Consider the following 72,089-nt stretch of genomic DNA (forward strand, 5'->3'; position numbering starts at 1 on the left):
CTTGGTATGGGGTGTGGTGTTTTGTGACATTTGCATGGTTTAGGGTGTTTTATTGTTTTGTTTTATTCCATGACTTGGGTTATTTTTGGTACGTGATGTGGTGTTTTGTGAGTTATGCATGGTTCATGGTGTCTTAAGGTTTTGGTTTAATGCATGAGTTGTATTATTTTGGTAAGTGGTGGTGTATTTTGTGACAGTTGCACGGTTCAGGTTGGGCTAAGGTTTTGGTTTAATGTATGACATGGGTTATTTTTGGTATGGGGTGTGGTGTTTTGTGACATTTGCACGGTTCATGGTGTCTTAATGTTTTGTTTTATTGCATGACATGGGTTATTTTTTTTTTGGTAGATGGTGGTGTATTTTGTGACATTTGCATGGGTCACGGTGTCTTAATGTTTTGTTTTAATGCGTGACATGGGTTATTTTTGGTACGTGGTGATGTATTTTTGGTATGTGGGTATGTGGTTGGGGAATTTTTACATGGTTCATGATGTCTTAATGATTTGTTTAAGGTATGAGTTGTATTATTTTGGTAAGTGATTGTATGTTTTGCGGCATTTGCATGGTTCAGGTTGGCTTAATGGTTTATTTTAATGTATGACTTGGATTATTTTTGGTACATGGGAGTGTATTTTATGGCGTTTGCATGGTGCATGGTTCAGGCATCCCCCGGGCATGTCTGTGGCCGTTTGAGATGTGAGGTTGGGGTTAATACTGAGTAATGTACGGTTAGTTCATGGTAGTAGGGTACATGTTTAAAGTAATCATGTATATCATATTGGCGTAACTAAATTTGAAATGAGTTGATTGGACTATGTATTTTTAGATGAACACACTATGTTGTTCACCTACAATTATACGGATCGATGACTAGAGTAGATTGACGGCATTTTACAATAGCTACTATTAGGTATTATTGACATTTAAAGTTAGATAGACTATAGTCTATACTACATGGTGGTATAGGCATCCATGGATTTCCAGGGAATTCAACCCGAATCTGTAGACGGGGTCTGTACACAAAACACAATGTTTTGTGTTGACAATAACTACGAGGCAATAACAGCCATCATACTAGTAAATATTATTTATACTAGTTAAATTATCTAAACTCGGTGATCTGACATAGACATTTTTTCACGATACATAGGAAAACTCTAAACTACATGCATAATAATAAAATATGGTTGAATGTTTCAAATAGTGGATAGTTAGAATGGGTCATGCATGTTTTTAATACAAACACCTTAACATCACCATGTCTGATGGTGCAGTGTGTAAATGTAACAGGTTATCTACATGGTGTATACTAAACCATGTAATACTGATGTACCGATGTTTTTCCAAGAATTCAGAACGTATAGTTTAGAAAATTGTGTAAGTCTATACTATACGAGGTCTTTAGATCATGGTCAGCACCAAATATCATAACAAAAGTCTGTATCTTATGTTTATCAGGTTTTATTTTGATCAGAAAATAGACAATTATGCAGATGAACATACACTGTAGCACAACATGGAGCAAAATGTACAAGACAATGAATTCACCAGGACATCAAATATACTCAGTCATCAACTATTTATAATGTATGTATATATATATATATATATATATATATATATATATATATATATATAGATATATATACAACGATGCAATCAGGTCAATCATAGTGGCAATAGTTATGTCCTTGATTATTATTTTTTTGGATCATATCAGGGTAAAGCCTTCCAGTAATGCAAATAAGATGTACATAGCCTATGGATTCTTGACATTGGCAGTGGTCCTACCTCAATACCGCTAGTTCTCAATATCTTAATAACCCCCGGTATAAAATCATCAGTCCACAACTTGTTCATTAAATCTTTAAAATGATTGTAGAAGTAATATCGGGGCGTAATATTCAAACATGTGTGCTCGGTTTGACTAGAATGGTCTATGCGGCAGCCGTTGCAATTATCCTTCATCTGTTCGGTTATAGCGTTTGCGAGTAGTTGACCAACATGTATTTTCAGAATATCTGTAAGATTTGTGGGGTTTGTCCCACCAAACTCATCCAAAGTCAGTGGCCAATTCAGGGGGTATGGCGGCGAAAGCAATGGTGTGTCGGAGGCTGGAGGGTCATGGGGAGCAGTTGAATTTGAGGCTGATAGGTCTACCGTCTCAAAATACTCTGTGTCCCCCGCACCATAGCCCCAAAATGCCCTCTCAAAATGTTCATCGTTCTCCGGATCATAGTCGCAAAATGCCCGGGCATCATCATATTCATCGCTGTCCGTATCTGCAGTACTGATGTTATGCCACCACGGGGGGTGTATACACGGTCCATTGAGGGTCCATCCATCAAGAGCAGTCCCTTCATTCGAGTTTGATTCTCCCAATGAAGAAGTAGAATCCTCCATGATCCGTGAATGGCGCAATATACTGGCAATAATGAGTTAGCATTTTACCTATAGTGTAGGAGGGGGTGGGCTGGTAGCTGCAAATGTTGGTCCATCGGTTTCTAGATCAGAGTGGGGCGTGGGTGCATCGTTTTCTAGGGCGCTGTACGAATCATGATTTACAGGACGGTTATCCATTGAGAATAATGTAGCGCCAGCTGGCTTTGGGGGATCTCCGAGCGAGAAGCTACTATGTCTGGGATCACCTCTCTTGACCCTCTGTCCCATAGGCACAAATGCGGAGCAATGAAGTTGAGATGGACATGTCTAGACCACTACACTCACATCTCATCAAACCAACCTCGGAAAGTGAAGTGACCATCACAGAGTCAAAACAACCACAAGAATGGCACAGAATCAGTCAAAGATGGAGCCAACAACTAGAGAAACTTGCAAACGTTCACGAGGTTGATGACGTTGTCAAATGTGGTAATTTTATCATTGGGCTAGATGGTGAATTCCGCATAGCAAAGGGGGTCTACTTGGGGTTAAGAGAGGATGGCACTGAAGTCGCCGTGAAGAGAATGCTGAAGGGGAAGAAATACTTTTCATGCCGTCCAGAGCTTGATCATCCTTCCATTGCACAATATGTGGACTTTATAGAGGATGAAAACTTTGCCTACCTTGTTCTTTCATGCCATCCAGAGCATGATCATCCTTCCATTGCACAATATATGGACTTTATAGAGGATGAAAACTTTGCCTACGTTGTTCTTGAATTATGTGAATACACACTGGAAGAATACGTTAACTTAAGAGACGAGTTTCCTGGAGGCCGTCTTTGTGAAATCCTGATCGCAAAACAGTTTCTCATTAGTTTAAACACACTTCATCGACAGAATCCTCCAATTCTCCATTGTAATATCAAACCCCAGAATGTGATGTTTGGTAAGCTATAGATGAAAAAAAAATAAGACAGGCAAACTATTGTATTATTGTCATTTAAAAAATATATATATTTTTATTTATTTATACAATTTACCCTACAGATGTTACAAGGAAGGTGAAATTGTCCGATTATGGAGTACGTAGACAGGTGGACCACCGACAAACAATATATGCAACGAGTAGTGCAGGAAGAAAATGTTGGAAGGCGAAGGAGACCATTGATGAAGACTATGGCGGTGCGGTTGTACCATATACAAGAAGTGCCGACATACAGGTTTGTTTTTTTCCAGTATGAGAGAACCATTTAATCAAAGAAAAACAATACAATCTGTCCCTACATTTCATTTTCATTCTAAAGGTGGCTGGGATGTTGTTATATTACATCCTGTCTGGAGGACACCACCCCTTTGGTACAGGCCCACGGTGTGAAGTTAACATTATGGATGGAATCTACAACCTGCACCATGTTCAGGATGTGCTCGCCAACGATCTCATCGAGAGGATGATCAATGAAGATCCAAAGAAAAGACCTACAGTGGAGGAATGCTTGGATCATCCATACTTTGAGGGAAACGAAAAGTCTGAGAGCAGGAAAACGTTTTCCCTTGTGTGCATAGGGTGTCATTTCCTCAATGCTAAACCCAATATCGCTAAACTTCTTTGCCTTTTATTTTTATTTTTATTTTATTTATTTATTTTACTACTATATGTAAAAATCTACATTGCCACTTAAAATCCATATTATGTGATGGGACGACTCCCAAATCGAATTGGAATGAATTGAACGGGTCTATTAAATGTAATGTGTAACATACTTGTGTAAATACATGCTCTGTTTCTCAGTAATAAAAAAAAATCAACATATCTTCATTGTTGTTTTTATTTCATATATATATATATATATTTACACTATTAACGTTGTTAGATTCTAGTTAGGTTCTTACGGTGGTAGTATACTAAACTTTGCGACTATTGTAACTAGTTAGGATTATGCATTGGTGATGATCCTGCCTTTCTTTTGTTGGGGAGGGTGTAACGTATCCGGTACTGTATACAAAACCCTGTTTGACCTCAAAGGTCGGCCATGATTAGTATGGCAGTTATTCTTTAGGCTCCACCTCTCCGTGGATGTTGTTAAATACGGAGAATAACCCTACATAACTGAGTAATCCTACAATAGAGACACTAGCTGCCCGTGAAGAAAGAACGACAACATGTACTCTACCTGCTACCAAGATGAGAATAGGAAAGTTTGGACATTATCTGACGGCCGGAAAATTCGTCTGTCGTTTTTTCCATTCAAGAATCATCGATTTATTGAACTCTATACATTGGAAACAGGCGACAGTATCTTTGAAGACCGGTTGCCTTACATACGCATCTATGCATCTGAATTTGAGCGATTGGTCCCTCCTATTCTTGAGTTCTGTAAGTACCTGCAATTGGATACAAAGATAAACCCTGGCTATATCAAGCCATCTCGATTTGTACGGGCGAGCTCTGAAATACACTCACGTAGTGACACTGAGGGCTTCATCGTTGACTGTTCTAGGTCAAACTTATGGTTGCTACTAAGATACAAATCTCAATGCGGTACCCCAGTTGAAAGACCTAAGAGTATCATGGAGAAAGAGAAATGCTTTCCAATCCAACTAGCCGTTGGTGTGGATGATTTAGGGATTCTAAAGCATGTGATGTGTGAAGCCTTGGATTTCTTCACAACTATAGAGAATCGATCTCTGGACCTACTGGAAGGCTACCTTAGAGGCGCCAAATGTGTGGATTCACGATCAATGGACTACTTCAATGAAAAGAAACTGAGGCTTGTGGATTACCAGACAAGCCATTCCAGACCTACGGGGTTCTCGTTCGGTAATCCCAGACATAGTAGCTTCTCGCTCGGTGATCCCCCAAAGCCAGCTGGCGCTACATTATTCTCAATGGATAACCGTCCTGTAAATCATGATTCGTACAGCGCCCTAGAAAACGATGCACCCACGCCCCACTCTGATCTAGAAACCGATGGACCAACATTTGCAGCTACCAGCCCACCCCCTCCTACACTATAGGTAAAATGCTAACTCATTATTGCCAGTATATTGCGCCATTCACGGATCATGGAGGATTCTACTTCTTCATTGGGAGAATCAAACTCGAATGAAGGGACTGCTCTTGATGGATGGACCCTCAATGGACCGTGTATACACCCCCCCGTGGTGGCATAACATCAGTACTGCAGATACGGACAGCGATGAATATGATGATGCCCGGGCATTTTGCGACTATGATCCGGAGAACGATGAACATTTTGAGAGGGCATTTTGGGGCTATGGTGCGGGGGACACAGAGTATTTTGAGACGGTAGACCTATCAGCCTCAAATTCAACTGCTCCCCATGACCCTCCAGCCTCCGACACACCATTGCTTTCGCCGCCATACCCCCTGAATTGGCCACTGACTTTGGATGAGTTTGGTGGGACAAACCCCACAAATCTTACAGATATTCTGAAAATACATGTTGGTCAACTACTCGCAAACGCTATAACCGAACAGATGAAGGATAATTGCAACGGCTGCCGCATAGACCATTCTAGTCAAACCGAGCACACATGTTTGAATATTACGCCCCGATATTACTTCTACAATCATTTTAAAGATTTAATGAACAAGTTGTGGACTGATGATTTTATACCGGGGGTTATTAAGATATTGAGAACTAGCGGTATTGAGGTAGGACCACTGCCAATGTCAAGAATCCATAGGCTATGTACATCTTATTTGCATTACTGGAAGGATTTACCCTGATATGATCAAAAAAAATAAAATAATCAAGGACATAACTATTGCCACTATGATTGACCTGATTGCATCGTTGTATATATATCTATATATATATATATATATATATATATATATATACATACATTATAAATAGTTGATGACTGAGTATATTTGATGTCCTGGTGAATTCATTGTCTTGTACATTTTGCTCCATGTTGTGCTACAGTGTATGTTCATCTGCATAATTGTCTATTTTCTGATCAAAATAAAACCTGATAAACATAAGATACAGACTTTTGGTATGATATTTGGTGCTGACCATGATCTAAAGACCTCGTATAGTATAGACTTACACAATTTTCTAAACTATACGTTCTGAATTCTTGGAAAAACATCGGTACATCAGTATTACATGGTTTAGTATACACCATGTAGATAACCTGTTACATTTACACACTGCACCATCAGACATGGTGATGTTAAGGTGTTTGTATTAAAAACATGCATGACCCATTCTAACTATCCACTATTTGAAACATTCAACCATATTTTATTATTATGCATGTAGTTTAGAGTTTTCCTATGTATCGTGAAAAAATGTCTATGTCAGATCACCGAGTTTAGATAATTTAACTAGTATAAATAATATTTACTAGTATGATGGCTGTTATTGCCTCGTAGTTATTGTCAACACAAAACATTGTGTTTTGTGTACAGACCCCGTCTACAGATTCGGGTTGAATTCCCTGGAAATCCATGGATGCCTATACCACCATGTAGTATAGACTATAGTCTATCTAACTTTAAATGTCAATAATACCTAATAGTAGCTATTGTAAAATGCCGTCAATCTACTCTAGTCATCGATCCGTATAATTGTAGGTGAACAACATAGTGTGTTCATCTAAAAATACATAGTCCAATCAACTCATTTCAAATTTAGTTACGCCAATATGATATACATGATTACTTTAAACATGTACCCTACTACCATGAACTAACCGTACATTACTCAGTATTAACCCCAACCTCACATCTCAAACGGCCACAGACATGCCCGGGGGATGCCTGAACCATGCACCATGCAAACGCCATAAAATACACTCCCATGTACCAAAAATAATCCAAGTCATACATTAAAATAAACCATTAAGCCAACCTGAACCATGCAAATGCCGCAAAACATACAATCACTTACCAAAATAATACAACTCATACCTTAAACAAATCATTAAGACATCATGAACCATGTAAAAATTCCCCAACCACATACCCACATACCAAAAATACATCACCACGTACCAAAAATAACCCATGTCACGCATTAAAACAAAACATTAAGACACCGTGACCCATGCAAATGTCACAAAATACACCACCATCTACCAAAAAAAAAATAACCCATGTCATGCAATAAAACAAAACATTAAGACACCATGAACCGTGCAAATGTCACAAAACACCACACCCCATACCAAAAATAACCCATGTCATACATTAAACCAAAACCTTAGCCCAACCTGAACCGTGCAACTGTCACAAAATACACCACCACTTACCAAAATAATACAACTCATGCATTAAACCAAAACCTTAAGACACCATGAACCATGCATAACTCACAAAACACCACATCACGTACCAAAAATAACCCAAGTCATGGAATAAAACAAAACAATAAAACACCCTAAACCATGCAAATGTCACAAAACACCACACCCCATACCAAGAATAACCCATGTCATACATTAAACCAAAACCTTAACCCAACCTGAACCGTGCAAATGTCACAAAACATCACATCACATACCAAAATAATACAACTCATGCATTAAAACAAAACCTTAAGACACCCTGAACCATGCATAACTCACAAAACACCACATCACGTACCAAAATAACCCAGTCATACATTAAGCAAAACCTTAAGACACCCTGAAACATGCAAATGTCACAAAACCCCACATCAGATACCAAAAATAACCCATGTCATACATTAAACCAAAACCTTAGCCCAACCTGAACCGTGCAAATGTCACAAAATACACCACCACATACCAAAAATAACCCATGTCATACATTAAAACAAAACCTTAAGACACCCTGAACCATGCAAATGTCACAAAACACCGCATCACGTACCAAAAATAACCCATGTCATGCATTAAAACAAAACAATAAGACATCATGAACCATGCAAATGTGACAAAATACGTCACCACGTACCAAGAATAACCCATGTCATACATTAAACCAAAACCTTAACCCAACCTGAACCGTGCAAAACTTTACCAAACAGTAAAAAACAAACGGTAACAACACCATCAACAACACTTAACACAAATATTTTCACACCACAGATGCAGTAGATTGAAAAGTTGCTTCCTACCTTTGAGTTAGTGTTGCTGAAAAACACCCAGATCCAAATGTATACTCCATATTTCCATATGTAGTAACTAAGTGTGGACTGTCAACACGGAGGCACACATTGACAGTTGTGATCATGCGCAGATTGCATCACCTCTGCTCCACCATACTGGGTACAAATTAAACGGCCATTAGGGGGAGCCATAGTACAGTGAAATACAATGGGGACTGAGGAATAGCTATTGATTCACTGACTGAATACTTTTATTGGCAGAAGTGTAATCAGTATAGGATACAGTCAACCACATATCCAAAGGGATCACTGATAAAAGTCCTTGCTGTCTTGTTTCCATTCGGTCCAGGGTAATCAATTCATAATCATGGCATATATTATGATATATATATATATATATATATATATATATATATATATGTGTAGGCCTGCATGTTGGGGGACAAAGAACGGCTTATAAGGATGTGGAGGTAGTCACTAGACATAGGTCAGGGGGGGGCAATCTTTATTTTATTTTTATAAATATAAATACCTTGGAATACCGAGGTATAGATTATCAATATCGGCATCGTACCGTACTGTAAAATCTCATACCATGGCATGCCTAGTTTGTACCGTCTACCAGAGGGAAGTAGCTGGAAGTCGGTGCAGGGTGGATGAGACGGGGTCGTTTGCTATCTTGATAGTTTTTTTTTTTTTACGAAGTATCTCATTGTAGATACAGCCTAATTGCTGGTGTCTCTTCCCAATTATTTTTGAGGCTAGATTTACTATTCGCTGCAGCTTGCTTCTTCCTTTGACCTTTAGATTGCCAAACCACATTGCCATGTTAAAACACAAGACTCCCTCTATCATGTTTTTATAGACTGTTTCCACGATATGCTTGCTCACTCTAAAGGAGTTGAGCTTGCGTAGTAGGTGGAGACGTTGGTTACAAGTTTTAAAAATCTGTTCAGTATTTTCACTGAAAATGAGTTTGCTGTCAATATATCTGCCTAAGTATTTAAAACTGTCTACTACCTCCACTATTTGTCCACCAATTGTAATGGCCTGCACAGGTTCCTCTTCATGAATGACAAGCTTCTTTTGTTTTTGTCACATTGATCCCTAACGAGTTTTTTTTTTCTTCCCCGCACCAGTTCTGAAGAGATAATAGATATGCTCTGTATGATTCCTCCCCACTGTCCCCCCTTCCTCAGTAAGACAACTGAGACCACTGCTTGCGATTGAAAGGAAACGTAAAATCAATAAAAAGCTGTCCTAGTAAGATGGGGATAAGCAGGCTGATAGTTGCATAATCAGTTCCTCTCTGACTTTTATAACCAAACTGGAAATAATCTAAGCTGTTAAAAACCATCGCTATAATTTGTCTGCTTATAACTCATTCAATACATTTTCCCAAAAATGGGGGTAAGAGCAATACACACACACACACACACACACACACACACACACACACACACACACACACACCCAGCAAAAGCATGTCCCTGTCACGACCCATATACGAACTATTGATCCAAGCATGCAAAATCAATACTCACACACACAGCCACACAGCCTGTACAGAACCTACTGCCCCAGACGAGGCGAGAATAGTTTCACTGGCATGTACACACTACCACTGGTTAATGAATAAACATATATACTAGATAATCTTGACGGCGAATTAGTTTAAATTAATGATCATTGATTGCCAAACTGGCAAAGTCCACCCAAACAGGATCATTCTGATGAGATCCTCAGATACCGGAAGCTCCAATCAGCACAATCAATATAATGACGTCATCGGAAAATGCTAAAATGCCACGCCCACCCCTCTAGGGACCGCCCTGGGAGGCATTATGGTCCCTGGGGAATAATCATGCCTCTTACTACTACTTGCATCTGCCATCTCGGTCGATCCGTGCGAGCATCATCATCCAGTTGTTAGATGCGCGCTGCATGCTTCAGAGAAAGTTCACGGCTGAGAGAGATTACGTTGATTTGGGGTCGAATTTGGGTTTATTGGGGGGATTTCCGCTACATATTAAGACCTGTAAGGCTCTATTGAAATCTGGCACATTCTTGAACGAAGTAAACTGTGAGAGTGTAACGTTCACACGCACCAGAAATAACGTTCATCAAGCAGAAATACATTACGTTCAGTTCACGTTCACCCAAATTATGAACGGGTCGTGAACGATCGTTCATTGAACGCGTTCAGGGACAACATTGCACATGTTTCTAAAAGCTATTCATTTCAACACATGATTTATAGATTGAGATGAATGAATGGTCACCCGGCAATTCCACGTTCCAATCGTTTTAACGCTTTTTCGCGCAAACACCACCACACTATTCCAGTGGCTGATGACATGGATAAAAACATGTAGCCTATATATTGTAAACACAGGGCAATGTTAACTCTTCATAATATATATGCCAATAATTATAGTGAAAGTTTACCTGTCATTGTTGTGCTAAAACCCAAATTAAATGTAACCGCGGGAGAGCACAGCGCATACATACAGTAATTGAAGGTCAGTGTTGTTGTGACAACTTGATTGATGTCCGTGGGAATTCTGGCTGATGCTGTGTTCACTACTCTGCTGTTTGACAGGCATGCAGAGAGGCAGACACCGTACGGCGTACACACACACACACACACACACACACACACACACACACACACACACACACACACACACACACACACACACAGTATTAATGCTCCTATGGATCTATATATACGCACACGCACACAGGCCCACACAAGTTGCTAAATTTCCCCGCCATAGTCAGGTTCAGGAATATAAAAGATTTTCCGAGTGGGTGTTTTTGCTTGTCTACTTGGCTCCATTGACTCCAACGTATTCCACCGCAGTGTCTGCTTCAGTTTGCTTCTCTGCCACCCAATGTGACAAATCTGCTGGCTGGAATTGCAGACAGTCTTCACGTTCAGAAATTTACTTTGTGCTCTTTGGATAGCTCTATGAAATTACATAGTGTACACATCGAAAAGCAACACAGCAGACAACAATGTGTTATACAGTACAATTTACAATTTAGGCATTTAGCAGACGCTCTTAATCCAGAGCGACTTACATTTAAGCAAGAACAAAAGCATGGGAATACATCACATAAAAGCATTTATCATGAAACATGCGTAAGCTAAGAAAGTAACAGTGGAATATCTATATAATGAAACTATACATACACTATACATATAAACTATACATATTTACTACTATGCTATACATATGTACTATGGCGTGCTATGACTATATACAATACAATTATAGTGCTGTCTACATAACATGCTATAAGTCTGTGTCAAATGCTATCTAAGGGGTTAGGGTAAGTGCTATGGGCCATGATGGAGTCTGAAAAGGTGGGTTTTCAGGCTACGGCGGAAGATTGGGAGTGATGCTGCAGTTTTGACTGCAATGGGAAGTGCATTCCACAGTTTTGGAGCCAGAAGGGAGAAGAGTTTGGGACGTGTGGAGCGTTGTCCCGGCGTTTTTAGTGAGGGTACTTCCAGCTTCCCTGCGTTGGCTGATCTGAGTGCGCGGGAGGGTTTGTAGGGTTCAATCATACTTGCAAGATATGGGGGAGCCATACCTTTGGTTGCTTTGAATGCCAGCATCAGAGTTTTGTATTCTGTGCGGGCAGTATGTCTGTTATTTTTGAGAAGTGATTATTTTAAAATGGGTTTGTTTATGTGCTTGTCCACTCAGCTCCATTCACTTCAATGTATCCCCCGCAGTTTCGGCAGCAGATTGCCACTCACTGTGACGAATCTGCCGGTTTAAATTGGTAGAGAAAATTACATTGGTGTCTTTTCCTCGTAATCTTCCTTGGACTTTATTGTTTCAGTAAGACAGCCATATCCACAAGGTGGGGTAAGTGCAGCAGAGCATTATGGTAGCCTAATTGTAGTAATCCAGCGGTGAGACCAGTGTCAAAGACATCACAGACACTTTGAAATACTAAAATATCTAAAAACACATATTACCCACATAAAAACCCCCGGGAAAGTGTTTCTCGTCTCCCAAACATCATTAAAATAAGATCTGGTTGCAAAAGGGGTGAAGTGGCCCTTTAAGTACTGCACGCAGCATCCTGGTGTATAGCACCCATCTATAGACTTCAGGGTCCGACATTCACTGCCGAATAAGAGAACAGACTCTGTCTTTACATAAAAGAAGCAGAGTTTGGTTTGACGGGGAGGTTGGAGTTCCATACACTGGCCGTTCAGGGCCCTCCATGTAAGTGCCTTCCTCACGCTCCATTGAGTTGACCCATGGCCATGAGCCCAGGTACTTGAAGTCCTTGACTTCCTTCAGAGCAGTGCATCCTGTTGTTGTCAGAGGTGCATGGATGCTCGGATGGGATATAGGTGATAACCCACAGACTGACTCCGTTCTGTTCAGGAGCTCCTGAGCTTGTTCCACGTGGTCGGAGAGCAGGCTGATGTTGTCCGCGTAGTCCAGGTCTGTCAGGACTACTGTGGGGTGTCGTCTTCACCTCCTTGGTGTTAGGGTGAGGCCAAGATCCTGCTCTCGTCCATTGATGGACTTCCTTAACTCATAGTCCAGGACTATGACAAAGAGGAAGGGGGCTAGGGTGTACCCTTGCAGTACCCCAGCCAAGATTTCAAACTCCTCACTGTTGTCATCTGGGGTCACCACCTTGGCCCTTGTTCCTGCATTCATCGTCTCTATTGCCTGAAGAAAGTTGCAAGACACCGTAGATCTTCATCATCGTGCCTCAGTGGATCTGTGTGTCTAATTACAGTAAACTCAAATTCTGCTTCAGGTTATTCTTCCTCCTCATCCTCATTTCTATTCAGTTCCATTTCCCTCCTAGGTTGTTTTTCTCCTCTTTCTTTGCTCCTTTCTCCTCCTCCTGCTCCCAAACGGGCTCTAGCTGTTCAAAAGGGTTTGAATTCAACAGGGGAGGAGGAGAAGCCACACTGACAGCAATTTACACCCTTTCCCTTTTTCTTTCTGTTGGAGGAGCAGGGAGAAAAAAAAAACACAAAAAAGGAAGGAAAAGGAAACGGCTGAATGTCAAGGTGCGATAATGGAGATCAGCCTGGCCTGATTTAAACTTGGTGATGTCGCATGCCGAAAATAACTGATGTATACATCAGAAGCTCACAGCACGTAGAAAAACCGGAGAGCTTGTAGATCTGCTATTTTCGGCATGTGACACCGCCGCATAAATTAGGAAATAGGTGCCATGTGTGGCAGTTGACCTGTTTATCCAAGAATCAGGCGGAGAGTTGTGTGTGAGAAAGTGAGAGAGGGAGAGATAAGCGATAACCACCTACACCGCATCCATCTGTGTCAATACGGGCCATTTATCAGTATTTGGATATTTGTGTGCGTGTGTGCGAGTGAGTGAGTGAGTGAGAGAGAGAGAGCACTTCAGTTATCTATTGTTGTGTACAGACAGAGTGCACAGTATCCACAGCAGTGCAGTGGTTTCCACACTAGTGTAACTTCCCTTTCTACCATTGAGCTAAGAGCCTGCCTACTTGTTCAGGGGATAAAAGGTCAAAATGTCAGTCAGATCCTGTGTCTAGGTGAGACATGACCTTTGCCATGATCCAAATGTCTCAATAGAAGAGCAGGGAGACCAAATAACAATAAAAATGCACTACCTTCGACGTCAGACACAACACAACACGCATGAGCCTTCAAATCCAGAGACATGCAGAAAGTCACTGAACATGTTTCGTTGCCACCGTGCCATTGGGCATCAAAACGACAAACAATCAGCTTGAATCACATTAGTATACACACACAGCATACAACATAAGCAGCAGCAAAGAGGAAGACCCCCCCCCCCCCCCCCCCCACTCTAGGAGACTGCGAAGTGCCGCACCGGCAAACAACATTCGGCCAAAATGTCCCTCAGTACAGGGTTGTGTAGCATGGAATGGCCTTCCTCTGCGTATAAGGGATTGTGCTACATTTCCCTCTTTTAAATACAATCTGAAACAATGGTTGTTTGAAAACCAAAGCTGCAACCATTTATGATTATTTTAGGTGTATTTCTTTTTTTTATGCTGTGTTCCCTATGTAATGTTATGTAGTCTGTTTTTCCATTTTGTGTTTCCTGTGAGGACTGCGGATGACAATTAGCAACTGTGCTATATCCGGTGTATTTACGTCCATTAATATGCATTGTCCTGTCCAAATAAACAAATAAAGTAAAAACTATACCTTGAGCCATCTACTACTTGACTTAATCAGTTGGGGACTTGGGGCAGCAGTGGCTCAGGAAGTAGAGCGGTCTCTTTTTGTCCTCGTCTTATTACTTACCATTTCAATCCTGCAATTGACGCGCGCGCGCGCACACACACGCACACGCACACGCGCACACACGCGCGCACACACACACACACACACACACACACACACACACACACACACACACACACACACACACACACACACACACACACACACACACACACACACACACACACACACACACACACACACACACACACACACACACACACACACACACACACACACACACACACACAAAATGCTGGACATAGGAGGGGCCCCTCAAAAAAATCTAAAGCCTGAGAAGAAGCTGAGCTTGATATAGTGGGGGGGATTGGACTTCCACACACTGGTCATGTGCCATTCAGACTCAAGAGCCCCCCATACAAGTGAGGGTGTCCCCTGCAACATCCCTGCATATCAGAATGTCAAACGCCTCACTGTTGATGTCTGGGGTCATCACCTTGGCTCTGGTACAATGTGTGCACGGTCATCCTATGGTCAGAAGTAGGTTGGCAGTGACATCATAGGCCTTGAGTGTAAGAAAGAAAGAAAGAGAAAATCCCATGCCCCAATATCACTTTCATCAGTGAGACATATTAAACACTGATGGTTTTACTGTCTTAACACTGAACATTCCTCTTCACATGGACCTTATTATCTCTACATTCTGGGGTGAACATTGACATTCAGTGAAAACATTGTTTCACTGAGCTGATAAGATCCTCTTCATCACTTTGCCTGTAGAGAGCTGATGCTCTTATTATCCAGAGGAACGTGCAGGTGAGGGTTTAATAAGTACCATGTTTCATACAAGGATATTAAGTGCTGTGACACAAGTACAATGTAACGTAGGCATTTAGCATACGCTCTATCCAGAGCGATTTACAGTATAAGCAAGGACAAGAGGTATACATCAAATGCATAGAGATGGTAATCAATAGGGTCATAGGTAAACCAAGAAACGATCATCAGTCTCAACAGTATATCCAAAAATGTATAATCTGTACATTTACCAAACTATAGGATGCCATGGGTCAACAAATGAACATGGCATCTGTCTAATTAACATGCTATCTAAATTACATTTTAACCATTGCATAAGGTTAACAGGCTGAGGTGGAGTCTGAAGAGGTGAGTTCAGGTTCAGATTACAGCGGAAGATTGGGAGTGTAGTCTGCAGTAGCTAACTGATAAGAGGTTTCTGTGGGCCTTGTAGGTGGTAGCATTTTTGAAAAGTAGAGAAAAGAAAGGGGTGATTTTGTTGCTGTACGACAGCTGAATTTGGCTTCGGGGATCGATGAAGGTTTATGTGGTCTTATATTTTTGAGGGGGCCTCCTACAGGTTTAATGTTTGTTTTAAAAACGCCATTGACAATGAAGGGAAAAATTACATCATATTGTCTCTTTATTGTTAATGGCATTTAATGTTTGTGTTGGGATCGTTTGTTTTGTTTTACATCACCTAATCAACATGACTCCAGCAAACCAGCAAAGACCCAAAAAACATTATCCTAAACATAATAGTCTCCCATACTCACAATTTAGTCTATTTGTTTGATGTTATTTTTGTATGTTTGGTCTGGGAAATAAATCTAAACAAAATGCCATCTCTGCCTCCGCCTTTACAGAATGAATGTTACCGACTTCACATAATGTTTATAGGCTTCATACATTATGCATATAGCATTTTTCTCAGCACTCAGTTGCTATACAGCAAAACAAAATAAAGTTCACCAAAAACAAATGACTTGTTTTCTATCATTAAATTATTATCCTCGGAAACAGACGATTTTATTTCCAGGAAGAAATTATTGGCTCAGGAATGAATGCGTCATTATTTATCTATATCCATCCATCTCATGCTACAACTAAAAGGGCAGAAAGGGAGACTTGAATTAGGCTGGGAAATAGAGTCTGAAAAAGGTTGGTTTTGAGGGAGCAAGGATTGGGCCTTGGTGTGAGGTGGGAGTGAATTCCAAAGGGAGGGGGCTGCAACTGAGAAAGCCCCGTCAGTCACCCCAAGTGCATTTCTTTGCTTTGCGGATGCCTAGGAGGTTGGCATCACCATGTTCTATGTTAACAGTTAGGTTTAACACAAGGTTTCACTTTTGCACCGAATTACTGCTACTGCAAGCATAACAAGCCGTGTACAAAGAATCACCCAGACTACACAAGAGCCCACGGGAGTTATGCAGGCTTTATTGATTCCATATTGGACCCAAAACGTTAAGTACACTACAGTCAAACATTAACAGTAGGCAATGTTTTAAGTAATTAGTCCATTAGCACACCCTGTGGACCTGTACCGTACACATTATACGTATACACAACAGACAGATGGAAAAAATAAAACACATGCTCAACCACCACACCTCTTTACATGCAAATAAAATATTAAATAAAACATGGTTTTCAGTGTAATACAACTGTGATTCTCAATATTTTCTGGACCAGGGCCCACGTAAAAATTAATTAAACTATAAAATTAATTAAACTAAAGCACTCGGCTGACGTGTTAACGGGTGGGTTACAAGCATTTCAGATTATTGTGTAATTTATGACTAAAAGATGCAAAAAATGATGCAAAAAAAAGAAGAATACATGAAATGGTCAACTTATAATCATGACAGCCCTATTTGGGGTCGAGAAGCACTGTGCTACAGAACATAATTGGAGCACCTATAAATATACTTAATTTGGACTAAAACCGAAAAGATTTCCCCCCAGCCAAAAAATAAATAAAATTACTTTAAAACAACTCGTCTTCTAAATGAGAACAAATGCTTCCCCTGGCTAAATGACCCTCAGAAAGGAACCATTACATCAAGTGGAATGACCACAAGAAAACACTTTGCAGAGATAAATTACCCTAATAAAGCTGTGAATAAAATGGGTTTTTTTCACTCTCTTGGCTGAGAACTGGTGGACACACACTTACAATCAATCCTGAGTGTAGAAATGGTCCTTAAACAGGGTTGAACAAATTGGAGCCCAATCCGATTATTGACCATCGTTTGACTTGTTTTGACTACATTTTCCAGCATTTTCAAAATTAAATACCGTCCATGAATGAAAGCTAAATAAAATCTTACGACCTTAATGCATCTCAATGCACCGTTTCCTAAACAATGAACACAATGTGTAAACCTAATGCAATGCATGTGTCTCCAGACGTAAAAACAGATGTTGTAGTAATACTGTTCCAACTGTTCTACATACAGCCGACTAGGTGAAGAAATCACAAACTGAGGCTTTAACTGTTGCTGTTTATGCCGATAAACAAGCTCCAAATGACTGAAATCAGTCCTGGCGAGCATCTAGGTATGAGCTTGCAGATATCTTTGAACAAAATTATTACGGCTTGTGGTTATTATTTATTCTTCCCAAATAGAAAATGTAACGATTTGTATTTTTTTCCAATTAGATTAGAAAATGTTTTGACAAAATACGAGTCAAAACATTCTGCAATTGGTGGTCTAAACACTCCAAAAATCGGGCTCTGTATCAGACATAAAAACATGGCATCGGTCGGGCTCTGGAACCAACGGCCAGTATTTCGAGGGGGGGGAAGAAGACAAAAGTGTCAACTTTCTAGTCAGTGGAGCAGAACGGTACAGTCAATCTTTGCACAGCGGACTGGCTTTGAGAAGGTCCACACTCTGAACCTGTGGTTCATGACATGGTTCAGAATATTCTCACAGGTTCGAAGAACTCGACCAGAGGAATACTGTGTACTTTAACCGATTGCTTCTTGACTTCACGGTCAACGTAAACTTGAGCCAGCTGAGGAGTGCGGGTCTACAGAGTGTATAATAAGTTGTATATGTTTGATGTTTACTTAGTCATATGGCGGTGTCGCATGCCATAAATAGCATCTAGAAGCTAGGGCTGGGCAATATCCAAATATGTGTAATCCCTCAAAACAATCTGTACCACTGTCCTAAAGACGTAGTGTTGCCGTTGGAAGGAATAAACAATCTGTACCACTACCCTAAAGACGTAGTGTTGCCGTTGGTAGGAATAAACAAAGAAGCAACCACGAGGAAGTGGACTAAGAGCAGGGAGGAGCCAAACCAACATCCTGATCCTACACAGGAGGTGGTGCCGCCAGAGGCAAAGGCACAGTTAAGGGGGGAAAAAAAGGTTTCCCCCTTTTTTTTTTACCGAATGGGTTTCCATATTGGAATACGAGTGACCAATAGCCAATACCTATTAATACCTAATAAAAATGTTTTGTAAAGTATAAAATAGGAATATAAAATCTAATATAGGACATACAAAACAAAATCCTAGACATCATCTAGAGTCATATGATTATCAATATAGACGAATCCATGGAGCAGTGCCCTGTAAGCCAGGTGTAGTAAATAGTGCTGCGGTGTAAAGTTGTGCTTAATGGTATACCGAGAGACTTTAGCGTGACCAGCATGAGGTAAGAATGGAAGATTATGCCTCCCGTTTTTTTCTTTCAGAATAAAATCAAAGTAATTTTTTGAAATATGCTGGCGCATCCGTTGTGTTAACTGATCCCTGCACTGCTCCAGGGATTAGTGCCCTGTAGGCCAGGTGTAGCTAATCAGTTAATGGTACACCTCAGTAATGGCCGTGGCCAGGGAACCCCTCTGGGGATTCCTCCGTGCCCAGGGCACCCCTCCGTGGATTCGTCTCTATACAGATATATTGACCAGCCGGTCTATGAGCTCAGAATATCATTTTTTTAACGCCTGACAGCGTCACACAACAAAATATAAATTGAGCTATAGTTGACTGTACTACGCCGGTTTGTAGTTCTGTAACTTGACCCACAGATGTAACCTAGTATCTGACGCAGCTTCTTTTTGACAAACATACATCACATTTTTTGGGACACAACTAACTGTCTCACACATAAACTCTTAAAGCAAGGGTGGGAAAGTGGGCCCGAGTTAGCCCCCCCGCCCCACAGTGAATAGTTTTCCCAGGGTCCAGAAACCCAGAAAATGCAGCAAACATCAAAAAAGTAAAAAAGAAAAAAGATGTCTTGCCATGCCGAGCCATGAAAGGCGACGCATGTTTTCTTCAACTTTGAGAATATCTGGTTGATATCAAAGACATAGAAAGTCAAGATATCCTTGAGTGTCTGCCGTCGGACAAAGCAAACAAGAAAGGAAAGAAAAATATAAGAGGCATCATCATGGCCAACTCTTCTTTCACACAGTCTTTGTTCCTCCCTCGCTCCCTGACGCGAGTGTTGCTGTGCCATTGTGGCTGGCTGGTGGTGCATTCAAAACTCCAGCCTGGTTGATGGAGTCAAAATCAATGACAATCTGCGTCCTCCTGGGCTTGAACTGCCTGCAACACAGAGAGAGAGAGAGAGAGAGAGATTAACACAATTTGTGCCCAAGACGTCTCCAGAAGTAACCAAGCGGAGGCTATACATAGATGTATGCTCCCCCTATTCTCTCGCTCTCTCTATGTGGTCAGTGTGTATACGTTGCTGTCCAGTTACAAGTGTGGTCAAAAATCACAAGTGAGGGGCGCTCTTATCGTACAGTCTCCATTCAAACTGGGCGATGACTCGGGGGGGGGGGGGGGGGGGGGGGGGGAATGGCCTCATCTGACCTCAAACCCTGTACACTCAAGACACTGGCCCCCGCTGCGACCCTTAGATCTCCATATATGGAGCTGACCTGTTCTGACATTCCATATGTTGATCTGAGCTCATCAAGCCATGTACTCTCAAGACACACTCCATATATGGCAAGACCTCATCAAACCCTGTACACTCAAGACAAGCTCCATATATGGCCAGTACAGAATTCATTCCATGTGTTGATCTGAACACCATGCCAAAGAGCCAGCGCTCGCCGTCACCCAGGCGGACGCGTGCACGCGGCCTCGCCCTTTGCTTCTTGCCCTCAGGGTGTCTTACTGGTTGTATTTATTCAATTTAAAGCATGGCTGGGTAGTCTATGAATAGCTTACTACAATATGTACAAATATTGTTGCTTCTTTTTTATTGGGTCACAACACACTAAGGCTGTACCCTAGCCCTGTTTTTAGGACTCGAACTTCGGCAGGAATTTTCGAGCGAACATCCGACCCATTCACTTGTAATTCATTTTAAAAAATAACCTGGGTGCACACGGAGTTTACGGACATTACTACTCTGTCCCCATTGTTATATGCTTCACACACACGGGCAGATGCAAAAGATAAAGATCACAGACTGTATTTGTAGCAGTGTAGTCGTTATGCAGCTCAACCCCACCAAGCAGCTCAACCACTGAAACCAAAACAAACGTCCAACATAGATAAAAGTAATTACTCACCTACTGCTTCAGGTTCCATAAATAATCCCAGTGTTGTTCAAGATGCATGTTTTTTATATTGTAAATAATTATCGTTGCGTGGATTAGCGACGACTACCACTATGAGAGGAGCACGTAACTTTGGGACTTTTGGGAGTGTCATAGTAGCTCATTTACAACTTAGACGGACTTCCTGTGCACTAACTTCCTCTTCAAAATAAGAGCCAGATGTAACGATTAGTCAACACTAGTTTTTATTTCAAAGTCTACTTACAGGAGGTTAACATCTCATTTGAGTTCCTTTTGAATGCCTGTCAGATTTCTCTACATAACTAACTCAGCTGTTGGTGCTCAAATGAGCCTTGCATCTACCACGCAGAAAACATTTTGACATGTATGCGCACTGGCCACCCGCCACCGGTTGCGTACCCCCCTGATTAATAACATCTAAACATGAACATGTAAACACAGCATGAACCTAGTACTCATTATGCATATCGCATTCTCACCGAGATATATTTTAGAGTTAAAAAAAAAGAAAAGAAAACGAATGGTTCAAGCCCATCAAACCCTGAATGTTAAGGGACAGCCTTCCCTTATTGATAGATTACATTAATACATCATTTCAATTAACGATGATTTCACTTCAACACAATAAAATCTTTACTCGTAATTATCTTTATCTTATCTTTACACATATTATTTGAGTGATAATGAATCGTCAAGTAATAATGTGACAGCCCTACTTAAGAGGCAACATGTGTGCGTGTGTGTTACAAACCTGTATTCCACACGAGCCATGCCGAGCATTCTCCTGGAAGCAATCATCTCTGGGCTGTCATGGTACTTGTCAGACAGGTAGATAACCTCCTTAATACCTACGCACGCGCACACGCACACACGCACAGTGTGTGAGGAGAGGGAAGGGGGTTAGAGGGAAGAAGAACACACCGTCAGTGAAGATTGCGGTCGGGCGGTAGCTACAGTGGTAATCTGTTAAATCCTGGTTATTTCAAAATGACGACGGCATCAATTTAAATACCGCCACGAAATGTCAGTGAAGTGATGCAATGCAAACGGAGCGACACTGAACCCACATTCATCATCAGGAGAAAATAATCTCAGCTTCAGTTCTTTTTTTAAGTTTTTCTTTGTAGCTTTCGCCTTTATTTTATATAGGCGAGAGTGGGGAGAGTGAGATGGGGGGGGAAGACATGCAGTAAGGGCCGTCGGGATCGGGAGTCTGGCACACAGCCAGACTGGATTACCAGCCAAGGTGCCTGGACCACTGAGCCATGGCCCAGGCCCTCAGCTTCAATTCTATAGTGTTTTCAGTTACAATTTTGTCTGCCCATTTGGTTTTTCATCGCTTAAAACAAATGAAAGAAAACATTGCAGGCTATATCAAGTACAATGGAAGGAATTGGATTGTTCCCTTTTATCACTGCACATTGATCGGAGCGTCTGCTCTCTATAAAACTTTTAATTAATATCCTGGGCTTTTATTTAAACCATTACATTATCCAACCTTATTAAAACGAGGATATAAAGTAAGATATAATGTAGGAAGCAATCATTCATTTGATCTTGCATAAGAGTGCGTTTCTCAGCACCAACCATGGTGCAGAGAGAGATTTAAGTTGTACAGCATAGAACTTTTTATATAAAAATAGATCATGACCACAAAACATTCTGTAAAAAGGATAACACACACACACACACACACACACACACACACACACACACACACACACACACACACACACACACACACACACACACACACACACACACACACACACACACACACACACACACACACACTTTTAGGAAATGGGAAAAACAAATGGGTTTTCTATGTGGCACCACACAATCGCCACCATTGCTATGGCCCATTTAAATGACGTTCCACAGTGACAGCATACACGATTTTGAATAAAGAAATGTTTAAACGGATCAGTCCTATAAATGTATTGTTTTAACATGAACCTGGGCAAATTATTTCTCAGTAAAATGTGCAAGGAAGGATTCCTAACTGCTTGTTCCATGTGTTACCTCATTCTATGTGAATTGTTTGTAGAGACCAATTTTCCGCACACCTGGTTACCTTCGGCTACACTGCCATTTGGACAAAAATTATTTTCTTTGGACTGTAAATGCAGCAATGCAGAGTGCATGCATTTGAAAAAAAAAGCTGAATGTTTTTTGTTTTGTTCAGAAGCACACATGAGTGGCTTACATTTGGCCACTCTGCAGACAGGCTAGTGATACCGATATTGTATTGTAGTTCAAATACAATTTGGTTTGTATGCAACTTTGTTATGGTTCAAAGATACAGAATGACAAACAGAGATGCAGTCGGCCCCAAGGTATTTTCATATAATATCCCTTTGAAAAGAAAAGTGTGGACACCCCTGGCCCGGTCATGTTTACCAAATCCATGCGGTTTTAGCACAATTAAAGTCAGTACGGTCCTCTGGGAAAGAATTCTGCCCACTCCTGTCCCCTGAGCCTGACTCCATCCATTGGCTATAAGATCTAAGAGGTGAGCTAGAAGGACACGGACTACATTGCAAAGCTTCCGTTTAATGTCTGATAGAAGTGAATCTGGAAAAATTATGACAAAAGAATGAGGTAAAAATAATAATAATCCAGCTAAGTGCTCAGTCTCAACAGTAAAACCACAGCACCCCCTATTGACACAGACAGGAATGTCTACTCCAGTGGTTCTCATTAAGGAACCCCATATAACCCCATATAAGATAGAGAACTGTAGGGTTTAATTTGGAACCACCTCAAGGAACTAGTCCTATCAGTTTGACCTAATAATTTTTTGCATGGTTGTTAGAATGGAGTACACATTGAACCAAATGGGCCCTCTCAGAGTTTTATTTATTTATTTAAGCTTTATTTAACCAGTAAAAACCACATTGAGACTGAAGTCTCAATTTATTAAGAGTTATGGGGGTTCTTGAAATTAAAAGTTTTACAAACCACAACCAATGATTTTAGAGTGAGAAGGTTTAAGAACCACTGACCTAGAGCAAATGGTAAAAACATGAGTATGTTGCTTGCTTGCTGTAGAGGCATTTGTACTGTAGGTGAGGTGCTGTGGGTGAGTTGGAGACAGAGATTAAATGGTTACAAAGCATCTATGTAACCACTTTAATCATGATTTTATACTTTGGCTATTCAAAGATCTTCAAGCTCATAGCGTGGCACCAAGTGTCACACTATGAGCTTATAAAAATGTGGACGTCCTCAGAAGTATAGCAATACAAACGTGTGTGCGTACATGCCTGCAAGGTCTGTCACAATTATGACATTATCGCCTAATCGCAATAATTTGAGATTGTCGCAAAATGTTTTTGCATAATCACCATATAGTCATAAATGTTCATATTTTCAAAAACTGGAAATAGTAGATATACAAGCTTGTACCGTAGACTGAGCTTGTAAATCGTCTATTTTCACCATTAAAGTATAAAGTTATTAAATATGAATGTCATCATTTGTCATATGAATCCCTGTGCAACTTTTTTTTTAATTCAGCCTAAAGCCAAACAGAATGTAATTTTTATTCTTAAAGTTCCAATGCTTTATTTTGACAATTGACAACCTACAAGTGACAATTAATCGGCAAGTAAAATGTCATAATCGCCCCTAAGTGCGTGCCACAAGCGGCGCCACTTACCAGCCTGAATGACGAGCTTGGCACACTCGTTGCATGGGAACAGGGCCACGTACATGGTACAACCCTTCACATCGGCACTGTTCTTGTTCATGATGGCATTCAGCTCAGCATGACACACTAGTGAAAGACACACACAGAGGGAGAGAGAGCTGGGAGTCAATGCAACGCCTCCACTACATAGCTGTATAGCCAGACTAAAACCCAGGAGATCAACTTATTCATTTGACCACTTTCAGTCTGGTATCCCTACTGTGGACAAGTTCATTTGTTATTAAAGTGGGTATGTTAGTTTATTTTTTTATGTTTTAGTATTCATTTGCATTTAATTTTTTATAATAGTATTTGTCAGTGGTGAGGTTTGAAAAATTACTGTGTAATAAAGAAAGAAACAAATACAAGTTAATATAGATTTCATATGCATTTCTCCATTTTAAAAAGCCTTTTGTGGTGATTGAAGGCTAAGTGTTTTATGGGGAAGCTTACTACTACGTCTACTCTAATAACAAGATGGTAAAAAAATAAACAAAACTTCTGTGTGGGAAGTGAATGTGATATTGTATATTTATGTTTTTGGTGTCTTATAATTCTGTAACACTAACCCTAACCTCTTTACGACAAGAAAGAAATAATTCATTCATACATCTTAAAATTGCTATAGTTTGCTATGTGGCATTTGTCATATTGGCACTGTCCAAAACTGTTACTTTTCAGGATTCAAATCGCAAAATAACAAAAGTAGCAGATCTGAAAGCTCAAAAACGCATCGGTTCGCATGGTGTTTCGACCTATACTTTTGTAGGACGCCGTAGTATGATCAAGTAGGACGTTAATTTGTGAAAAGAGTAAGACACAAAAAGCCAGGATGTGAAGATAAGAGATTTCTGCCCGACGGCGACAATATACGCTTTTAAGCAAGAGCGTTCTGTAGGCCTGCCGCCAAATAAACTAGTGTAAGCGAATAAATAAACGCCCAATAAACGAATGCACAATCTGCATCTGTAGTTACAGTAGAATCACAGTTACTGTACCACACGTGTAAGCAGTGTTGCTATATTGGTATAATTATTGATAGACTCATTATACCATGCAATTAATCGGCTATTATCAGATAAGGGCCAGGATGTCTACATCGTGCATCCCTAAGGGGTGTGTGTGGGGTATGGTTCTTTGCAGCACTAATTATGAGGTTATGAATAGTCCCTGTCAGCAGTAGATCAGCATATCCCTGCAGGCCATATACAGCTCTAGCAGATGCATTGGATACCAGTAGTATCCAATGCCGCCCCCCCCCCCCCCCCCCCCCCCACACACACACACACACACACACACACACACACACTTTTATGCCCAAAGCACACCAATGGGCTAGTCAGAATTTCAAGGAACACACCTGCATTCATGGCATAACTTGAAGTACACCATGTACAGTATAAGCTAACTTGTTACTTATTAGTATAAATAAAGTAAGGCTTAAATAGATTTTCTGAAATAAAAAAAATAAACGTACAAATATCCATTTTAAAACATCCTTTGTGCCATTTTGAATTGTCGAAAAAGTTCAGATAATAAAATTAGTTAAATCTTTCTGTTGTCCATTGTCCTTACTACTGGTACATACCAGTGGAGGTTGTCCTTACTACTGGTACATACCAGTGGAGGTTGTCCTTACTACTGGTACATAGCCTACCAGTGGAGGTTGTCCTTACTACTGTACATACCAGTGAACGTTGTCCTTACTACTGACTGGTACATACCAGTGGAGGTTGTCCTTACTACTGGTACATACCAGTGGAGGTTGTCCTTACTACTGGTACATACCAGTGGAGGTTGTCCTTACTACTGACTGGTACATGCCAGTGGAGGTTGTCCTTACTACTGGTACATACCAGTGGAGGTTGTCCTTACTACTGGTACATGCCAGTGGAGGTTGTCCTTACTACTGACTGGTACATGCCAGTGGAGGTTGTCCTTACTACTGACTGGTACATGCCAGTGGAGGTTGTCCTTACTACTGGTACATGCCAGTGGAGGTTGTCCTTACTACTGGTACATACCAGTGGAGGTTGTCCTTACTACTGGTACATACCAGTGGAGGTTGTCCTTACTACTGGTACATACAGTGGAGGTTGTCCTTACTACTGGTACATACCAGTGGAGGTTGTCCTTACTACTGGTACATACCAGTGGAGGTACTACTTACTGGTACATACCAGTGGAGGTTGTCCTTACTACTGGTACATACCAGTGGAGGTTGAACTAAATACATTATCAGATTTGGCCCGGGAGGCATAAACAAACACCTTAACAATGACTTGTTGAGTGTCATAATGTTGACACAACAAGATAAGACAGATGGAGCTCCAGCTGTGCGTCATAAGTGACAGCCTTTGTCGCTGGACAGAAACCTTGCATCTCCAATATTTAAACTTTATTTTTCCATAAATGAATGGCCCTACTTCATCATGCTACTACCTCTTTGTAAAAAGAAACAAAAAAACTTAAATGCAAATGATGAAACTTAACATGTAAATGTAAAGCACCGAAATAAACTATTCGTTCATTCAAGCAAGAGTGTCACATGATCAAAGGGAAAATAGTAGATCTACAAGCTCACATGACGCGTGTTTTGTTTACTTAATTTTTTATATTTATTCACAATAATGATGAAAAGGTAAAGGTTTTGGACATGCAAGGTTTCCACCACTCAGCAACGCTACCTTTGTTGCCGGGGCACATGCAGTGAATAATCACGGAGTGTTTTAAGAGGTTGTTCTGACAGTTAAATGTCAACATAAAGCCCTCTGCATGCGACTGAAAAAATAAAGAAATAAAGATTATAGGCTTGAACTCTGAGCCGTTTCATCTCTCATCTGAGAATGTCACAATACAGAGTGTCTGGGAGTCTGAGATGATTAGAAAAGCTGCACAAAATGCCACCACCATGGGAAGGTTGGTGGAAAAAGAGTGATAGTGGTTATGATATCGATTACTTTTATTTTATTTTTACAATTAATGAAACTAGAACTGGTGGTGGAAAGTAACTAAGTACATTCACATACTGTAATTAAGTACAATTTTGAGATATTTGTACTTTACTTTGGATTATTTCCATTTTCCAATACTTTTAATCTACTACATCTCAGAGGAAAAAAATATACTTTAACTCCACTACAATTATTTTAAAACTTTAGTTACTATTCCTTTGTAGATTGATTCTGATTTCTGCATGGCCGTATAGAATGCTTTTACTTAAGTAAAACAATAGAGTATGTAATCCACCACTGTGCAACAACCAGTATCACCCTCTCTGCCTGGCTTCCCCTGAAAACGGACCCAGATGGGCCAACTGTGTTCGCGTTAGAGTAGTCAGACAAAACAGATCAGATGGATTCGAACCAACCTCCGTGGTTGCGCACAAAACAAAAACATATTATTCAATAGTTGCAGGTACAGTTGGTCTTTACAATTATACACACACACACACACACACACACACACACACAGTCACACACAGATCCGTTGTACCCCTAATACAGTGGTTTTCAACCATTTCCATATCAATGCCCATTATGTATTTGGCATTTGAGCCTCAGACCACCAAGTGATGAGATTTAGCCTCTCAGACCCAAAACTTCGAATATTTTGTTGTCGGACTGGATTTTGTCTACAATTCCATGCTGTATTGTATAATGTTGGTACTATAGGAGAGATAACAGGCAAATGTTGATCTTGTAAATTAAATAATGCAGATGTTTAACAATAATTGACCTCTAGAGAGCATGAAATTAAATTAAATGGACCCGCGCGGATCTATTTGGTCCAGAATGTATAACCCCTCAAGGACGACTGGTTGAACACCACTGCCCTGATATAATAAACACAATAATATGGCGCACTCACATACACACACACAGCCCCAATTGAGCCCAATCTGTGCGTATTGTAATTTGTGACCAGTCCATTTCTTTAAAACGGGGTGAGACATTGTGATCAATAACACACACAGCTGCTCCCCAGCTGCTTCAAGTTATGCCCAACGATCTTTTAAATTAATGACACAAACACTGACACATAATACAGACCGACACAAATTAGAATTTACAATTTAGGCATTGAGCATACCTGAGGCAGATTACAAAAAATTGCTTTCTAAATCAGTAGTTCGCACACTTTTTTCAAAACTGTTAAAAATGCATGCAGCATGTCACAAAGTGACACGTTGTGAGCTTGTATATCTGCTATTTTTGGAGAATAGCCAACGCAAAAATCTGAAATGACACAGATGCAGTAAGCAAGGTAAACATGAGGTACGGAGGTAATGCATCAAATGCACAAAGCTAGGCGCACACACACACACACACACACACACACACACACACACACACACACACACACACACACACACACACACACACACACACACACACACACACACACACACACACACACACACACACACACACACACACAATTGAAAACAATGTTTACATGCAGTAACTGCTATGGTAAAAAATGCCATGATATGGTAATGGCAGCCAATCCTAATTAAGCCATTAACATGAAAGAGAGAGGGGGGAGGGAGAGCTACACAAGGCTTGTGGACTTGTCATTATTGTGGGCATTATTTATCCAATAGCTCCCCCTACAGGCCACAAAGCCTTACAACTGTCACATTTGGGTCTGGGGGAGAAAAATATAAAACCAAGTCACCATGTCTCTCCAGTTCTAATGCATTTTCAGGATGGGATACCATTTTCATCCAGTGAGAAAGAAGGAAATGAGCAGACCAAAATTGGAACTGGAACTGATAAATGGGTACCCTCTCCTGATTGGCTGACATTTTGCAACCTACCTGAAAAACAAAAGGAGGTCCAAGGCACTCTGTTGCAGTCAAGTATAAAAGACCTTTATTTAAATGGCATCAGCTCGGCAAAGAGCATAAAAAAACGACCAACACGCTTCGGCTGTCAAGCCTTTGTCAGGGTCCCCTCGCCGACTAGGCATCACACACACTGCAAGAGTTCACCAAGATGCGATCCAGACCCGATATAGGCTACATCATTTGTTTTTCTATTCCAATTCATTTTGACATCTCACGCACGTGCAGGATACCGTGATACAAGCGCGAGACAGACACAGGACGCCTCTCTCTCTTCTCGCAGAGCCTTTCACAATCAGCGAGCAAAACCTTGGCGATCAAAGCCCGATCTTGCGTCAGATCAGGAGTTGTCGGCGAGCGCCAAAAATGGTCCCCGACAGCATAATCAGAGGAAATATCGTGCAGTGTGTATGAGCCATAACAAAGCGAACGAGCCTAAGACTCAGCTAGTGCTGGCCAACCGACAACGGGTAACTGCTAATGGTGAACAGATACAATAAAAATCACACCTGTGTGAAGTGAGGGGCGCTAATATATTAAAGTCTAGCTCATGTTTATTAGGTGATGTAATACAAACGGTGCAAACACAAACATTAAACGCCATTAACAATAAAGAGACAATATGATATAAACTGGCACATTATGACGTAAATTTTCCCTTCATTGTCAATGGCGTTTACAAAACAAACATTGAACTAAAGACAAAAATTAAACCTGTGTAGGAGAGGCTAGTGCACCTCAAAAATAAAAGCCCACTATATGATTGATATAACAGCTAAGTACACAGTAATTTAACATTGGGAGTGTAACCAAATGGCCCTGGTCGTTCCATTTTATGGTATTGAAACACCTTTATGCTACTGGGAAAGTGTGTGCATCACAGCAGTGTTGTTTTTGGCAGGCATTTTTTAGATTTAGTCAGTCTTAGTCTTTTGGAAAAATGCTTAATTAGTCTTAGTCAGTCTTAGTCATTTGGAAAAATGCTTAATTAGTCTTAGTCAGTCCACGGAAACTCCTAAGGGTTTTAGTCAGTTTTAGTCATTTTAGTAAAAGGTTTTAGTCCAGTTTGTCAAAAAATTAAAAAAATATTTAAATAAAATGTCTATAGCGTACAGGTATTAATTAGAGCTGGGACTCGATTAAAAAAATTATCTAATGAATCAGAGGCTTTGTAGTTAATCTCGATTAATCACATTTTAATCGCATATCATTATTTGACCCAAGAACTGTGAGAGAGCCATTTTTTAATGGATTTTGGTATACTAGTGAATCAATGAATAGTGAATACATAAGTTTAAGCAATAAAACATTGTTTATGTAGTAATAATATCTCAAAATTTATAATTTATATACAGCTTTTCTGAGTACCCAAAAATGCTTTACAAGGGGGACATGAATCAAAAACAACTTTATTAAAGGAAAAACACTAAGTAAACTAGAAAAAGTGCCCTTCCGGGCACAGGTCTCCACCAGGTTATCCACAGATCCGTGCAGTTAGAGGTAAAAACACTTTTCGGCCAGTTATAGCGCCACCTTGAGGCTGAGTTGAAATTGTTCATGTGGCATTTTGTCCTCGGCCTAGTGGGAATGTGGGTGCACAATTTCAGGGAAATCACGCGATGTGTTCATGATTTGCAGCATTTTGTTTGAAACTGAGCACTCCTGTGAACTTTGGAAGCCAATCTTAACCAATCAGGATGGAGTCTGATAAATCTGAAAGACCCGTTTCGTTGAATGGCTCTAGAGAGACTGTGTACCAATTTGCGTGATGTTTGGACAAAATCTGTAGGTGTACTGTGCAAAAACTTGTTTTGCACAAAGCGGCCTCCTGGTGGCGCTATAACAGGCCGTTCTGGAAAGTTTGGGGCAGAGGTTCATGGTTGGCATCCAGGGAGTGTGTGTGCAAAATATGGCATCGACCGGGTTAACGGTGGCCGAGATTAGCTGTTCACGGACACACGGACACACGGACGGACGGACGGACACGCGGACGGACGGAGTGCAAAACATACTCTCCCCACATGCCTTCGGCCTGGTGGAGACAATGAAAATAAATAGCTGGGGAAAGTAATATTGAAGTTTTGGATGGTGGGGGCATGTCTCTGAGAGTTTTGGGGAATGCATCCTACAGGGTTTTGGGGGGGCTTCAATTGGTGCAGCAAATATGTGACATGACCATAAGAAAACACCTCTGTGTTTCTTCCGTGGACATACAGTAACAGCCATAGCAGATTTTACATTGTATTTGGCCATAACCGTTTAGTTAGAAACCATGTCATCTGGTCTACTGCTACTGGGAGTTGGAATAACATTAGCTCTGATCCATAGTGTTAGAAGGAGGAAAGTAGGCTTTCACATCTTTTTTATGTTAAAAACGAGGGGCTGCACAGCTTCCGCGGGTGTGAGTGAGGGGAAAGGATCAAATTAAGTACCATAGAACTCCTGAGTCCTAACTACACTATCGACCAGAGCTACTGTTGTTGATTGACGTTAGCTTCCAGGCTAGGCTCGGTGCAACATGTTTCGCATTGAGCCAACACTGGAGGCTTGACGAGGTGCGGTGATATGTGAATTATTTATTGAATAATTGCACACAACTGTGCTGTAATCCACGCTATCATCGGATAGCCTTTTAAATCCTATTTCCAATCGAAATGGGACGGTGTGTGTGTGTGTGTGTGTGTGTGTGTGTGCATGCATGCAGATGGGCGTGACCAACTAGGAAAGGAGACTGGAGAGGAGGATAGCGGCGAGAGCAGTGACATTATTGGCGGAACATTTTCATGCATTTAAAACTTTGTTTGTCAATCCACTAACATTTCCGTGTAGCCTCGTCTTGTCAACAATAACACACACACGTCTCGTCATCGTCATCAAACAGAGCTACGGTATTTAGCTCGTCAGCGTCAGTCTTGTCCCGAAATATTTTAGGGTCGTTCGTTTTAGTCCGTCTTAGTCCTGGAAAAAGGGGCGTTGACGTCGTCATTTACGTTATCGTCAGTCCTGACGAAAACAACACTGCATCACAGTACAGTGTCCACGTTGAAGCACGTTAACATTGTGGCTGCCAATTCCCCCGTCCGGGTGGACTGGGAATCAAAAAACCCTGTTGTATTTGTCTTTTTTTAAAGGATAAAAACAAATAGCGCATTTTTTCCTTGACGGCTAACGGTTAATTAGCTGGCAAGGCCTGACGGTAACCGGTTAAAAAAAATTCTCCATTTGGCCTGAGCTGCAGTCCTCTCTGAGCTGCAGTCCTCTCCGAGTGTTTGTTTTTCACCTCCACCACTGGTTGTTGGATATAATAATAAGATACGATTATATGGTAACTAAGAAAAGTGCGGGTCCGGAATTCTCCTTTAACCTACGTTTAACCAAACCCTAGTGTTCCTATTCTGAGGGCAAACATCAGCATTATCTACAAGATATTTTAAATTGGCTTGTGTGTGTGTGTGTGTGTGTGTGTGTGTGTGTGTGTGTGTGTGTGTGTGCGTCAGTCCTCTCACCATAAGGGTACTTGGTATCCAGGCGGTTGTCAGCCGAGCGGGACCAGGGCATGAGGTCATCATCACAGCCGTTGGGCATGCCGTTGTAGCCGATGCCTACGATCTTATTCTCCTGGTTCACAATGCACGCCCCCACCTAGGAACACACAGCCACAAGCAATTGATAGGACCGCAATGGAAATTGGAAACCATTGTTGCAACAGAAGGTCACAATTACTATGAAATCCTGCATCTCGCGTCTGTCCGTCACACGTCCATATTGATTGTTTATTTATTTTCGTGTCCTGCACACGTGATTGTGCCCAACCCTCATGGGTTTATAAGACACCATTTCACAATTGCATTTACAGCATGTTTACATTACATAATTCATTATATTACAACTCAGATTTATACAGAGTACTCCGTCTTCTTTCCCAAGCTTGACAAATAAAATCTGCCACAACAAAAGTCCCTTTGGCAAAACATATCTCCATTTTTACATAGTCATTTAAATCTTGGAAATCCCCACAGATATAAGACATCTTATTAACCAAAATATCCCTTATGTCGTTATATTTAGAGCAGTAAAACAAAAAGTGAACTTCGTTTTCAATTTCATCATTGCGAACGCAGTGAGCCACTTAGTATGACAGCAAGGGCTGAATGTCTGTGTGTCACACTGTTACACCACCCGCCCGCCACCAGAGGGCGCAGCTAGACAGCAAGGGCTGACGCAGCTAGACAGCAAGGGCTGAATGTCTGTGTGTCCCGCTGTTACACCACCCGCCGCTGCTTAACAACGACACTGTCTGTAACTTGCTCGCTGTTACACCACCCGCCGCTGCTTAACAACGACACTGTCTGTAACTTGCTGTACTAGGCCCAACATAAAAATAATACTGTCACAACGACACTGTCTGTAACTAGGCTATGTGTACTAGTGTGTGCATATGGGCTAACGTTAGCTAACCAGTCACAGTCCTGTTTACTGCTGCTCAACAACGACACACCAGAGGGCGCAGCTAGACAGCAAGGGCTGAATGTCTGTGTGTCCCGCTGTTACACCACCCGCCGCTGCTTAACAACGACACTGCTAAGTAGTCACTAATTTCACAGTACCACACACTTCTCACTAATTCGTAATTTATTCTAATTGTTATTGCAATTTACGATCTGCGTTCGCTTCCCGCGTTCTCGCGTCTTACTTGTATATAACCATATATTGTTGCGTCCGTCCGTCACACCTCCATATATGGTTGCCAATCCATCATGCCTCGTGACATCATGGAGAACCCTTAGATGGATCTGACCCTGTGACATCATGTGGCATCATGGAGACCCTTAACGCCACCATATATGGTCACCCCTCGTGACACGTCACGCCACCATACTGTATATGGCCATCTCCATATATGAAGATCATGACACGGACGTCATCTAACCCTGGATAACCATACATGAAGACTGGATCATCTCCTAGATCTGCATAGCCGGCCAGCAACTCTTGTTGATCTGACCTCATCAAACCCTGTACAGTACACTCAAGACACGCTCCATACTGTATGGCCAGTACAGAATTAATTCCATTATGTTGATCTGACCCCCCATATTTGTCATTACATATTGCACAGACTATAGCTTAGCCTACTCACTTCTAATCAGTGGTGGAAACATTACTCAAATGTTTGAATTAAGTAAAAGTATCAATCCTGCTACTAAGTAAAGTAATACTAAGTAAAAGAAGGGTTCACACACACACACACACACACACACACACACACACACACACACACACACACACACACACACACACGGCTCTGCCTCCTTCTCTTTGACAACACAGTAGAGTGAGACTCTCTCTCGTTCGCCCGTAGCTGACTCGAGGCTTGCGGATAGTTTCTGAACGCTTACGCTTAAAATAATGTACTTTCTGACACACTGAAATCCCAAGGCACTCTGGAATGTTATGTTAGCGACGCCCCGTACCGTTGTGTCAAAAGAGTAGTTAACTACACACGGTGTACACAAATGCTGCAGTTAGATTAGCCTTGAGAGCTAGCTAGTGCAGAGGAGAGGGACTTGGTAGAGAGATCGAGAGATGCAGAGCGCTCTGACCATGATCAAGACAGATATATCTCATGTTGCGTTTATAGCGAACTAAGACGGTTGTATCCACACTCACACACAATATGCACATCTGCCCGACCATTTTTTTTACTTGCCCCCGGCAATCGGGCAGGCGTTGGTGTCAAGCCCTGCATCGTCTTGCTCTCTGAGGTCAAGTAACTAGCTGTGGCCTATGGCCAACTGTGTTCAAAATTACTTACAAACTAAGAACTGAACATTCACCTTCCCTTGTGCCCTTCACCATCTCTCTCTCTCACACACACCCACCCCTCTCTCTGTACCCCCCGCAACGTTTCCCCAGGCTAGCGCTCTTTGATCAAGTGGTAGAGGAGTGCTAGGGAAGCTTTCAGTGCTTCAAACACAGACTCCCTGCCAGGCTCTCCCCTCCACCTCTTCTCTCTCGCTCTTCTCACAACCCCCTCATCTGTCCGTTATGTCCATCAAACCTCTGAACCCTTCCTTTGACCTCATCCTTCTGACCCTCCTACAATCTATCAATATAGACAGCTGCAGCATGGGAATACTGTGAGAGAAAGATAGAGCAAAGCAAGAGAGAGAGATTAAGATTAGAGAGTACTGCAAGAGTAAAAGACACAGCAAAGAAAATGAGATGAAAATAATGCAAGAATAAAAGACACAGGAGAGAGAGAGAGAGAGAGAGAGCGAGAGCAAAGATAGAGGAACAGAGAGGCGATGAGGGAGGGAAATCAAAAAGAAAGGCTGAAGGAGCTCATTTCCTCCCTACAATTTAAGATGAAGTCAGCCTTATAATCCCTTTAACTATAGTAAAAGAATAAATTAACTTTTGCACTAATTCGCACTGTAACACGTGTGTGTGTGTGTGTGTGTGTGTGTGTGTGTGTGTGTCAAAAGCACAGTACCGTTTGTTTCTGTGCATCTTTACAAGTGAATTGCAGTCCATCAAGGACACCACCTGGCAGAATACTGTATATACACACACACACAGTGTGCGTGTGTGTGGACAATGGACATGGCATCAGCTCAAAAACCTCAAAGAACTACTATGACCTACGGAGGTGTCCGTGCGGATGCCTGGCTAGAAAGGGGCAGGGGTCCTTGACAGGACGCTTAATAATTCAGGGGTTTACCAACAGACACCTAAAACAGCCACATGAGGGTTTACTGTGCATGCTTGCGTGTGTGCGGTTAGGGAGAGAGAGTGAATGACGGGGTATTGAGGGTGATAGGGTTACACAGAATAAATAACAAAAAAGGGGGTGAAAAAGAAAATCTCATGACTCCCAATGTGTGATTTGTGTGACTAGGAATGGGCACTATTAGGATTATCGATTCCAATTCTGTTTATCGATTTGTGTGACTAGGAATGGGCACCGTTAGGATTTAATTGTATCGATTCCAATTCTGTTTATCGATTTGTGCGACTAGGAATGGGCACCGTTAGGATTTAATTGTATCGATTCCAATTCTGTTTATCGATTTGTGTGACTAGGAATGGGCATCGTTAGAATTCAATTATATCGATTCAAATTCTGATTATCGATTCCCCTTTTCAGTTCCAAAAAATAATAATAAAGGGAAAAAGGGGGGTCGGGGGTCAAATACTTGGATAACAAAAATATCTTAAGCATTAACTGAATTACACAGCATTTACTGCTACAACAAATCGGAACATCCATGACAACACAGTGGAAAGCCAATTTGAGATAACACTTTCAGCTGCTTGTTGTTCATTACCGGACAATTATGTTAGCGTTTAGCAGTGACACTGCAACTTGCAACGCCATGGATGGTGGTCAGAATAATGAGTGTACACGGTGTCGATGTGAAACACTATACCGTTTGAAGTGTTGTGGCCTCTCTGAGAGCAGGAAAACCAGAGAGAAAACTGAAGAGTGCCACAGAGCAATAATACCTTTGAGGTCTCAGGATTAAACTAACTAACTAGTATTAGTAGCACTGTTAATGTTACCCATGTGTTGCTACACATGTGCAGGAATACAAGAACACTCATTCCAAAACACGGTCGTTCCGGGTCAAATCCGGAGACCTCAACAGTATTCAGTAAAACATTCAGTAAACCTAACCTCAGTAAAACTACCGGTATGCCTAAACTCAACCTTATTTGGCTCCTAAACCTAACTTCAGTAAAACTTATGCCTAAACCTAACCTTATTCAGTGAACTATGCCTGAACTATTCCTAATAGGGATGCACGATATACAGTATTCGGTAGCATAATCGGAATTGGCCATATCGGCCATAAAAATGCGGTATCGGATCGGTCTCAAAATAATACAGATTATTTAATTGGTTTTCACCAGCAAAAAAATAATAAATATGTAAAAACTCATCAATGAGTTCAATATAAATCGAAAGTGTCTAGTACCGCTAGTCTAAAAGTCAAATCAAATATGGTGTAAATCTTAAATAAATACAACTTTACATTTGTCTACATTGAATTTGTGTACTCCTCTCATTCAGTAGTCATTCAGTTGTGAACACACTTGGAAAAGAGGGGATGCACACGCAGATTAGACACACCAATGGACCGACATGTGGAAACAACGGTCGGACATGCGATGGAACATGCGCTGCTCCGTGCTTGCACTTAGGGTTACGTTAGGGTTTGAAGTAGGTTGTCTGTCAAATGACAGTCAGACCAATATTATGTCTAAACTAAAGCCTGTACCCGGAAAAGAGTATAGGCTATTTATTGATTGATTGAATACTTTATTAACAGGCTTTGGGCCAAGCCCCTAAGGCCTAGGCTTGTTTGGTATCGGCAGATATGATCCTGCAAATAATCAGAGATATGGGTCATAATTTCATAATTGTGCACCACTAATTCCTGACCTTAGTAAATAATAATACAAGGACCTTTGGAGGCAAGCGGTCCGCAGAATAAGTTGGGGGCGAGTGTGATTTGGGGCAAGCATTCCGGTTACCATCTGCATCACCATATATAGACGTCTACGTCATGGAAACATTACAACAGCAACCTCATATAATAGGAACAGGAAAACATCGAGTTGGGGCTCTCACTCTAACATGAACCTCAGGATTGTCCCTGACATCACAGGCATAGCACCAGTCTTAAGCTGAATACTGAGTGCTTCACAGACCCACCTGAGCAACAAGACTTTCATGGAGCTCAAAACAACGTGATTTGATTTCAGTCAGATGGGAGCTGCAGGAGAGGTGGTTTTTAGCAGTCCTACTCGGGTCTGCACGGAGAACCGCCTGTGCTGGGATCTGAGCCCTAAGCAGATCCAGCAGGTGTCCGACGAGCTCATCAGCAAGACCAAGGAGGTGTACGATGCCGTGGGCTCCCTGGACCTGGACAACGTTACCTTCAGCAACACTGTGAAGGCCCTGGCCGAGGCGGAGGTGGAGTACCTCGTCCAGTGGAACACGTTTTACTTCAACCGACACGTGTCTCCCAGTAAAAAGGTGAGGACCGCCAGCACACGGGCGGACAAAAAGCTGTCCGAGTTTAACGTGGACATGAGCATGAGAAAGGACGTCTACCAGAGGATTGAGGCTCTGAGCATGAAGGTGGATATTGACAGTCTTACGTCAGAGGACAAGAGATACATGGATAGACACCTTAAACTGGGCAGAAATTACGGACTGCATCTGCCCGAAGATAAACAAGACGAAATAAAGGACATTAACAAACAGTTAATACAACTATGTATCGGCTGTAAAAAGCAGAACTCAACCACGTTGAAGAAGCTAGTGAAGCTACATGCTCGGATGAGCGCTTTGCTGGGTTTCAAGACGCACGCCGACTTTGTCCTGGGGATGAACATGGCAAATTCCGCAGAGAAGGTCTCCATCTTTCTGGAGGAGCTGGCCCATAAGCTGAAGCCGCTGGGAGACGAGGAGAGAGCGATCCTTCTCAAACTAAAAAAGGAGCAGTGTCAGAAGAGTGGTCTGCCATTTAACGGCAAGCTGTATGAATGGGACCTGCCATACTACATGTCCCAGGTGATTAAGAAGGAGTATGGAGTGGATCACGACCAGTTGAAGGAGTATTTTCCTTTGGAGGTTGTGACCCAGGGTCTGCTTGACATCTACCAAGACCTGCTGGGACTGTCGTTCAGCCTGGTGGACGGCGCCCCTGTGTGGCATCCCGACGTCACCCTGTACTGCGTCACCGACCACTCTTCTCGACAGACTGTTGGACAGTTCTACCTCGACCTGTTCACCAGAAAGGGAAAGTACAGAGGAGAAGCTTACTTCGGCCTGCAGCCCAGCTGTCTGCTGTCTGATGGGAGCAGACAGATGTCTGTCGCCGCCATAGTGACCAACTTCAGTAAACCCAAGATCACCCCCTGCCTCCTGCATCACGAGGAGGTGGAGATATACTTCCATGAGTTTGGTCATGTCATGCACTACCTCTGTGCTCAGGTTGACTACGCAGTGTTCAGTTCATCCCAGGTGGAGAGGGACTTTGTGGAGGCACCCTCACAGATGTGGGAGAACTGGGTTTGGGAGAAGGAACCTCTACAGAGAGTTTCTAAACACTACAAGACTGGAGCTCCGATTCCAGACGACCTGTTGGACAAACTCATCAAGTCTCGCCTCGCCAACACTGGTATGGACTACCTTCAGGATATAGTCCAGGCTAAGTTGGACCAGGCCCTTCACACTCAGACTGGACTGGACCCGGGTAAGGAATATGCCAGGCTCAGAAAGGAGATTCTGGGAGTCCCTGCTTCTCAAATGACCATGACCAACATATCAGCTACGTTTGGGGACCCAGTAGACGGAAACCAAGCCAAGGACTATCGCTACCTGTGGAGCGAGGTGTTGGCCATGGACATGTTCTACAGTCGTTTCAAACGGGAAGGCATCATGAACCCTAAGGTGGGTTTGGACTACAGGAACTGCATCCTGAAGCCTGGTGGTTCCAAGGATGCCAAGGAGATGCTGAAGAACTTTTTGGGTCGTGAACCCAATCAGGAAGCATTCCTCCTGAGCAAAGGACTAACTGCTTTCAATCAGGAAAAAATCCTCCTGAGAAAAGGACTAACCGCTTTGAAAACCAGGAAAAGAAAACTAAAGGAGAGTCACATGAAGAAAAGAAAAAGAAAGTAAAAGTCAGCATTTTAAGTATCAAGTATTTAGTTTAATTTGATTTAAGTGTTCCTGTATTGAGCAGTACTAGCGTTTCAACACTTGTCTATCTATTTGTTCCACTGCATACCACAATGTATGTCCTAGTTGTGTTGCTGTAGCTGCCTCAGCAGTTCAGTTCTTGTTCTGAGGGTTAAGTTATGCTCTGAACACTGCTTTATGTTATGGTTTCACTATACACTAAACTCATTTCAGTTGTAACGTGAAACACAATCCAGAATGATTTGATTATGTTGGTGTCAATATGATTGAAAGTAATAATTGTGTAAATGTATTTTGTTTCACCACGTTGGAACTAAAGTGAGGATTGCATCATGCATTGCTTTTCTTTGGAATGTGAAGTTAAATTGCTTTTCTTTGGAATGTGAAGTTAAATTGTTTTAAATTTTGCACAGATTGGAACTAACGTGAGGATTGCATCATGCATTGCTTTTCTTTGGAATGTGAAGTTAAATTGTTTTTAATTTTGCACAGAGTTGGAGATATGCAGTAGCAATCCAAAGACTAATTGTGTACCATTAGTCTTCTAGCAAGTGTGTTATTAATCTTCATTGTTCTGGCTGTCAATCAGGTGCTGCACGTGCACATGGATAATTTTATATAATTAATTTTATATTCAAATGTATATTAGTATCACATGGGTTGCTTTTGTCATTAGTTTACTACGTTTGTATAGTGCTCAGTTCTACTGTTCTGCTGATGAGGGTTTGAAGATAAACAGTGACAAATACAAATTGAGTACCATTTATCTTCTACAGATTCAACTTCTAAACTCCTCTAAGCACACACTTTAGTTTTTAGTCTCTGGACACTGACGGCAAAATTACATCATTGACATGAAAATGTGCCGGAAATGGAACGCCGTTGTTCTAAAATGTATTTTTGTAGTTTTGTTTCAAACTGAATTCTGGGAAACACAGTTCTACCACCATAGACAGACCACAGGCAGTGTTTATCCTACCTTGAAGGTCAAATCGATTTTATTTGTCTAAAAGGTGTTTCCTATAGGGCAGGTTTAACCCAGTGGTTCTCAACCTTTCTGCACTCGGTACAGGTTATTCAATTTACTTTGATATTTTACATAACAGTATAATGACATGCCCTGCTCATTATTTTTCTTCTTCCTTATATTATTTTCGTATTTTTTATTATAATTATGTTCTTATTTGTATTATTGAGCGGTACAAGCCGCTCCAACATTTGACCCATCTGTGTGTCCATCTCTCTATACTCTATCTATATCAGCACATTTTGTTTGTCCATATCAGTATGGCAACAGCAGCTGCAGCCACCGAGCGGTGGTGTTGAGCTGACTTGATCACACACACACAAACAAATTAACCAAGATCCAGACCCGATACTAATATAAGCTACATTTGCCTTTTATTGTCTCCACCAGGCCGAAGGCATGGGGGAGAGTATGTTTTGCACTCCGTCCGTCCGTGTGTCCGTGTGTCCGTCCGTGTGTGTGTCCGTGAGCAGCTAATCTCGGCCACCATTAACCCGGTCGATGCCAAATTTTGCACACACACTCCCTGGATGCCAACGATGAACCTCTGCCCCAAACTTTCCAGAACGGCCTGTTATAGCGCCACCAGGAGGCCGCTTTGTGCAAAACAAGTTTTTGCACAGTACACCTACAGATTTTGTCCAAACATCTCGCAATGGTACACAGTCTCTCTTTCAGATTTCTCAGACTCCATCCTGATTGGTTAAGATTGGCTTCCAAAGTTCACAGGAGTGCTCACAGGAGTGCTCAGTTACAAACAAAATGCTGCAAATCATGAACACATCGCGTGATTTCCGTGAAATTGTGCACGCACATTCCCACTAGGCCGAGGAAGAAATGCCACATGAACAATTTCAACTCAGCCTCAAGGTGGCGCTATAACTGGCCGAAAAGTGTTTTTACCTCTAACTGCACGGATCTGTGGATAACTTTGTATGCCAACTCCCTAGTTTACTTTTGTTGCCCTTTTATCCAACCACCAGATGAAGGCAAGCTGCAATGTCCTACATTCCTATCCTGGTGGAGACCTGTGCCCAGAAGGGCACTTTTTCTAGTTTCAATTCATTTTGACGTCTCACCTAGGTGCAGAATCCCATGACACATGCTTGAGACTGACAGGACCTCTCAATTTTTATCTCACACTCACACACACACACACCAAGTCCTGACGCAGTTTCAATATTGACATTACTCAAGTGAGATGTGTTGGTTTTATAGATTTAACAGCCATATTAGACTAATATAGCTACCAGTATGTATGACACCTGTATTTACCCAAGGAATAAGTAACCTGAATTTACCCATAGAATAAGGGTTTATATTATCATCGAAGCAGACAGACAGACTTTCTGTCTGTGAGCACATCTGTCCTGTGCTCTCGTTGGCTGCAATATGGACCTTCTTGGGGTGCCACGTAGCAACTATGTTCATACTGTATGATGTCCAGTCGGCGAGTGTCAAATATCAAATCTGCTAGATATTCAGAAACTCTCGGGAAGAGAGAGCACTTTTATCGGCACTGGATCTTCTCTCAGAGCCCTTCACCCACAGCGAGAAAAACCTTGGCTATCAAAGCCTAGGCTATCTTGCGTCAGATCGGGGGTTTTGCAATTACCAAAAACCTCCCCAACAGCATAATCAGCGCAAATATCGTGGAGTGTGTAGGGGTCATAAGTCATTTTATGTTTGGTTGCGCTAAGTTGTTAACTGAAAATTGTAGATCTACAAGCTTGCAAATTCAGCATTCAACAAAGTGTAAAATCAGCCATTACGACACCATCATGGCCCCCCAAAATACATTTGTGTCAACTAAATCAACCGTTTTATTCAACAGACTATGACTAAACAATTTGCTGTTAAAATTAACACTGATTCACACAAACAAAGGGCCAAAAAGTGTGACAATTACTATAGTCTGGTTGCCCTGTTAGGGCAATCACATTAATTACAATGCAACAGAGTACCTGGGAGCTTGGATCCTTGCTTCTCTGTGCTGACAGGAAGGCCACAGCCATAAAATACTCGGGCCATTCTAGGTAGTCGTCTCTCTTCTTGGTGACACTGGTTAGAGACAGAAGACGCCATCAAAGAGGAGATTAGACATACTGTACCTAAAGATGTTACATTTAATCCTGGGTTCACATTATATTAGGGCTGTCACGGTTATACAACTTTACTTGACGATTTTGTCAAACAAATAACTGATTAACAATTAAATTGTCTGTGTGGCAGATATGACAAATAACTTAAACAAACAAATAGATGCAATTAGATTTAACACAATGTGTGGAAATGGAGGATGTACAAGCTCAATGTGCCTCATGTCAACTCATTGAGCTTGTAGATCAGCTATTTCCACCATTTCTGAAAATGTATGAACCTTTTCTCAGCATGGAAACAATTATGAAGATTATGCAAAAGAAAGTGATTATCTCAAATAATTGTGATTAGGCAATTATGTCATAATTGTGACCAACAGACTACAAGCCGATATTCAATTGAAGTCAGTGACTTGAAGAGTGCAAATGACACGAAGGCACATAGGGAAATCCAACCTTGTAGACCAGGGGTTACCAGAGTTACTACAGGGCCGCCACAACTTTCCATCTAACCACTTGAACCCTAACATCAATATTCTGTGAGAAACATTCGCTGAAAGTAGCTGATCTGCAAGCTCACAATGAGTCGCATTGGCTATTGGTAACAAAGAGATTTGGTAATTTGGAAAGAAAACAGAACACAAAGTACAGAGCCAAAGAAAGCTTATGGTTGAAGAAAGCATTAACATTAATCCGTTCCCAACATTAGGGCTGCACGATTAATCAAATTTAAATCGAAATTGGATATTTTGGTTTGGATGTTAAAAAAAAATGAAAATCGGAAAATCGACTTTCACTTTAATTAGGGTAATTAAGTTACGGATCTCGCTCATTAAAAGCACTGCACAGGCCAATGTTGGTGGATTAATCATAAAGTGCCAACGGAAAAAGCTCATAGCTTATCAATACCGTGTCCCAAGTCGACCTACTGTCCCTTACATTAACTGTTTATTTTGCATCGAGGAGCGATGTGTGTATGTCGCCTCGTCTAAAAACAAAGTGAAGCCTGCCTGACTTATGCTTCGTCATACGACGTGTTGCATGCTGAAAATAGCTGATCTGCAAGCTCACAACGCGACTTGCCTCCGCAACACGTTGTGAGCTTGTAGATCGGCTATTTTCAGCACACGGAAATATGCAGGATGTGAGACGTTCCGAAACTTTTGCCTTCACAATAAACGCATCAGCTTCTCAAGTTGAAGAGAGCTACTGTATATGGGGCTACATTTTCACGTGGCCCATTTGACAAGACAAGCGAAGTGGAAAAGGATTATCGATTCGGTCAGTGGCATTTCACATTGCAAAAGGGTGCAGGAAGAGTGGGCAACTAAAACATTGTGGGCACCTCAGTGTTAAATTGGCAAAAAAAAATTGAATGTAAAAAATTAATTAAAAAATGAATTAATTTGCATAATGTTAATGGACATAATATTGTAATGTGTGTCCCTGGCTGAGTCCGTCCGAGCACGGAAATAGTGTTCGCCCCTTGGCCTGAAAAACGACCCTTGTTCTACACTTTACACCCCTACTTGAACTCTGACAGTGTGTGAGACAGAGGAGGTACACTACACTTAACATGACATTATGAGTGGATGTGTAGGCGTGCTGTGGACTCAATGTGCTGAGAGGTAGTTACCCCGGCCTAGAAAGTAACTGGTTTTATCATTTGTATACTTGAAGTGGAGTTTGAATGCAATATACTTTCACTTTACTCAGGTGCAGTACTGAAATATATGTGAAAAAACAAATACATTTGGGACAAATCTAAAGAAGTAAAAGTAACATTTTTCAAATAATTTGGCTACATCTTCTTGATTGTGCACATTCTATGCGTTTAATTCTCTCCAAGAGATGGTTTAATTTTGTTTATTTCTATTGGACAAGCATGTATGTTACATTATAATTACATGCTGATAAAATAAACAATAAATCAGATGGTATACTATTAAGTACTGTAACTCAGTACTTGAAATCTTTTTTTCTTTTTTTTATCCCACGATTTTGTAACCCAGTTTTCTTTTCACCCAGTGCCAATTATCTAATATAATCCTGGGCGCTACACTTCCTCTGCCTACCTGGGGGGGCAGCGGACTGACCTCATGCCTCCTTCTATGCATGAGGAGTCCAAGCTGCTTCTTTTCACCTGACAGAGGGGAATTTCCCCGGCCGGACATACAATCTTTTTTTTTTAAGCGTTGGCAGATACAGGCTATGAGAAATTTTCACTAAATACTTTATTTAAGAAATTTGGTTGACTACTAAATCGTACTTCTACTCAGGTTATTATTAGTACTTTTTTGCTACTCTACCGACCTGAAGTATGCGTGTGAATTTACTCTCATATGGATTGGAGGGCAGAGGTGGTGTAGGAGAGGGGCAGTAAATTGCAACGTGATCCCTGAACAGCACTCTCTTGGTGGGATGAGGAGAAAATGAGAGGGCCTTGAGGTCAGGTGTGATGGAGGCGTTTGCATCAAGTTCTCTCCAGTATCAAATCGCATCAAACACACCCACGTCCCACACCCTTATACCTGCATGCTCATATAGCCGACAGGGTAAAAGCAGTAGGAACACCAATCATTTCATATTCATATTATACAATGTAGGCATTTTGCAGACGCTCGTAATGCAGAGCGACTTACAGTAAGCAAGGAAAACACGAAGCAATACAATGCATACAGTATAAATGGTCATCTAGGATCATAGGTAAAGGACCTACTGTATACAGTATAATAAGAAACTACACACACTACACTATAGGATACATTAGGTAGGGATATAGGCCGGGGGCCACAACTGTAGATTGATTGTGTGTGGGGGGCCCGCACAGCGTGCACGCACAGTCCGCACACGGACATTTTGTGGGTTCTCAAAATGCATGTTGTGCTCAAACACGAAGATGTATGTATATATAAAATACATGTCTGCACAGTAATGAGCAGGATAATGTGTCTACACATGTATATGCTACCTTAGATGTAGACCTATTTGACAGTGCATAAACAAAAGAGGGAAAAATCACACCAGTGTGAACAGAGTAGTGCAACTCCGTGTGGGGGTCCCCGGAACTTCCAGACCCACAGGAACGCCACGTCGTATGGGAAGCCGTTTAGGCCATAAATGCATAGTCAACTCGCACATACATGTATACTTCTCTTGCACATACATATTGGTACTTCACTTGCACATACATGCATATCTCACATACACATACATACATACATACTGCATTCGCACATATATAAATACTTCACTTGCACATACATACGTACTTCATTCACACATATATAAATACTTCATTTGCACGTGTGTGTGTGTGTGTGTGTGTGTGTGTGTGTGTGTGTGTGTGAGAGAGAGAGAGAGTATGAATGTATATGCACAAAAGTATGTATATAACAGGAAGGCAATTCCTGGAACAGGAAGCTCGCAAGATGGTATATTTTTACCCCTAAAATGATGCCTGCATGTAACCTGTTAATTAATACTATGGTTTATTAATAATAATAATAATAATAGTAATTATTATTATTGCTATATACACGTGGTACCTTTTTACCCCTAATGTGATGCCTGGAATCAGCTGCGCTATCATGTGACAAAAGCCTTGAGCCTTACCTACAGAACTCGGGGAGAAAGGAAATACCTCGGGACGTTTGTTATGGCGCTGGTGTTGTGTTTATGCTACTTTAGTTTGCAAACTCTGGCTTTGTCTTAAGAATTGCACTACACTTACAATCTGAATCAGTGTTTGAACTTCTGACAACAATGTCATGGTTTGATAACTGAGCCAATTATATAAAGACGGATATTCTTCATCATCATCGTCACAGCAGCATTTTTTTTTCAATGGCAATAATAAAGTTACAAATATTTAATCACATAGCGCTAAACAGCCAACGGCTTGAGTGTAGTCATTTAGAAGTCTGAAATTTCTCTCACGGCTAGCTGTATCTAGCCCTGGACCAGGGCTAGCTGTAGCCCTACAAGCAGAACCCAATGCTACTGAAGTTTCTGACATTTTTTAGACCCAGAGCATTGGGTCCTATTCCACCTCCACCCTGCCACCGGGTACGCACACATATATAAACGTAAACAACTTCGGATAAGTCCTTCTGCGCTCTTTCAGGACTTTTTTTTCGTGTGAGGGCTTCTGAATGTGTGAACTTTAAGTACCTATAAATACCTCTGCGAATATCTCCTGTGGCGCGGAAGCCGTTAAGTATTTAAGTATTTGTTTGACCGATTTGGTCGCTTTGATTCTTCTCTTCCTTCCTTGTTTATTGACACCTCATTGTACCGCCTATCTGGCTAGCTTACAATTTAGGCATTTAGCAGACGCTCTTAATCCAGAGCGACTTACATTTAAGCAAGAACAAAAGCATGGGAATACATCACATAAAAGCATGTATCATGAAACATGCGTAAGCTAAGAAAGTAACAGTGGAATATCTATATAATGAAACTATACATACACTATACATATAAACTATACATATTTACTACCATGCTATACATATGTACTATGGCGTGCTGTGACTATATACAATACAATTATAGTGCTGTCTACATAACATGCTATAAGTCTGTGTCAAATGCTATCTAAGCCAACTAGCTTGTGGCGCTATAGCTATGACAGAGCAGATCAGAGGCAGGGACGTAGCCGGCACAAGCCAACCGCACACCGGGAGGCGGTACAATAAACGGTAAACAAACAAGAAGAAATAAAGCGACCAAATCGGTCAAACAAAGATTAAAAATACTTACCGGCTTCCGCGCCACAGGAGATATTCGCAGCGGAATGTATAGGTACTTATAGTTCACAAATTCAGAAGCCCTCAAAGGAAAACAGGCCGTCAAACGGCGCAGATACGATGTTACGGAGCATATTTATGTCCGCGTTCCAAAATTCCCATACGAAAATATAGTTATGAACAGGGACCCTACATAAAACTCATCCAAATTTCAGAAAAGCTTTATGGAGGGTTCCGAGAGGGGCTAGGCTAGCTGTATCATTCTCTGTAGTGCACTCGATGCATCTCAATAAACTTTGGGGAAAAAAAAATAACAAAGTCTCTATTGCCATTTAAGACATTGATTTGCAAAAAAAAATAAAATAAAAAATCAAGTGGACAGTCTTCATTTTTGCACTACCTCCAGTTCAGCACTCAGCAATTACAGGCCTGTTCCTGACTGTTGCATTTCCATTAGCTTTTCATTTGTTATGGAAAAAATGGTGTCCTGGCGAATTATGTGACCATCTTGCGAGCTTCCTGTTCCAGGAATTGCCTTCCTGTTATATACATACTTTTGTGCATATACATATCACACACACACACACACACACACACACACACACACACACACACACACACACACACACACACACACACACACACACACACACACACACACACACACACACACACGTATGTATGTGCAAGTGAAGTATGTATGTGCAAATTAAGTATGTATGTATGTGCGAATGAAGTATTTATATATGTGTGAATGAAGTATGTATGTATGTATGTACAAGTGAAGTATGTATGTATGTGCAAGTGAAGTATTTATATATGTGCGAATGCAGTATGTATGTACATTGTACAAGTGAAGTATGTATGTGCAAGTGAAGTACCTAAATGTATGTATGTGCAAGTGAAGTATGCATGTATGTGTATGTGAGATATGCATGTATGTGCAAGTGAAGTACCAATATATAAGAGAAGTATACATGTATGTGCGAGTTGACTATGCATTTATGGCCTAAACGGCTTCCCATAACGTCGCGGCTAACTGCCGCGACGGACAGATTCCCAGAAACGCTCTCCTCCACGGCAGTCAGCCGCGGAGGTGGAGCTTAATTTCCATCCACCAGCTGTCTAAAAACCCGGAAAAGAAGCTGCGGACAGCCGAGAATGTCCGCGGTGTGGCAGCACCTAGACAGTGAGTCAACTCATGACGAGACCAGCATTAATATAATCTGCTTAATGAACGTCGTGCCTCGACTGCCATGTGACATGTCAAACTAGGGGGTTTTCATGATGCTGAATCCATTCCAAGCATTAGTTTTGCACAAAATCACTCCTTGGGCTAAAACGGCCATGATGAAAGCATGGACATATGCAAGTTAGCATCTGGAAGTTTCTACCTGCTGGGGACCCATACTCAACATTTCTAACATAAAACCTTGGTGTACTCAACATGTCCGGGTTCACAATGGGGCTCTATGGGCTGGCAAGTAGATTAATACGCAAATCCGATCAAAAAAGCTAAAAGCTGTGCCGTTTATACTTTCCATCAGTGATGTACATTTTCAGGGTTGGTCTTTCAGATGGTTCCCAACTTCCCATGATGACCATTTTATGAGTCCCACTTCAACGAAGTTACAGTAGGAGTCATATTGACATTTTTACAAATTCACGTATAAAATATATCTGAAAGAAATAAACACAATTCTAAATCTTCTAAAGAGTTATGCAAACAACAGTGCAAAGTATTTTCAAACAAAGTAAATTAAATAGCAACAAATTACAGTACAGTGCGGAGTACAGTAGTGGAGTAGTGTGTCCATGGGACACCCAGAAAGGTCCACAGATGTGTCCATTATCAATAATCTGCGTTTTGGGATGCAAAATGCACCCTATAGCTCCCTCTGGTATTATGGGTGTGGACTAGTGCATGCATAGTCGTAGAAACCGTGTACTAGGGTATAGGTCTCCTGTTAGGGTCTTTAAAGTGTTTTTGTTAACCAGTGAGGAGATACTGCAGGAATCTACAACACCATCTATTCTACACCAACAAACGGTAACGTACACCACCAGCACCAACACAACACACTTGTAACACTGTGTGTGTGTGTGTGTGTGTGTGTGTGTGTGTGTGTGTGTGTGTGTGTGTGTGTGTGTGTGTGTGTGTGTGTAAGTGTGTGTGTGTGTGTGTGTGTGTGTGTGTGTGTGTGTGTGTGTGTGTGTGTGTGTGTGTGTGTGTGTGTGTGTGTGTGTGTGTGTGTGTGCGTGCGTGCGTGCGCAAAGCAGACAACCAACGTTAACAGACGCACGCACACAAAGTGACAAGTCAACACACACAAACACAGCAAATTCATAAAACTGAACACAAACCATCTACAGAAAAGTGAAACTGAAACAACGTGTGTGAATGAATGAATGACATAAACATGACGTTACCCGTTCATTGACGCAGCGTGTTGTTGTGTGTGTGCCTCCATGCTGCAGCAGGAACCAACGCACTGAAGTATTATTTATGTATTTACACACCAAGCTTCCTTGTTGCACACCAGGATGTGATGGAAATCTCCCGCGCAGGAAGCTGTCATCATCTGTGTTGCCAGATTTAGCAAAATAAGTAACCAGGTTTTTTTTTTGATTGATTGAAATATTTATTAACAGTTTGTAGAATTTACAGTACATTTTAAGCACAAACTCAATACAAAGACTGTCAACTGTGAGTGGACGACCCAATTAAGCATTACACTTGTTGATTGATTGATTGAAATATTTATTAACAGTTTGTAGAATTTACAGTACAACCGGGACAACGCTCCACACGTCCCAAACTCTTCTCCCTTCTGGCTCCAAAACTGTGGAATGCACTTCCCATTGCAGTCAGAACTGCAGCATCACTCCCAATCTTCCGCCGTAGCCTGAAAACCCACCTTTTCAGACTCCATCATGGCCCATAGCACTTACCCTAACCCCTTAGATAGAATTTCTGTTGGCTTAGATAGCATTTGACTTAGACTTATAGCATGTTATGTAGACAGCACTATAATTGTATTGTATATAGTCATAGCACGCCATAGTACATATGTATAGCATAGTAGTGAATATGTATAGTTTATTATGTATAGTGTATGTATAGTTTCATCATATAGATATTCCACTGTTACCTTCTTAGCTTACGCATGTTTCATGATAAATGCTTTTATGTGATGTATTCCCATGCTTTTGTTCTTGCCTAAATGTAAGTCGCTCTGGATTAAGAGCGTCTGCTAAATGCCTAAATTGTAAATTGTAAATTGTACATTTTAAGCACAAACTCAATACAAAGACTGTTAACTGTGAGTGGACGACCCAATTAAGCATTACACTTGTTTACAACAGGGTCCACATTGTTCAATTCATCAAAACATTTAGAGACATACAAATAGACACTTCTATGTAGCTAAAGAACAGAACAGGAATTCATCATATAGGAAGCAAAAAGGGAAAAGATACATATACAGTGAGGGGAAATGGGGTGGGGGGGGGGGATTCGGATTTTACAGAGGCCAGTTTCGAATTGCAGCCATCCGTAGGTGCCCTTTGAGAGTGGTTTTGAAGGAGTCAAGGGATTCACATGTCTTAATGACTGTTGGTAGGGCGTTCCACATTTTGGTGGCATAGGAGCGAAAATAATTTAGTCCCTTGTTTGTGCCGAATCTGGGTTGTACATGGTTTGTTGTACTCCCTCTGGTGTTGTGGGTGTGGACTTCGTTTACACTAAGGAAGTATTTAGACAGGTACATGGGTATCTTGGTGGTGTATCGAATCTTGTGGACCAGACCCATTGCAAGATGCTGTACTCTGTCGTCGACCCTAAGCCATCCCAGCCTGTCAAAGTGGGCAGGGGTGAGGTGGGTTCGGGGGGTGAGGCCAAGTAGGAGCCTGACCAGTTTGTTTTGGGAGGTCTGGAGCCTTGTTTTAAGGGCCTTTGAGGTGCTGTGGTACCAAGAGGTGGATGCATAGTCAAAGAAACCTTGTACGAGGGCTCCTGTTAAGGTCTTCAAGGTGTTTTTGCTGACCAGTGAGGAGATCCTGTAAAGGAATCTTGTTCTTTGATTGACTTTTTTGATTACGTTGGTGGCCATCTTATCACCGGAAAGATTGGCCTCCAGGATGGAACCTAGGTAGGTAATTTGATCTTTTCGTGTGATAATATTGTCACCCACTCTAACCAAGAAGCCATCTGCCTTGCTGAGATTACTATTTGATCCGAAGAGGATGGATTCAGTTTTTCCCAGGTGTAAGGATAGTTTGTTATCAGCGAGCCAGGTGCAGATTCTACCGAGTTCAGAGCTGAGGGTCTTTTCAACCTGCAGTTTGTTCCTGTCCGAGACCAGCAGTGCTGAGTCATCTGCGAACAGGAACAAGTTGCAGTCACAAGCTGAAGTCATGTCGTTAACATATATTAGGAACAGTAAAGGCCCTAGTATGCTTCCTTGTGGGACGCCACAGCTCACTGGGAGGGGAGGGGACAGTGTTCCGTTCACCTCCACCATCTGTTCTCTCCCCTCCAGGTAGGATTGCATCCAGCTCACTGATGTGCTATCAAAACCAATAGCTTTAAGCTTGTTAACCAGTATGGAGTGGTTCACGGTGTCAAAAGCCTTTTGGAGGTCCAGCATGACCATGCCGCAGTATTTTCCAGCGTCCACCTCGTGTTTGATGTGGTCGCTCAAATAGAGGAGGCATGTGTCAGTGGAGTGGGATGTTCTGAAACCAGATTGGAACTCGTACAGCAATTTATTAGTGGCAAGATACTTTTCAACCTGTTCATAGACTATTTTTTCCATCACTTTCGAGATGGAGCTTAGAATAGAAATAGGGCGGTAGTTGCCGGGTTCTAATTTACTCCCTTTTTTGTACAAGGGGGTTACTTTGGCCAGTTTAAAATCTTGGGGGACCTGTCCCTGTTTGATGGGTGATGACTGGAGCTATGGAAAAGGCTGAGTCTCTGAGAATGTTTACAACAGGGTCCACATTGTTTAATTTATCAAAACATTTAAAGACATACAGACATTTAGAGACATACAAATAGACATTTCTATGTAGATGTAGGTCTATGAAAACAAGCCCACTTTATATCCCAGAGCCTTGGTGATTGATTGATTGATTGATTGATTGATTGATTGATTGATTGATTGATTGATTGATTGATTGATTGATTGATTGATTGATTGATTGATTGATTGATTGATTGATTGATTGAAATTTGTATTCAGTTTGTAGAATGGGTATACATGGCTACGAGGATAAAAGCAGAATTTTATAACCCACGTTTAAATTAATTTCATTACTAAAATCTGAAAAACTAAAGGTAATCTACACAGTGGGTGATTTTCTGAAAAATGTCCAGGCCTACATACTTTTATTGTAGGCCTATACAAATTATGATGATGATGATGATGATGAGAAAAAGCACGAAGACATCATCAGGATCCTCCATTTTTAATTCATCTGAACATTTAAAGACGTACAAATGTACATGTCTATATGAAAAAAGGAAATCAGCATCATATGTATGGCCAAATACATTTGGAGGTACTTGGATTGAAAATGTTTGAGAACCACTGGTTTAAATTGGGCATTATTAGGAAACCAGCCTTTTGATTGATTGATTGATTGAAATATTTATTAACAGTTTGCAGAATTACAGTACATTTCAAGCACAAACTCAATACAAAGCCTGATAACTGTGAGTGGACGAGTGAAATTAAGCATTAGGCCAACACTTGTTTAAAAGAAGAGGGTCCACCATTTTCAATTCATCAAAACACAAATAGACACTTATATATAGTCAAAGATCAGGAATTCATCATAAAGGAGGTAAAAAGGGAAAATAAACATAGCCTACACTACAGTGAGAGGAAAATGTGGGGGGCGCTACATTGCCGCCATCTAGTGGATTGTATCACGCAGAGTGCACAGTGCACACAGTGCAGTCTGTCGCATCCATAGAGATCGGTGCCATTTCAATTCAGCCTAGTAACTTTTTTCAAACTAAATATTTTTTACAGGATTTTACATTGCGTTTCTCTAACATTCTCATGTCAATTGGACCCCCAAATTGAACTATGAAACATTTCAAAGATTCCTTTTCAGGCACACATGTCCACCGTAGGATGAACCTAAATAGGTTTGAATGGTGTTTCTAGGTGTAAGTATGTAGGACTAGTAGTGGGTGAAACGTTACAATGGTAATATGTTGTAAAACAATGAGTAATGGTAATATTTAGTGGTTTTCACTTTTACAAAAATAATAATATATATATTATAATATAATATAATAATTCTTCTTAACCGTGCACTTGCACGACAGCAAACCTATTCATGGGGAACATTCACCAAAAGCAGCTGATCTACAAGCTCACAAGCTGTCATGATGTTGTGCAGCCAATATATTTTGGTTATTTGAATTCATATAGTGCTTAAATTAGTCCTTTAATGCAGACCGATACAAATAAGGCAACATAAACCCATAGTAATTGAATAAATCTGGAAAACATCATTGGTTTGTGATCAGTTTGACTGCTTAATGAACAGTAAAGACATCAGGATTAGGTTAAACCTGGCTGTTAGCCTGGTCCGGAGCAGGCTAAATCCAAAGCATTAGTTTCCATGGTAACCAGGATATATTAAACCAGGATATGTGTTAAATCCCGGTTTAATCTCTAATCCAAGTTTCGTGAAACAGGCCCCAGGGCTCCTGGTGAATCATGACCATAAAACATTGATTCTGTGAAAGAAATATATTTGAAAACTGTTTAGGTATTTATTAAATGTAGTCTATTATATTGGCTAATTGAATATTAATAAAAATCACACCTGTGTGAAGTGAGGGGCGCTCTTATCATCATAAATCATCTTAATCCGGGCCAATCACATCCTATGTCCAGCTTTTATTGTTACACACTGACTTAAAACAGCTGGACATTCATTATCAATAGGATTTAATGTTTGCGTTAGGACATTTATGTTTACATGCAAACCAAAAGCTGGACATAGGAGAATCAAATCACAGAATCAAATGTTTCACCAGGAGCCTAGCCTCAGTCCCAGGCTTACTCATCTGCGAAGAGAAGGAGCCTGAATGGCTTGGTTCCAGGCTTAAAGGATGACTTCACCGCTTTTCAACCTGGTCCTCACTGGTGATAAAATAGAACATTTATTTTCTACTCAGTCTGTGTCTCATAGGAGGGATGTGGGAAATTCAGAAACCTGTCTTCCAGTGACATCATCGTTAGGCATATTTTTATTTTGTATTTATTTATATATTTAAAATCGTTTTTATAAGATATAGCCTATATATATATATATATATATATAGGCCTATATTTAGATTTGTATTCTCACGAGAACGATGGTTTCTATTACAGCTTGGATACCTCATCAATGATGTCAGTGGATGACAGGTTTCTGATCTGCCCACAGCCCTGCTATGCTCCTGGCTATCAGACACAGAAACAAATGTGCTATTTTATCATGAACATTAGTGGGGACCAAATATATGGTTGAAAAGTGGTGAAGTCGTCCTTTACACAATTTATATGTGCTTTCGACTCTTGGAACCACAAAATGGACACCGCTATGCCCTGTTTGTTCAAGAACAGTGGTCTCCCTGTGACTGTCTCTCCTTTAGTATATTGAATATTCATTTTCAGGTCAGAATACAATTTTTATCCAATCAGGACAGAAAACTAAGAAAATAATCAAGTAAAATGGAAGTGATGAGACATAGTGACCAGACACGGACAACGGGTAACTGGAACACTGTGACATGATGGGAGTGACCAGACACAACGGGTAACTGGAACACTGTGACATGATGGGAGTGACCAGACACAACGGGTAACTGGAACACTGTGACATGATGGGAGTGACCAGACACAAAGGGTAACTGGAACACTGTGACATGATGGGAGTGACCAGACACAACGGGTAACTGGAACACTGTGACATGATGGGAGTGACCAGACACAACGGGTAACTGGAACACTGTGACATGATGGGAGTGACCAGACACAACGGATAACTGGAACACTGTGACATGATGGGAGTGACCAGACACAACGGGTAACTGGAACACTGTGACATGATGGGAGTGACCAGACACAACGGGTAACTGGAACACTGTGACATGATGGGAGTGACCAGACACAATGGGTAACTGGAACACTGTGACATGATGGGAGTGACCAGACACAATGGGTAACTGGAACACTGTGACATGATGGGAGTGACCAGACACAACGGATAACTGGAACACTGTGACATGATGGGAGTGACCAGACACAACGGGTAACTGGAACACTGTGACATGATGGGAGTGACCAGACACAACGGGTAACTGGAACACTGTGACATGATGGGAGTGACCAGACACAACGGGTAACTGGAACACTGTGACATGATGGGAGTGACCAGACACAACGGATAACTGGAACACTGTGACATGATGGGAGTGACCAGACACAACGGGTAACTGGAACACTGTGACATGATGGGAGTGACCAGACACAAAGGGTAACTGGAACACTGTGACATGATGGGAGTGACCAGACACAACGGGTAACTGGAACACTGTGACATGATGGGAGTGACCAGACACAACGGGTAACTGGAACACTGTGACATGATGGGAGTGACCAGACACAACGGATAACTGGAACACTGTGACATGATGGGAGTGACCAGACACAACGGGTAACTGGAACACTGTGACATGATGGGAGTGACCAGACACAACGGGTAACTGGAACACTGTGACATGATGGGAGTGACCAGACACAACGGGTAACTGGAACACTGTGACATGATGGGAGTGACCAGACACAACGGGTAACTGGAACACTGTGACATGATGGGAGTGACCAGACACAACGGGTAACTGGAACACTGTGACATGATGGGAGTGACCAGACACAACGGGTAACTGGAACACTGTGACATGATGGGAGTGACCAGACACAACGGATAACTGGAACACTGTGACATGATGGGAGTGACCAGACACAACGGGTAACTGGAACACTGTGACATGATGGGAGTGACCAGACACAACGGGTAACTGGATCACTGTGACATGATGGGGGTGACCAGACACAACGGGTAACTGGAACACTGTGACATGATGGGGGTGACCAGACACAACGGGTAACTGGAACACTGTGACATGATGGGAGTGACCAGACACAACGGGTAACTGGAACACTGTGACATGATGGGAGTGACCAGACACAACGGGTAACTGGAACACTGTGACATGATGGGAGTGACCAGACACAACGGGTAACTGGAACACTGTGACATGATGGGAGTGACCAGACACAACGGGTAACTGGAACACTGTGACATGATGGGAGTGACCAGACACAACGGGTAACTGGAACACTGTGACATGATGGGAGTGACCAGACACAACGGATAACTGGAACACTGTGACATGATGGGAGTGACCAGACACAACGGGTAACTGGAACACTGTGACATGATGGGAGTGACCAGACACAACGGGTAACTGGATCACTGTGACATGATGGGGGTGACCAGACACAACGGGTAACTGGAACACTGTGACATGATGGGGGTGACCAGACACAACGGGTAACTGGAACACTGTGACATGATGGGAGTGACCAGACACAACGGGTAACTGGAACACTGTGACATGATGGGGGTGACCAGACACAACGGGTAACTGGATCACTGTGACATGATGGGGGTGACCATGCAGACACAATGGGTAACTGGAACACTGTGACATGATGGGGGTGACCAGACACAACGGGTAACTGGAACACTGTGACACGAAGCTGATAAATGGCTACTCTCTTCTCATTGGCTGAAGTTGGCAACATGACTGAAAATTTATTTTCTGTTTATTAGGGATTAGGAAAGACGGGGGATTGTTAGTAATAATTATCAAGCTTTACATTTTTAACAAAAAAGTTGATTTGACCAAATCACAACACATTAAAAGGAAAGAAGCACAAAGATCAAAGGCCATAATAATAATAATAATAATAATAATAATAATAATAATAATAGACATTATATTGATTTACCTTAAATCTTGCATATTATGTGCTACAGGGCTTTAAAGCAAGGCATAAAAACAATAATAACAGCATAGGAAGCCAAACAGTTAGCCTACTATGGCTAAACTTAAGAGCTAACATGTTCCTGGATCATGCATGGCGATAGTAGAATAAAGAAAAAAGAGAGCAAGATCCAGGCACTAAAAAAAGCATTTAATAGTACCTTAGTAATCTTAAAAATGGATGTCCAAATGATTGGCAAATCACTAACATTTTATTGATAATCTAAAAAACCACACGTATGTGAAGTGAGGGGTGCTCTTATCATCATACATCATCATACACCATCACATTCCATGGTAGGAGTGGCTAGCGCCCGTCAAAAACAAAATAAAAAAATATAGGCGGAAAATAACAGATACTTACTCATCTCACCATGATGCAAGCTTTGTGAGCTCGTAGATTGAATATTTTCTAATAGCCATTGTATAAAATGGGGTCAACCGCTTAAGCAGTCAACTGAATGGCAAACCTTTGGTATTTTAATACAGGCTGTACAATCAGGCAACATACACATAAGAACATGGAATATAGAACAACTCTTTGGTTTGGTGGGTATTAATCTGGTCTGGAGCAGGCTCTTCACAGAATAAATCCTAATGGTAACTTAATTATGTGACTATTTCGTGGATAAACCTAGCCAGGTCTAGGGTAACTGGCTAAGTTGTCCTGACAGCATTAATCTACTCTAATAATAATAAAAAAGCTTTTTTTTAAAGATCTCTGTAGCAGAAAGTATTTTTGTTGTAATCATGTAATTATATTAAATATTCCACCGGACATTTTACCCCCGCGTCTGTTCACAACAGTGTTGCGGATAGACATTTCTGATGTTCTGGCACAAGTCCTCAGCATGGATGCTGGTCATTTGGGAGAGTTGCCTCAACTCTTCCTCTTTGTATGTCAGCTGACAACTGATGTAGTTCAGTTGGTCATTGAGCAGCTGATTCTTCTCAGCCAAAGCCTCCTTTGCTATTACTAGTCCCTGATTCTTCTCAGCCAAAGCCTCCTTTGCTATTACTAGTCCCTGCATTTCCTTCTGCCATTTCTCGTCAGCATGGATGCTGGTCGTTTGGGAGAGTTGCCTCAACTCTTCCTCTTTGTATGTCAGCTGACAACTGATGTAGTTCAGTTGGTTATTGAGCAGCTGATTCTTCTCAGCCAAAGCCTCCTTTGCTATTACTAGTCCCTGCATTTCCTTCTGCCATTTCTCGTCAGCATGGATGCTGGTCGTTTGGGAGAGTTGCCTCAACTCTTCCTCTTTGTATGTCAGCTGACAACTGATGTAGTTCAGTTGGGACTTGAGCTGCTGATTCATCTCAGCCAAAGCCTCCTTTTCTATGACTAGTCCCTGCCTTTCCTTCTGCCATTTCTCGAACAGGTCTTCCTGGTTGCTCTGTAGTTGGTTTCGGAGTTGCTCATTACTTTCAGCCAAAGCCTCCTTTTGTCCAACTAGTCCCTGTCTCTCCTTCCACCATTTCTCCTTCTCCATGGACAGACGAGTCTCTTTGGTTCTCTGTTCTCTCTGGACAAAGTCCACTTGCTTCTGCATTTGGTCAATCTTCTTAGCCAAAGCCTCCTTTTCTCTAGCTAGTCCCTGTCTCTCCTCCTGCCATTTCTCCTTCTCTATGCACTGATGAGTATCTTTAGCTCTCAGTTCTTCCTGCATGAGGCATAGTTGATTATGGAGTTGCCCATTCATTGTAGCCACAGTCTCTTTGTCTCCAACAAGTTCATGTCTCTCTTTCATCCATTTTTCCCGCTCCAAGCTAAATGCCAAGGACCAACGAGACTCTTTGCTTCTCAGTTCTCTCTGGATGTGGTCCAGTTGGTTCTGGAATTCTTCTCTCTTATTGGCCAAAGCCTCGTTTTCAGCAGCTAGTCCCTGTCTCTCCTCATCCCATTTCACCTTTTCCATGCAATGATTAGTCTCTTTGGTTTTCAGCTCTTCCTGGACAAAGTCCAGCTGGTTCTGGAGTTGCTCATTCTTCTCACTCTTCTTAGCCAAAGCCTCTTTTTCTCCTACTAGTCCCTGTATCTCTTCGTCCCATTTCTCCTTTTCCATGCACTGCTGAGTATCCTTGGCTCTCAGCTCTTCCTGGATGTGATGGAGTTTGTTTTGGAGCTGCCCAGTCATTGCAGCCAAAGACTCTTTATCTTCAGAAAGTTCAAATCTCTCCTTGCTCCATTTCTCCCGCTCCAAGCTAAATGTCAGGGACCAACGAGTCTCCTTGGTTCTCAGATCTTCCTGGATTAGGCCCAATTGGTTCTGTAGTTGCTCATTCTTATAAGCCAAAGTCTCCTTTTCTCCAACTAGTGCCTGTCTCTCTTTCCCCCATTTCTCCTCCTCAAGTAATCGAAGAGTCTCTTTGGATCTCAGTTCTTCCTGGATATGATCCAGTTTATACATAATCCGTCTATTTTGTGTTTCTTTCTGAGTACTGTCGCTGATCATCTTCTGGTGTTCCTCCTGATACATCTGTTCCCTAATTTTCCACTTGTCTTCTTCCACTTTCCAGACTTTGTCTTTTTCAGACAGTCTATTTTGTGTTTCTTTCTGAGTACTGTCGCTGATCATCTTCTGGTGTTCCTCCTGATACATCTGTTCCCTAATTTTCCACTTGTCTTCTTCCTCTTTCCAGGCTTTGTCTTTTTCAGACAGACTCCTATTGTAGTCCTCTGTTTGAATGGATATACTCTCTTTAAGGGTGTCGATCTCTTCCTCCTTCTCCTCCAACAGATCTTGGGCTTGTAGGAGTGTCTGGTACTTTTTCTGGAACTTAGAATCTTTGGTCCTCAGTTCGTTCTGGATAAATTCCAAATGCTTCTGGAGTTTCTCATTCTTCTTAACCAGAGCTTCCTTTTCTCCAGCCAGTCCCTGTCTCTCCTTCTCCCATTTGTCCTGCTCCATTACGTAAAGAGACTGTTTCAGTCTAATTTCTTCCTGGATCTGACCCAGTTTGTAGTTGAGCTGTGTATTCTCCTCTGTGATGACTCTTTCTTTCTCAGAGCTGTCACTGATAACTTTATTGTGCTTATCCTCATACATCTGTTCTGTAATCTCCCTCTGGCCTTCTAACTGCTCAATGTCGTCTTCTTTCTCAGACAGACTCCTCTTGTAGTGTTCCGTTTGAATGTGGAGACTCTCTTTAAGGGAGGTGACCTCTTCCTCCAACATCTTTTGAACACATAGGAGGGTCTCGTCCTTTGTGTTGGTTCGCAGTTCTTCTTGGATTAGGTCAAGGCGGTGCTGGAGTTTTTCATTCTTCTTAGCCAAAGCCTCATTTTCTTCAGCTAGACCCATTCTCGCCTTCTCCCATTTTGCCTTCTCCCTGAAGTAAATAGTCTCTTTGGCCCTCACTTCCTTCTGGACAAGGTCAAGATCAAATCTGAGCTGCCTAGCCTCCTCCCTGATGGCTGTTTCTGTCTGAGAGCTGTCACCGATCGCCTTCTTATCCTGACTCAACTGGCCTTTCAGCTGGTCAATTTCCTCTTGTGAGGATTTCTCTTTCTCAGACAGACTCACCTTGTAGTTCTCCATTTGAATGTGGAGATTCTCATTGAGAGAAGCGATCTCCTCCTCCTTCTCCTCCAACAGTTCTTGCATTTGGAGAGTCTCATTGTTTGTCTCGGTTCTCAAATCTTCTTGAATGCCATCCAGCTGCTTTTGGAGTCGCTTATATTTCTTAGCCAAAGCCTCCCTTTCCCCAACTAGTCCCTGTCTATCCTTTTCCCATTTTGCCTTCTCCTTCAAGTAAATAGTCTCTTTGGCTCTCAGTTCTTTCTTGACAAGGTCGAGCTCGTATTTGAGCTGTCCAGCTTCCTCCCTGATGAGTGTTTCTTTCTGAGTGATGTCCCTGATCACCTTCTTGTGTTCCTCCTGATCCTTCTGTTCCCACTGGCTTTCTAACGGCTTAATTTCTTCTTCTGATGATGATTTATCTTTCTCCGTGGGACTCCTTTTGTAGAGCTCCATTTGAATGAAGAGATTCTCTTTGAGGGTGGTGATCTCTTCCTCCTTCTCCAACAGCTCTTGGACACGAAGGGTCTCAGTATTTGTCAAGGTTTTCAATTCTTCCCGAATAAGGTCCAGCTCGTCCTGGAGTTGCTTATTCGACTCAGCCAAAGCCTCCTTTTCGCCAGCTTGTCCCTGTCTCTCCTTCTCCCGTTCCGCCTTTTCGGTCAAGTAAAGTTCTTCCCATTTCTCCTCCACGTTATGGGTATTCTCCTCTGCAGGGAGTGCTTCTTTCTGAGAGCTATTCTCACTCATTTTCAACTTGTCTTCTAAATGCACAAATTTCTTTTGCATCTCTGCCTGAGTCCTCTTATAGCCTTTAGTTAGAATGGTGAGATTCGCTTTAAGGATAGCAATCTCTTTTTCCTTCTCCTCAAACAGTTTTTGAACTTGTAGGAGGGACTCATCCTTTGTCTGGAACTCGTGTTCTTTGTTTCTGATTTCTTCCTTGATGAGGTCTACGTCATTCTGGAGTTGCTCATTCTTCTTAACCAGAGATTCATCTCCAACTAGTTCCTGTCTCTCCTTCGCCCATTCCTCCTCCTTCATTACGCAAATAGCCTCTTTGGTTCTCAGTTTTTCCTGGATGTTATCCAGTTTGTACTTGAGCTGTCTATTCTCCTCTGTGAGGAGTGTTTCATTCTGAGAGCTGTCAGTGATCCACTTTGTGTGCTTATCCTGATACATCTGTTCCCTCATCTTCCACTGGCATTTTAACAGCTCAATTTCCTCCTCTTTCTTAGACACACTCCTCTTGAAGTCCTCCTTTTGATTGCGAAGATTGTCTTTAAGGGTGGTGATCTCTTCCTCTAACATCTTTTGGACATGCAGGAGGGTCTCGTCCTTTGTCTTGATTCTCAGCTCTTCCTGGATGAGGTCCAGTTTGTTCTGGATTTGCTCATTCTTCTTAGCCAATGCCTCCTTTTCCCGATCTAGTGCCTGTCTGTCCCTCCCCCATTTCTCCCTCTCCATTAAGCTAACAGTGTCTTTAGTTCTTAGTTCTTCTTGGATGAGCTCCACTTTGTACTTGAGCTGTCTAGCCTCCTCTCTGATGTCCGATTCTCTCTTTGAGTTGTCACTGATCATCTTCTTGTGCTGCTCTTGATACATATGTTCCTTTATCTCCCACTCGCCTTTTAACTGCTCAATTTTACTATGCAAGCCTTTGTCTTTCTCAGAAGTCCTCTCGTAGCCCCCAGTTAGAATACTGTTATTCTGTTTAAGGAGGGTGATCTCTTTCTCCTTCTCCTTAAATTGTTTTTTAACCTGTAGGAGGGTTTCATCCTTTATATGGAATTCTTCCTGCATGAGATCCAGTTCAGACTGGAGTTGTTCATTCTTCTTAGCCATTCTATCGTCTACGATGAGTGTTTCTTTCTGAGAGCTGTCACTGATAAACTTGTACTGCTCCTGATACATCTGTTCCTTAATTTTCCACTCACTGTCTAACTGCTCAATTTCCACTTTCCATACGAGGAGTTTCTCTTCAAGGTCAGTGATCTCTTCCTCCTTCGCATCCAACAGTTTTTGGAGATGTAGGACAGTGTTATCCGTTGTCTTGCTTCTCAGTTCATCCTGGATGAGGACCAGTTTGCTCTTGAGTTGCTCATTCTTCTTAACCAAAGCTTCCTTTTCTGAAACTAATCCCTGTCTCTCCCTCCCCCATTTATCCTTGTCCATTAAGTAAATAGTCTCTTTGGTTCTCAGATCTTCCTGGATTAGATCTAGCTTGTACTTGAACTGTCTAGCCTCTTCTCTCGCAAGTTTTTCTTTCTGAGAAATGTCCCTGACCATCTTTTTGTGTTCCTCCTTATACATCTGTTCCGTAATTTTACACTGTTCTTCAAGCTGCTCATTTTTATCATGTAAGGATTTGTCTTTCTCAGACTGACTCCTCATGTGGTCTGTCGTTTGAATGTGGAGATTGTCTTTAAGGGCAGTAATTTGTTTTTCCTTCTCGTCCAACCGTTTTTGGACTTGTAGGAGGGTCTCCTCCTTTGTCCAGACACTATGTTCTTTAGTTCTCAGTTCTCCCTGGAGTTGCTCATTCTTTTTAGACAACGCCCCCTTTTCTCTGACAAGTCCCTGTCTTTCCTCCTCCCATGTCTCTTCATCCTTAAAGCAAATATCCTCTTTGGTACTCAGCTCTCCCTGGATGTGATGCAGTTTGTAGGCAAGCTGTCTATTCTCCTCTGTGAGGAGTGTTTCTTTCTGAGAGCTGTCAGTGATCCACTTTGTGTGCTCATCCCGATAGATATTTTCCTTAATCTTCCACTGGGCTTTTAAATGCTCAATTTCTTCTTGTGAGACTGTGTCTTTCTCAGACAAACTCCTATTGTAATCCTCCATTTGATGGCGGAGATTGTCTTTTAGCGTGGTAATCTCTTCCTCCAAGAGCTTTTGGACATGCAGGAGGGTCTCATCCTTTGTCTTGGTTCTCAGTTCTTCCTGGATGAGATCCAGTTTCCTCTGGAGTTGGACATTCTTATTAGCCAATGCCTCCTTTTCTACAACTAGTCCCTGTCTCTCCCTCCCCCATTTGCCCTTCTCCATTAAGGAATTATTCTCTTTGGTTATCAGTTCTTCCTGGGTGACGTTCAGTTTGTACTTGAGCTGTCTAGTCTCCTGTCTGATGAGTGATTCTTTCTGAGAGCTGTCACTGATAAACTTCTTGTGCTCCTCTTCATACACCTGTTCCCTAATTTTCCACTTGCTTTTTAACTTCTCAATTGCCTCTTTCCAGCCTTTGTCTTTCTCGGACAGATCCCTCTTATAGTCCTCTTTAATGGTGGTGATCTCTACCACCTTCTCCTCCAAAAGCTTTTTGACTTTCAAGAGAGTCTCATCCTTTATCTGGAATGTGTGTTCTTTAGCTCTTAGTTCCTCCTGGATTAGGTTCAGATGGTTCTGAAATTGTTCATTCTTCTTAGCCGCAGCATTCTTTTCTCTAGCTAGTTCCTGTCTCTCCTCTTCCCATTTGTCCTTGTCCATTGAACAAATAGACTCTTTGGCCCTCAGTTTTTCCTGGATGAGATCCAGTTGGTTCTCAAGTTGCTCATTAATATTAGCCAAAGCCTTCTGTTCTCTAGCTAGTCTTTGTCTCTCTGCCTCCAATTTCTCCTTCTCCATGTTATGGTTATTCTCCATTGTTATGAGTGTTTCCTTCTGATCATTGTTGTCACTGATCAGCTTCTTGTGGTCTTGATATGTCTGTTCCGTTATTTTCCACTGGCGTTTTAACTTCACAATTTCTTCTTCTGAGGCTGTGTCTTTATCGGACTGTCTCCTATTAAGGGCGGTGATCTCTTCCTCCTTTTCCTCCAAACGTTTTTGGACTTGGAGGAGATACTTGTAGTTTGTTTGGAACTTCTCCTCTTTGGTTCTCAGTTCCACCTCAATGAGGTCCAGTTTGTACTTGAGTTGTCTAGCCTCCTCTCTGATAACGGATTTTTTGTCAGAGATGTCACTGATCATCTTCTTGTGCTCCTCATGTAGCATCTGTTCCCTAATTTCCCACTGGTCTTTTAACTTCTCAAGTTCCTCTTGCGAGGCTTTTTCTTGCTCAGACAGAGTCTTCTTGTACGCTACCATTTGTGTGTAGAGTTTCTGTTTAAGGGCAGTGATATCTTCATTTTTCCCTGTCAACAATTCTTGGACTTGTATGAGTGACTCATCCTTTCTTTGGAACTTATCTTCTTTGGTTCTCAGTTCTTGCTGGATGAGGTCCAGTTTGTTGCAGAGTTGATCATTCCTATCAGTCAAAGCCTCCTTTTCTATAGCTAGTGCCAGTTTCTCATCCTCCCATTTCTCCTTCTCCATGACATGCTTATTATCCACCTCTATGATGAGTGCTTCTTTCTGAAGGCTGTCATTGATTATCTTCTTTTCCCTATGTTTCCACTGGCCTTTTAACTGCTCAAGTTCCCTCTTGTGGGCCTTTTCTTTCTTTGACAGACTGCAGATATTATTTTTAAGGGTGGCAATCTCTTCCTCCTTCTCATCCAACAGTTGTTGGACTTGTAGGAGGGTATCATCCTTTTTCTTTGTTCTAAGTTCTTCTTGGATGAGGTCCAGTTTATTCAGGAGTAACTCATTTGTCTTAGCCAAAGCCTTCTTTTCTCTAGCTAGTCCCAGTCTCATCTCCTGCACCCATTTTCCCTTCTCTGTGTTATTGTTTCCTGTAATGAGTGCTTCTTTCTGAGAGTTGTCAATGATCATCTTGTGCTCCTCCTGATAGATCTGTTCCCTAATTTTCAACTGGCCTTCTAAGTACTCAATTTCATCTTGCAAGGCTTTGTCTTTCTCAGACAGTCTCCTATTGTAGTCCTCCAATTGAATGCAGAGATTCTCTTTAAGTGCGGTCATCTCTTCCTCTTTCTCCTCCAACAGTTTTTTTACTTTTAGGAGGTTCTTGTCCTTTGTAGCCTCTTTTGCTACATCTATTCCATGTCTCTCATTCCCCCTTTTCTCCTCCTCCACCTCCTCCTGGATGTTATCATCTGGGACACGTATTTCTTTCTCAGAACTGTCACTGTTCATCTTGTGTTCCTGATACATCTGTTCTCTCATTTTCCACTGGTTTTCTAATTGCTCAATGTCTGCTTTCCAGGCGTTGTCTTTCTCAGACAGTCTCCCATTGTAGTCTTCCATTTGCATGGCCATGGTTTCTTTAAGGGTGGTGATCTCTTCCCCCTTCTCCCGCAACACATGTTGGATGTGTACGAGTGTCTCATTCTTTGTATTCAACTCGTGAGTTTTGGTTCTCAGTTTGTCCTGGATTAGGTCCAGTTCACTATGGAGTTGCTCATGCTTGTGAACCAAAGCCTCGTTCTGTAGCCGGTTCTCGTCCATTCTACGACACTCATCTACTCTGGTTCTCAGTTCGTCCTGGATTTGGTCCAGTTCATTCCGGAGTTCCACATTCTTCTGAGCCAAAGCCTTATTTTGTAGGAGTGTTGTATGGATTCTGGTTCTCAGTTCGTCCTGGATTTGGTCCAGTTCATTCCGGAGTTCCACATTCTTCTGAGCCAAAGCCTTATTTTGTAGGAGTGTTGCATGGAACTCATCATCTCTGTTTCTCAGTTCATCCTGGATGAGGTCGACTTTGTTCTGGAGTTCTTCATTCTTCTTAGCAATAGAATCTCTTTCTCCAGCTATTGCATCTCTCTCCTTAACCCACTCCTCCTCCATTAAGCAAGGAGTCACTTTGGTGTTCAGTTCGTCCTGGATATTCTGTCTGTTATCCTCTGTGATTATTATTAATGTTTCTCGGATCATCTTCTTATGTTCTTCCTGATACACATGTTCCTTCATTTTCCACTCGCCTTCTAACTGTTCGATTAGCTTTTTCCGGGCTTTGACTTTCTCAGACAGACTCCTCTTGTCGTCCATTTGAATGCAGAGACTCGCTTTAAGGGTGGTGATCTCTTCCTCCTTCTCCCCCAACACCTTTTGGACTTGTATGAGTGTTTCGTCCTTTGTCTGGAACTTGTCTGCTTCTGTTCTCAGTTCTTCCTGTATGAGGTGCAGTTCATTCTGCAGTTGCTCATTCTTCATAGCCAAAGCCTCATTTTGTAGGCGGATCTCATCTTCTTTGGTTCTCGGTTCTTTCTTAATGAGGTCCAGTTCATTCTGGAGTTGCTCATTTTTATTAGCCAAAGCCTGTATTTCCTTCTCCACCTTAGAGTCATAATCCTCTGTGATAAGTGTTTCCTTCCGAGAGGTGTCACTGGCCATCTTATTCTCCTGATATATCATCTCTTCATATATTTCCCACTGTTTTTCAACGTCCTCTTGTGAGGCCTTGTCTTTCTCAGACAGACTCCTCTTGAAGTTCTCCATTTGAATGCAGAGATTTTCTGTAAGGGCAGTGATCTCTTCCTCCTTCTCCTCCAATTGTTTTTGGAGTAGAAGGATGGTCTCGTCCTTTGTCTTAGCTTTCAGTTCTTCCTCAATGAGGTCCAGTTCATTCTGAAGTTGCTCGTCTTTGGCCACAGTCTTCTTTTCTACCCCTGGGCTTTCCAGCTTGTTGTCCTTTGTGGGACGTGCATGAAGCTCAGTCAGTATCACTTCCCTTCCAGCCTGAAGTTGCTTTATCTGGTTATCCCTGGTAGCAATATGGCGCTGCAGGTCCTGCGCCTTGAGACTCATCATCTTTGACTGTTCATCAAACAGTATCGTTTTGGTTCTCAGTTCTTCCTGGGTTTGTTCCAGCTTGTACTGGAGTTGTCTATTTTCACTTATCATCTTCATGTGCTCCTCCTGATACATCTGTTCCCTGATTTTCCACAGGTCATCCAACTGCTCTCCTCTCCTGCTAGCCTGTTTCCAGGCTTTTTCTTTCTTAGACAGACTCCTCTTGCAGGCCTCCACCTGAATGAAAAGACTCTCTTTGAGGCCAGTGATCTCTTCCTCTTTCTCTTCCAACATTGTTTGGACTTTGAGCAGGGTCTCGTCCTTTACCTGAAACTTGAACTGTTGCTGTTGTATAATCCTGTCCTTATTTTCCATCTCTTGCATGGCTATACCCATTTGAGTCTGAAGTTTCTCCACAACAGTATTTCGACTCCCAGTGTCTTTCTTGAGACTGGCCTCCTCTGCATTTTCTTTATTATAAAGCTCCGCCAGCATCGCTTCCTTTTCAGTATGAAGTTGCTTGATCTGGCTATCCTTGGTGCCAATAAGGCGCCTGACCGATTTTGAAAGTTCACGAAATGCAATCTCTTTGATTCTCAGCTCTCTTTGAATGAGGTACAGTTGGTTCTGGAGTTCCAAGAAGAACCTCTTTGCCAAAGCCTCCTTTTCCCCGGCTTCTGCAGAGATCTTTTCCCTGCGGCTCTCTAAGTGTTCCATCAAGATCTGGTTTTCCCTAGACATATTTAGTTCTGTGAAATGTTCATCTCTCTCATTGCCCGAAACTTGTATGTTGTCGTCCACCATCTCATTCATCTCCCGAGATGTGGCTCTTGCACGGGCTGTCATGTGTACCTCCATGTTTCTCTATTTTGTATCTGACATTTATAGGAAGATCAGCATAGCTAGTTAACGTTTTGTTATTCATTTATTGGGGAGTGTCTTACTTAACACAATACGAACTGCTGCTGTCAAACACTTTAATACTGCCTGGGTGTATGCTGGATGTTGTTATATATGTGTTGTGTGTGACGTAACACATATGTAGCACAATCAAAAACTTATTTTCCATAACTCCATAACGGTTCAACGTGATGCTGATATGAACAAACTCTTGCTTACAACTTGCAAGACAAATGTTTCTGTTGATGAGGGAAGAAATATGCTATTGTGGCAAAAATACATCCACTCACCAAAGCTTCTGATTGAAGTATTCCACATTCTTTGAAGTATTCAATACTATCATTACTTCATTCAAAACCACCATTCATCATCCGCAATTCACAACAGGTGGGACCTAGATAAGTCTTCTAGCTTGCCACCAGACAGTAGGTATTCCTACCTTTTATTACTTGCGCAAGCAGAGCGCGCAAGTACTAGTTTCGCCCGGGACTCATATGCACCATCCCAGCCGTCCCGCCAATTTTGATGCGTATGCACCGTCCCAGCAAATTGTGCCTGATACGGCAGTGGTGCCAGATTACATATATGTATACATAGGAGCATTACCTTTAATCCTCCCAACACTAAAACATATCATCATTACGTCACCATCGAAAACCAATTACACTCTGGCATTGGGTCCTTTAATCCACATCTTTATTACGTCATCGTTGAGAGCTAGTTATACCAGTTATATCCTGACGTCATATGCTGGGACGATACATACACATCAAACGGGGCGCAAAGTAACCACAGTATACCGCTAATCAACTTACAAATTACATATACATATACATAGAGGCATTTCCTTTAAGCCACCCGACACTGATCGACACATACGTCACCATCGAAAGCCGTCACTTTTACCATACTTCATAATACTACTTTTTTACCTCCAAAAACTAGGTACGTAGCAAATAGCTTAACTTAATAATTCAATATTTCAAACGTTCTTCACAGAGAAGCTGAGATTTGACGGTTTGTAGCAGTCGACAGTACTTGCGCGCTCTGCTTGCGCACTAATAGGCCATTTATGGCCTACTTGTGTGCAACAAGCAAGTAGGCACTCGACAAAGTGCAGTTCTAGTTATTAGTGTGGTTGCCAAGGGCAACCACACTAATAGCTAATTGGCTATTCCAAAGGGCAACCACACTAATAGCTAATTGGCTATTCCGGAGTAATCTAACTTCCACTGTGATTGGCCGGGCTTTGCATAACGTTTGTAGTAGCTAATTGGCTGTTGTTGGTTACGTAACCAATCTATGTTCTACAATCGTTTATAAAGACATGAGTTCCATTGAAGAAGCAGAAGGCCGAACTATTCAAGTTTTCAAATTAGGGAGGGGCCTATGTAAGTGACTACGGCAACCACACTTTGCAATTTTTCGAAAATTGTTTTACTGGTGTTAAATATGTTTGGCTTTTTTGTTCGTGTAAACACAAACATTGAAGACGATGGTGAGGACGCAAATTCTGATTGACTTGAATGAGATGTATGATGATGTACGATGATAAGATCGGCCCTCACTTCACACGTGTTTGAGTTTTTGAGGGGCGCTATATACAGGTTTAATGTTTGTTTTCATCAATAATAAAAAGTACACTGAGTCGGATTTGTTTTGATGTAGCACACCTTGTCACGTTTAACCAAACTGGCAGACCCAAATGCAGACACGACAAGGAGGGCAAAGTCCAAGGGTGTTTATTCAAAACAAGAGATGAGCTTGTAGAAAGGCAGTAGGTCCAGGGTGAGCTTGTAGATTGGCTACTTTCCAGCAAGCTAGCAGGAGCTGGCTAGCAGGAGCTGGCTAGCAGGTAGGCTGGCAGGCAAACTGAGGCAGAGGGAAAAACCAAAGTCAAAAACCAAAAAACACTGGAACAAAGTAAAGTAGGCCTAGAGCAAAAACACTAGGGATAAATATCACTGGGAAACACTAAGAGATAATAGCTAGAATTACCGCACGGAAAACTGTGGGACGATCTGGCAGCTCGCGGCTGGGAAACCAGGGCTTTTATGGAGTGGTGGTGATGGGAAGATGGCAGGCAGGTGAGTGAGATTGGAAGATCAGAGCCAGGTGTGCCAATCTGGAAAACCAGGAACCAAGCCACGCCCACACATGCTCACACACAGACAGACAGACTAACACAAATAGACACAGACAGGACACTGGCAGGGGCCGTGACAGTGCCTCCCCCTCACGGAACGCCCCCGGGCGATCCACCAGGCTCAGCAGGGTGTCCGCGGCGAAAATCGGAGATGAGAGACGGATCCAGGATGAAGCGACGTGGCACCCAGCATCGCTCTTCTGGGCCGTAACCTTCCCAATCCACCAAGTACTGGAATCCCCTACCCCGGCGGCGCACGTCCAGCAGCCGCCGGACAGTGTAGGCCGGATGGTCATCAATGACACGGGGGGGTGGGGGGGGCTCATCTGGAGGAGAAAGCGGGCTGGTCAAAACTGGTTTCAGCTGGGAGACGTGGAAGGTGGGATGAACCTTCATGTTAGGGGGTAACTTGAGCTTGACCGCAGTGGGGTTGATGACGGAGAGGATCTCAAAGGGACCCACAAAACGGGGCGAGAGCTTCCTGGAGTCCGTCTTCAAGGGGAGGTCCTTGGCGGACAACCACACACGTTG

General features: G+C 41.9%; 2 protein-coding genes across 2 annotated transcripts; one reads left to right on the top strand and one right to left on the bottom strand.

Annotated features, from left to right (window-relative positions):
- Nucleotides 1-19,690: 19,690 nt before the first annotated feature.
- Nucleotides 19,691-50,731, bottom strand: dctd (dCMP deaminase). Its single transcript, XM_083764960.1, has 7 exons — nt 50,672-50,731; nt 43,356-43,452; nt 33,151-33,286; nt 24,766-24,882; nt 21,853-21,949; nt 19,875-20,112; nt 19,691-19,707 (listed from the first exon to the last, which is right to left on the bottom strand). Exons 1-6 carry the CDS (start codon nt 50,710-50,712, stop codon nt 19,971-19,973), a joined length of 630 nt encoding a protein of 209 aa, XP_083621086.1. The 5' UTR covers nt 50,713-50,731; the 3' UTR covers nt 19,691-19,707; nt 19,875-19,970.
- LOC310859158 (thimet oligopeptidase-like) lies at nt 38,421-40,343 on the top strand (the record flags this gene model as incomplete). The annotated part of the gene is made up of 1 exon (XM_083765557.1): nt 38,421-40,343. The coding sequence occupies one exon, from the start codon at nt 38,421-38,423 to the stop codon at nt 40,341-40,343; it is 1,923 nt and encodes a 640-aa protein (XP_083621683.1).
- Nucleotides 50,732-72,089: the final 21,358 nt, after the last annotated feature.

The sequence above is a fragment of the Protomyctophum parallelum genome (assembly GCF_964188405.1).
Source record: "Protomyctophum parallelum genome assembly, chromosome: 5".
Taxonomy (NCBI): domain Eukaryota; kingdom Metazoa; phylum Chordata; class Actinopteri; order Myctophiformes; family Myctophidae; genus Protomyctophum; species Protomyctophum parallelum.

Excerpts from the sequence above, each read along its gene's own strand:
- dctd (XM_083764960.1), bottom strand. The coding sequence starts at position 50,712 with ATGGAGGCACACACACAACAACACGCTGCGTCAATGAACGG. Across the intron at positions 43,453-50,671 it reads CACGCTGCGTCAATGAACGG|TGTCACCAAGAAGAGAGACG; the intron begins GTAACGTCATGT and ends GTCTCTAACCAG. Across the intron at positions 24,883-33,150 it reads GGATACCAAGTACCCTTATG|TGTGTCATGCTGAGCTGAAT; the intron begins GTGAGAGGACTG and ends GTCTTTCACTAG.